Source organism: Dama dama, chromosome 11 (assembly GCF_033118175.1).
Source record: "Dama dama isolate Ldn47 chromosome 11, ASM3311817v1, whole genome shotgun sequence".
Lineage (NCBI taxonomy): Eukaryota > Metazoa > Chordata > Mammalia > Artiodactyla > Cervidae > Dama > Dama dama.
Genome location: NC_083691.1, coordinates 40,372,697 through 40,444,785, shown reverse-complemented (window position 1 = coordinate 40,444,785; position 72,089 = coordinate 40,372,697). Strand labels below are relative to the sequence as shown.

The window sequence follows — 72,089 nt, the reverse complement described above, 5'->3', positions numbered from 1 at the left end:
GAGACTCCCACCGCCCGCTGCAGTCTTTAATGTCTGAAATAACGAAATGCCTGTGTGGCAGCTGCTGCTTGAGCCAAAACTAACTCTTTGGAAGACGGGAAAGAGTGAAAGGCAAAGAAAGACTGTTCATTTTTTTTCCTTTGGTGCCGTTTGGGATGTCATCTGTTTCCTTGGCGACTGTGTTCAGCCCCCGGAGCCCCTGGGCTCCTGGATTGTTAGGGGGGAAAAAGCATGCTATTTCTGCACCGTCATTTATCACTGTCACCGCATAATGATTCCCCTTGCAGCCCCTTATTGATGTTTGTAATTGCATTATCTCATAAAGGAGGATGATCAATGAAACCGAGCCGTGCATTCTGGGGTCAGAGGAAGCCAAAGTACTGTTTGTCCCCTTTAATACAACAAGTACTCATTATCTTTAGGTCTGCATTCAAAAAATGATCTGATCTGGGGCTGACCCTGTCGGACATCCCAACACTTTTTAAAACGCGGTTTGTGTAACCTTTTGCTTAAATGCTAAATCAAGTACCTGTCTCGCATTTCAACGAAACAAGATGCCAAATCTGAATGGGAGAAGCATTTTTTTCTTTCTCTTTTCCTTTTTTTTCCGGGAGGGGTGCGGGGATGCGACCGTCTGAAAATGCACGCAATTTTACACCGCAATTTTGCTGATATAATGTAGCAAAAGCAACCCCCATCAACAAGGGACGCAAGTTATCTAAAGAATGAAAAAATGGGCTAAGGGGAAGAGGTATCTGGGAGAATTTAACAAGGTCGGTGCTAAAGAATAAAACCACATCCGGTTTAATTAATAAGAGCTATAAACTGAAATAATTCCCCATGATTCTGCCCTTGCTTCTCCCTTTTACAGAGTCATATCTCTTCGTTTTAGATAAATGACTTTTGTGTCTGTTCGATTCTCACAACAACAATAACTAAATCAGTTGCACTCTCTGTGTCTAAAACCGTCTACAAACTCCAGCAAATAAAAAGAAGTTCATTTGTCTATTAAGGCAAGTATTTAGTTGAGCAGAAATGTCCCAGTAACACTGAATGGAGTTCATGTAATCCCAAGAAAATCAAGTCATCTTGTTGCACTGAAGTAAATGAAAAAAATACAAAGGAGGAGAGGTCCAAGTGTAATTTTAAACTAAATGCATTATAGGACTGTCACAGTGAAAACTGCTTGTGTAACTGGGATGGAGGGAGTGGACATCAACTTAGCTCACATTTAGCTGAAAGGTTTTAGAAAGGAAACAAGTATTCCAGGTTTGGCTCTCATTTTAATTTGTGGAAAGAGGAAAAATGGAAACAGTTTTAATTCATCATATCAAACATTAGGATAAGTGAATCCTTCAAAGACAAAATTAAGCAGAGCTATTTTAAACATTGCAAGACTTTATTATCAAAAAGAAAAGTTTCCAGTCCTCTGAAGATGACTTCTTCCCTGTTAATAAGACTACCAAAAAAAAAAAAAAAAAAAGACGAAGACCAGTTGTTTATTTTTAAAGTTCTAGAAATAATTTCTTAACAATATACATCTATTTTAAATAAAAAGATCCAGATGAAAAGTCTTCACCATAAAAGAAAGTGAGGACTAGTTAAATAAAATAGTGTGTCCTGGTAATTTGACACCTTGACAGAAAACCTTAAATCGAATGATAGCAAAACAAAGGGCAAAAATACTCCCCTTGGAAAAATAACTTTAATAATAAAGCTAAAAAAAAGCTTTAATTGTGTTGAACCACCATGTAACATTTCTCTAAAAGGCATATTCTTTGAACAAGTGTTATTTCCCAGGAATTCTGTCAAATCACTTTGAAATAATATATGTTTTGTATTATTTAAATATTCTGGCACTTCTGTTCTTTGAAAATGCTCAAACTGAAATGGATATGCAGCCACGCATATATTTACTATAAATGGTGTCTTGTCGTTAACATAAAATATTAGAGGGAAAATAAAACTTTGGGCTTTGTCAGTTGAGATAGCATTTTTTAGCATAATACTCTGATTTTTAAAACACACAAATGAAACCCCTTGATTTTAACCAATCAACACAAGTCTTTCTCTTATTTGGCTGGGGATCTGGCATCCTGTACATTTTCTATTTTTAATATTTAGTGTTATAGCCCACGGTTAAAATAATGAAAAATTAGTCTCGTTTCAGATATTATTTATTTATGGAACGAACATGATTAAAACATAAACACACACACAAACTGCAGCTGCAACAGAAAAAAAAACTTGATTTACGGTTATTAAATCTTTGATCGCCATGTTAATGTTTCTTTTTCTACCTTTCATTTGCATTTTAATCTATCGAATCTTTACAATTTTGCTGCCTCCTATTTCAATGATTGATTACAGATCTGAAATAAGAGAAACCAAGCCTAGCTTTTCTTTTTCCTTTCTTTTATTCGCTTTCTTTTCTCTTTTTTTTTTCGCCCCCTCCTCTTCCCCCTGGGTAGATTTCTGAAACTTTCTCTCAATGCTAATGTAGACAGGACAAATTAATTCTGCTCTTTTAAATGTCAAAGATATAAATAAAAAATGTTTTCTGTCCCAAACGTGAATATTTTCCCAGCCACTTGTTTTCCAGTCGTAAAAGATCATCCCAGCAAAACGCAATTAACAGTGAAACACACACCCACGGCGGCGTGGATTTTTTTTTTAAGGACGTGTGTTAGTGAGTTAGAGAAAGGTGAGAAGTTCATCGTGCCTTCACCATCAGAAGCCCAACCGCGGCTTTTTTTTTTTTTTTCCCTCTTTCACACAGAGATTCGGTCTCGAGTTCTATCTGTGATCTAAGTCACACAAACAAACAAAAACAAGCCTGGTGGGGGCTTGCGGTACTTAAGTTGATTTCTTGAGACAAGCTGTATAAAGACAAAAGGGGAAGCGAAGCAGGACTGTTTGCTTTTTTCCCTTGGCTTACCACTGCCCTTTTGCCCCTTTCTACCCCCAGCCCTCCCCTCGCCCCCTCCCCCGATTCCCGCAGCTCCGCGGATAAGGCGGTCATTTGCTGACCGCTTTGCCGGTACGCGTCACTTTTCGCGCTGGCGTGAAAGTGAGTGTGGCGATGGTTTTGGAAGGGCCGGCCGGCCGCAGGGTGGGCGCATCCTCCTGGAAGCTCTGGAAGGCTCTGGCCCGAAACAGACTGCGCCTCGGGCCGGGCTAGGGATCCCCGTTGGGGTGGGAGACGCGCACCTCGCCCTGGCGGAGGAGGCGAGCCCCCTGCGCTGGAGCCCAGGCCGGGTGGGCGTGCATACATCCTCTCCAGCCAGCCTCACGTCTGGGCACCTGAAAGGAGCGCCCGCGCCCCCAGCCCCCTCCGCGTCCGCGCCCTTAGGCCGAGCCCCCTGGATGGGTTTTAATGCCTGCGGACGCAGAGGAGCCCTCAGAGGAGTGAGGACGGGGTTCTCCGGCCGGCCCAGGCTGCTCGCGCTCTTGCCCGCGTGTGGTGCGCCGTGCCCGGGCGGAGAGCTAGCCAGGAGAAGTCGGAGGGATCTGACCCCCACTTCGGAAGCTTTGCGTGGGCCGGCACACGGGCAGGAAGCGGGCTGAGGGCCACGAGAGGGAGAAACGGCCCAAGCGGAGTCTCTCCAGACGGGCCTTTGGACTCCGTGCGCACCCAAGGGCGTGCCCACGGACAGGTCGCAGAACGTCTTCCCCGGGTCGGTCCCCCGGGCTCTGCGTTGCGCCCCTTTTTCCTAGAGACCGCTTGGGTGGCTCCTGCGACGGGGGCGATCTTCATTAAAGTCGACTCACCAGGCGGTTAAAATAGAGACACGGGTGGGGGAAAGACATTTGATCCTGGCCGACCCTTTGTCTTGAAGCAGATTAGGTAGCCTAGAAATAAGAGGAAAAACAGAAAGTCTAGACAGGAAAACTTATTGTGTTCACAAAATATAAAAATGAACCCGAGCGGTCTGGTACCTCAAGGGGTGAAGATAGATCCTTGTAGACAAGCGGGAAGACAAGACTGGGAAGATTTAAAGTGGAAGAAACGGCAGATTATTAAGAAAGTAATAGTAAGGTGTCCCATACACTACAGTTTTATTGTTGGCTAGTAACTACTCGATTTATTTATTGCCAGGTCTGTATAATAGAGATAATGACCACAAACTCAAGATAAATTCTTAGGCGCCCAGCCGGACAATTCTTTTTTATTTAAGAGAGCGAGTCTGAAAGGTGAGCCTCATCTCCACTCCTCGAAGATTTGTCTTGCTTTCTACCATATTATAAGCATGACATGCAAATAAATAAGTGCTGTGGGGTCTGTGTGGGTAGGCCTGTAGGATTTATTTCAGGTGCGAGAGGAACATACACGGAATACGAATTTCCGCAGGAGCTGCGGAGTAATGCCTTCCGTCTCCTCAGCTGCCCGCTCCACCCAGTCTGCCTCCCTTTCCGTGGGAGCAGAGAGCGTCCCCTGATCAAAACATTAATGTGTCATGTCTCAACTCCCTATTCCTTGACATATAGGTCTGGGGAGCGACGAGGGGCAATGAAAAATGCAAAATGCGTCCCCAAAGTAGGTTGACTAGCTGGAACCGCTTAAAGTCGGATTCCCGCCGACAAAGGGAAGGGGAGTTGCAGTTGACTTCCAGTAGGGGGGCGGCATCGAAGTATGTTAACATTATCTCCAAAGATGCAAAATAGTGCAAAAAGTTTGCTGTCCTCGATCCGGTTCGGGCCGTCGCCGGCTGGACAGGTACCAGGGGGGACCTCCTGGCTCTTGGGACCTATCCGCCTTCCTTGGCCCTCAGTTTCTCTCGGTGAACCGCGTAAACAATCCTAGAGTCAGGTGATGGAATTATAGAGGAGCTTACTCCTTGACCGCCAAGGGCAGAAGGGAGAGTGAGGTCTCAGGTGTTGGCTCCATCTGAGGCAATGGTTGCAATAACAGTCACCCGGTTGGCCTTGAACAAGGCGGCCTCCGAAAGCTTCTTACCTCCCACCTGCGCTCGGTGACGACTCAGGCGGATCCGAGCCTGCCAGGATGAAGTCAGTATCCTCTTGCGATACTGTTTCCCCTTTCTTATTCATTTTTGGGGTTGGGCGGAGAGGTAATTTCAGACATGGTGTTTCAATCTCACAATAACCACTTTTATTCAGAACTTCCTTCGATATGTTTGGTCTGGATGAAAACACCTGATAGTGAACGATGATGAAAAAGAGAATCGCAGAGGGAAAGGGAGGGGTGGGCGGGTGGAGTGAGGGAGAAAGGGGTGTGTGGATGGAGGTGGGGGAGAGGAGATAGAGGCAGCGGGAAGTAGAAAGGATGGGGGCAGGTGAGGAGAGGAAGCAGAAAGCGAGCGGAGAGAGGGAGACACAGAGAGGGGAGTGAAGAGGCTGTTGTAGTAATTTGGTGGTTTGTTGGAGGGATGATATGAGGCTGAGAACGAGGACAGTCCTCGTCAATCTTTTGCAATCTCGGTGTCATTCAAGCACAACTTTATCTTTGAACCAGCATATCTGTTTCAATGATTTCCATAAGCACATAAATTATAATCTTCAGAGCCTTCAATATTTCTTCTGGTACTTTATTAAGTGTTATTGCAGAGGCCATTTATGAAGTGAATGATTCAACTTTTAATCTTCTGAACATTAAAGTGTATTCCACTGAGTTTCCTTTTCCAAGGAATCTGAAATAACAAAAAGAAACTAAGATCATTACATGAAAAAGTGACAAGCGTTTTGCTCTCAGCCTGGCAAGTTGCCTTACTCACTTCAAAGGATGATAAACTAATTGTTTCCAGAGTTTATAAGTAATTAAGCTATTATTTGGGGAATTTATGTAACAGTTTTATTTAGGATAGAATTTTCTAGTCAGAATAGCCAGACAGAGACAAGTCTTCAAAAATACCAAGATTTTAATAATTGAAAATGCGTGCTTATTGTTAACAATGAAAGCTATTTTATTTTTAAAAGCATTGGAAAATGTAAATAAGTATAGTTTTCTTCTAGAGTATGTGATAGGTGGAGGACATTATGTGTAATTAATGCTGAAAGGAAAATGAACGTGTAATGACTTCCAAAGATTAAGACATCTGTAACTACCAAGTTAGGTTTTTAAAGTTAATTTTAAAAGTCATTCAGCTCGATTCATTTAAATGTGTCAGTTAGGAAAATATATGTTATGTCCTTTTACAATTCCACATAGAAAGTTTAAAATGAAGACTTTAAAAATCTTTTCAAAAATAGTAAATATAGACTTTTTTTCTCTATATTTCAACTGTTTGTCATTTAAAAATTAGTTTTCTCCTAAATGAAACAATATTAAAAGAAAAAGTAAAACTTCAAAAGGACATGATGAATTATTTTTAAAATTTCAAAAAAAGTATGGTACTTTAACGGACATTTATGTGTGTAAAAATTTACAATTTTTATATATTTTTTCCATCAAGGCGGCATCAACTTGGTTTTCATTTTTAGAAAGAGTTCTTTTCTCTGTCACATGAAGAATTTCAAAACTAATAGGATCTTCATTTTAGAAGAAAACGTCTACAAAGAATAACGAGAAATAAATGTGAAGATCCAAATAAATGAGTACAAAATCTCACATGAAGTAAAATAAATTTTCTGGAAGTTGTTTGCAAAAAAATTAAATTGTGAGCTCTTTCAATACCCACTCTCTTCACTACAAAAAGTGGGAGTGGGATGTAACAATCATTAGAAGGGGTGAACTCTCAGTCTAGCAAATATAAACATATATATATATATATGACATATCCATTTGTTTCAAGTAAAATTCCTCTAAAGTAAAAGTCGAGTTTACTGGAAGTTATATACAAAATGTTTCCGTGTGATTCAGGGTTGATGCTGTTCTGTGAAGTCTGTGTAAACTGTGGCAGTTGAGACCTGTCGCTGTGTCACAATGTCTGACTCAATATTTGCGTTTTCTTTATTCTAATAGACTAGCATTGCATTATTAAAAACAAAAACAAAAGTACCCTAGTTAGTAATAATGCAATCTCAGTTGTCTGACACCATGCCATGAGTGACCTTAGGGACACCAGGCACTTGGATTCACTTTAGGGCCCTTCACTGTTTCAGCTGACTTCATTACAGAAAGACAATGGTAGCTTTGTTGCAGCTGGCACCTGCAATATGTCACACAACACGCGGGCCACACCTTGCCGAGACAAGCCATGAGAGCTGCCGCCAGGAGAGCAGGAAGTCAACTCTAGGCAAATTTTATGATAGGAAATCTGCTGTTATGTCTAAGGAGAAACAAATTATTCTTTTTGCACATCCTCCACAATCTTAAGGAGGTGGTTAGAAGTCTGTTTTTTGGTTTTCTTGAAGTAAAAATATTGACATGTTAAGGGTGCTGCAATGACTTTAATGGTTAAGAATTTTATGGTACACTGAATTCAAGATGTCCGTGATAATATAGTCCAGATAGAGACATACTGTTACACTATACCTGTTGTTGTTGTTTAGTCCCTAAGTAGTGATCGACTCTTTTGTGACCCCATGGACTATAGACTGCAGGCCTGGGGTTTCCCAGGCAAGAATACTGGAGTGGGTTGCCATTTCCTTCTCCAGGGGCTCTTCCTGACCCAGGGATCAAACTGCATCTCCTGTATTGGCAGGCAGATTCTTTACCACTAAGCCACCAGGAAGCCCTATGCCCAAGTCGAAAAGGCTCCTCTAGTGGTGATGGTGTGCGGTAGAGGTGGTACTCAATCAGTAACCAAACTTACAGGCACTCTGATTAGTTTCCTGACTTACCAGTGACCTGGCACTCCTGACTTTATGTCTAGAACATTATGTTATTTATCATAAATGGATCTTTTGCCCAATCTGTAGATGATATTATTTGTTTCTGCTTTGTAAATCACTTGGCACTGTAAAATGTAGTAGGGAATTGCTTTAAATTATTTTGAATATAATAAGGTCCAGTGGCTCAGAGGTTAAAGCGTCTGCCTGCAGTGTGGGAGACCTGGGTTCAATCCCTGGGTCGAGAAGATCCCCTGGAGAAGGAAATGGCAACCCACTCCAGTATTCTTGCTTAGAGAATCCCATGGATGGAGGAGCCTGGTGGGCTACAGTCCATGGGGTCGCCAAGAGTCGGACACGACTGAGCGACTTAACTTCCTTCTCTCAAAAAACCCCAGACTTTTTCCAGAGGAGTCCTGACTCCTAAGGGAGTAGTCCTCACAAAGTTGTGACCATCTCTTAGAATCCTGAGATGCTTTCCTTTGATTTTCCCAGTCTGGCCACCAGATAGGGCTTATTGTTTCAAAGCAGTTGCTAGAGTAATTAATACCTCTATTGATTAAGTTGCTTCAGTGAAATAAAAGGTGACTTTTCCACCCACGACGGGACTATGATCCAGTCGACTGAAAAACAGTATCCTTGCTCCAAAGAGAAGAGGGGAGGCCAGATGCCAGTATGCTTTTACCTTTCATGAAAAAAATCCACAGCATGAAAAGAGAAACCATATTTTTACTAATTTTCTCTTAAATTCTGTGTTATTCTATTCTGGGTGTTGCTTTAAATTTTCATATGTTTCTAGCATAATACATGATCATTGTTTAGACTGAAAAAGCCCCATGTATGCATGTGTGTGCATGTGTGTGTTTTGAAATCTTGAGCACCTCATGTCCCCTAAGCTGTGAGCAGGACACAGAGGGTGCTGCGATTAACAGGACATTGTCTCTGACGTCAAGAGCTCAGCCAGGGTTGAAGCTGGTAAGGAAACCACAATCCCGACCCATCCCAGTATACAGTTACCTGGAGGAAGTATAGCCCCTGAGGGCATTTGCGGTGGGCTCCTGACAGGAGGAACAGAGATCAGGAAGTGTTTTTATATCCAAGTTCAACCTGGAAAACAGAAGCCACTCTGAGTGTTATATACAAGGGAACGAATTTCCTGGAGTGAGTTGATTACAGAGGGGGCAAAAGAGGCTTTGACGGCAACCAGAGCTGAGCAGTCTTGGAAGACTTTCCCCAGTTAGACCAAAGGGACAGGGCGGGCAGGGATCAGTCACCTGGTAGAAGATGGAACCCCAGCAGCCTGTATAGTGGAGCTGGAGCTATGCAGGAGATAAGAAAGGGAGAAGTAGTCTGGAATCTTGCCTTTCACTCTCTCATCCATCACCAGGACCTCCTTTTGGCTAAAACCAGCAGGGAACCAGCTGTCACAGAACCCAGGAAACATCAGATGGCCCTCCTGGAGTATAGAGCAGGACAAGGAGGAGCTTTGATTGTGAACAGTACCAGGAGCAACAGAGCTTCTAGGCAGATGTGACCCTTCAGCGGTCTTTTCTTTTTCTAAGTGAAACATTCTACTCCTTTAATATTTGAGAATGTTAAAGGAGTAGAAGGGTACTCCAGTCAAGGCACTGACTTGGGATTATACATGGCTTACCTAAAAACGGCCAGTTTGCCAGTGTGGCTGGAGCAGAGAAGCAGGAGGAGATATCATACGACATGAGTTGAAAATTGTAATAGCTAACCAGTCCATCCTAAAGGAGATCAGTCCTGGGTGTTCATTGGAAGGACTGATGTTGAAGCTGAAACTCCATCACTTTGGCCACCTGATGCAAAGAGCTGACTCATTTGAAAAGACCCTGATGCTGGGAAAGATTGAGGGCAGGAGGAGAAGGGGATGACAGATGATGAGGTGATTGGATGGCCTCACCGACTCAATGGACATGGGTTTGGATGAACTCTGGGAGTTGATGATGGACAGGGAGGCCTGGCGTGCTGTGGTTCGTGGTGTCGCAGATTTGGACACGACTCAGCGACTGAACTGAACTGAGTGGTGTGAAGGAGGTCACCTTGTATCTAATGGTTAATGGTGTAAAGGAGGCCAACTTACCTGCCTCCTGAGAAATCTGTATGCAGGTCAAAAGCAACAGTTAGAACTGGGCATGGAACAACAGACTGGTTTCAAATTGGGAAAAGAGTATGTCAAGGCTGTATATTGTCACTCTGCTTATTTAATTTATATGCAGAGTACATCATGTGAAATGCTGGGCTGGATGAAGCACAAACTGGAATCAAGATTGCCGGGAGAAGTATCAATAACCTCAGATATGCAGATGACACCACCCTTATGGCAGAAAGCAAAGAAGAACTAAAAAGTCTCTTGATGCAAGTGAAAGAGGAGAGTGAAAAAGCTGGCTTAAAACTCAAACAATCAAAAAATGAAGATCATCCCATCACTTCATGGCAAATAGATGGGGAAACAATGGAAACAGTGAGAGACTTTATTATGGGGGCTCCAAAATCACTCCAGATGGTGACTGAAGCCATGAAATTAAAAGACTCTTGCTCCTTGGAAGAAAAACTGTGACCAACCTAAACAGAATATGAAAAAGCAGAGACTTGACTTTGCCAACAAAGGTCCATATAGTCAAAGCCATGGTTTTTCAAGTAATCATGTTTGAATGTAAGAGTTGGACTATAAAGAAAGCTGAGCACCAAAGAATTGATGCTTTTGAACTGTGGTGTTGGAGAAGACTCTTGAGAGTCCCTTGGACTGCAAGGAGATCAAACCAGTCCATCCTCAAGGAAATCAGTCCTGAATATTCACTGGAAGGACTGATCCTGAAGCTGAAACTCCAATACTTTGGCCACCTGATTCAAAGAATTGACTCCTTGGAAGAGACCCTGATGCTGGGAAAGATTGAAGGCAGGAGGAGAAGGGGATAAGAGAGGATGAGATGGATGGCATCACCGACTCAATGGACGTGAGTTTGAGTAAGCTCTGGGAGTTGGTGATGGACAGGAAAGCCTGGCATGCTGCAGTTCATGGGGTCATAAAGGGTTGGACACGGCTGAGCGACTAACTGAAGTGAATGGTGTGAAATGACCAGTGGCTTCTGTAGCAGCTCAACTTGTTAGCAACCATTAACCCCCAGAGGCCAGGGTAAAACAGATTATAGGGACGAACACTGCAAAAACAGAGATATAGGTCTCTGTACAGGTGCACTAGAGCCCATTGGCCCATAGCATTTCTACAAAGAGACACAGGCAGTCTTCTTGACTACCTTAATTTATACTGCTATTCAAATTAGCCACAAAGCCAGTGTCATTTTCATGAACAAATTGGAAATTGTTCACTAATCCCAAGGAGCCATTCCTGTAGCCAGTTTGGTGTTCAGAGGGCTAAAACAAAGATTTTCTCTACTCCTACCTAGTAAGAATAATTTGATCTGTGACCTCACAGATTTCAAGCTCATGAATGATAGCCTGAAGGAGATGGGGCTAGAACTAGGGAGCTAAGAAACCATCAAGGAGGCTGTTATCACAACAGTGAAGTCCAGGAGTAAGAGTGATGGATAAGATAAGATATTTAGGAGATAGGAGGCTAGTATGGATATGCAGGTAGAGGATAAAGAGAAGTTGAAAACAAGGGAATGGTTTCTGATTTAGAAAGTTGGGCAGATTGTGGTTCCATTTACTGTGGCAGTAACTTTAGAAGTGGGAGCATGTTGGAAAGAAGGATGATAGCCTGGTTTTAGACATTTTGAGTTTAAGAAACTGGTGGGTTATCAAGATAAGATGTTCATTAGGAAGATGAAGACATTGCATTTTAGTAGACAGGTGTGGGCTGGAGATAAAAATTTGGGAGGAACCATTAAAGTAGATAAAATCATTCTGGATCTCTTTCAAGAAGTTTATCATGAAGGAAAGGCTAGGTGTAGGGCTGTCAATAAAGGGGAACATAATGGGGGAAGGATATCTGATTTTGAAGATGGGGAAAGCTTGGGCATATTGGCATAATGAGGGGAAAGAGGAGGGAATGTTGAAATTGGAGCAGAGAGTTGTTAAATATTGGGGACATCTGTCAGTAGGGTGGGAGATTGGGCTCTGAATCAGCAGTAGGATATGCCAGCTCTTAAGACTGAAGGCAAGGGAAGGCTACAGATACATGCCCATGTATATGTAGAGGGTGGTGCCCACGTACATGTAGAGGGTGGTGGAGGAAAAACTTGGGGCAGTTCACAGCTGGTAACATTAATTTTCTTTTCTGAGATATGGAATAGTCACTTGATGATGAGTGAGGGGTTAGGAGGGTAACCAGGTTTTTGCATTGAAAGTCCCACTCCTGGCCCCAGGGAACCCTCTTAGTCCTGGACACACCAGGAAGATTGGTCACCCTAAGGGTAGCAGAAAGGGAAAGACTTGAGAAGGTTAAATATTAATATAACAATGGAAAATGGGAGAGGGAGCTGACGAGAAATGCAAAGCTCACTGGCCAGTGTCAAGACCATAAATAGAATTGGAGACCCAAGGGCAGGGTTTTGTGCATAGCTGTGGGATTTTCTTCAGCAAAGCTTACACAGTTTGAGTTGTTTTATCTCAGGAAGGAGTGTGTTAACTCATCCTTGTGTGTGCAGAGGACTTTTTGCAACACAGAGTCTGCAGTGTCAGAGGTCTCATTCTGAGGGCAGGAAAACAGTGAAACTGAATGTCAATGTCACCAGAGATAAAGTCACCTGTTAGATGGAAGATTTTGCTGTCAGTGGTGTTTGGCATTACTCTTTCTTCATCATTGATGTAACTGTGTTATGTTTACATAATTGACAACTGGTGGAGTTACAACATTCCATAATATCTTGAGTCACCTGTGAGATATCATCACGACTTCATAATATATCTTCTCTCTAGAAGAGTGACTCAGAGACTGTAATCTTTAAGCAGTATCTTGAGGTAAGAAGCAGGGGGCTAAATGTCCTCACCTGGCATATCTAGTTGCAGGCTCTCTCCACATGCCCTACAAAAGACATGCCACGGGAATGTTTTGCCTTTGTCATTGACTAGATCGTATACTTTTCTATCTGGTAGTATTTTCACCTTTGTTGGTTATAGAAACAAACAGAAAGGTAGCCATGTGGTTGTCTAGCTGGTAACAGGGCAAATGTGGCAATCAACTCCGATCAGTTCAGTTCAGTAGCTCAGTCATGTGATGCCATCCAACCATCTCATCCTCTGTTGTCCCCTTTTCCTCATGCTTCAATCTTTCCCAGCATCAGGGTCTTTTCCAATGAGTCAGTTCTTCACATCAGGTGGTCAAAGTATTGGAGCTTTAGATTCACCATCAGTCCTTCCAATGAATATTCAGGACTGATTTCCTTTAGGATTCACTGGTTTGATCTCCTTGCAGTTCTGGTTTGAACTCCAATAAGTTGATTCAAATATATATCTGGAGTACTGCTTTTTCTTTTTCAGAAAAATGAAATTGGATAGCTTTCAAATAGGTAAAGAGATGTGTTCTCTACATTTTGTTCTATAATTAGAACAAGCCAGTACCTCTAAACTTATAGTGGGGGGGCAGAAATAGGATATAAGGGGAAGTCTGCCAACATGAGTTTGGTGAAAACTGAAACTCAGCTTGGCTTGGGGAAGGTTTACACATACCATCTGAAGTTGGTTTCAGCTTCGCTCAGAGACTCTCCATCAGTGGGCTGAGGATTCAGGCAATAGGAACTTTATGGGCTAGATCATGGACAGAGGAGCCTGGAGGGGTACAGTCCATGCAGTTGCAATGAGTCAGCCACGATTAAGCACACATGCACAGATTATGTCCATCCCTGCAAAATCCATATGTTAGAGTCCTAACGAGAGGTTACTTAGTACCTCAAAATGTGACTGTATTTAGAGATAGGGACTTAAAATGGGTAATTAAAGTTAAATGAGGCCATATGGATGGACCTCAACCTGGTGTAACTGGTGCCTTAAAAATAAGAATTCTTTGACACAGAAAGAGACATGAGGGATGCACAGTTCAGTTCAGTTCAGTCACTCAATCGTGTTCAACTCTTTGTGACCCCGTGAATTGCAGCATGCCAGGCTTCCCTATCCATAACCAACTCCCAGAGCTTACTCAAACTCATGTCCATTGAGTCGGTGATGCCATCCAACCATCTCATCCTCTCTTATCCCCTTCTCCTCCTGCCTTCAATCTTTCCCAGCATCAGGGTCTCTTCCAAGGAGTCAATTCTTTGAATCAGGTGGCCAAAGTATTGGAGTTTCAGCTTCAGGATCAGTCCTTCCAGTGAATATTCAGGACTGATTTCCTTGAGGATGGACTGGTTTGATCTCCTTGCAGTCCAAGGGACTCTCAAGAGTCTTCTCCAACACCACAGTTCAAAAGCATCAATTCTTTGGTGCTCAGCTTTCTTTATAGTCCAACTCTCACATCCAAACATGACTACTGGAAAAGTTATAGCTTTGACTATATGGACCTTTGTTGGCAAAGTAATGTCTGCTTTTCAATATGCTGTCTAGGTTGGTCATGGCTTTTCTTCCAAGGAGCAAGTGTCTTGTGTCTTTTAATTTCATGGCTTCAGTCACCATCTGGAGTGATTTTGGAGTCCCCAAAACAAAGTCTCTCACTGTTTCCATTGTTTCCCCATCTATTTGCCATGAAGTGATGGGACCAGATGCCATGATCTTAGTTTTCTGAATTTTGAGTTTAAGCCAACTTTTTCACTCTCCTCTTTCACTTTCATCAAGAGACTTTTTAGTTCTTTGCTTTCTGCCATAAGGGTGGTGTCATCTGCATACCTGAGGTTATTGATATTTCTCCCAGCAATTTTGATTCCAGCTCACACACACTGAGAAAAAAACAATGTGAAGAAAGAGAGAAGGCAGCCATCTGCAAGCCAAGGTGAGAGGCCTCAGAAGAAACCAAACCCACTAATAGTTTGATTTTGGACTGCAAGACATCAGGACTGAACAAATAAGTTTCTGTTGTGCTCATCCCCCCCTCCACCTGTCTTGTGTTACGGCAGCCCTAGTTAACTAATACAGGGAGATGTAGAGTTGGGTGCAGGAGACACAAGAGATACAGGTTTGATCCCTGGTTTGGGAAGATCCTCTGGAGAAGGAAATTGCAACCCACTCCAGTATTTGTCCTGGAAAATTCCATGGACAGAGGAGCCTGGCAGGCTACAGTCTATGGGGTCACAAAGAGTAGGACATGACTGAGCAACTGAACATATGTATGTACATAGAGTTTGAATTCCTTTACCATCTGAGAAATAGTAACCACATCAGTTGATCATTCTTAATGTAAAAATGAACCCAGGATATGTCTGCTAAGAAAACTGAATCTAGCTCCACTTTATTTATATATTAAATACTTTTGTAGTGCTTCCCATGCGAGGCGATAGCACCACTCTTGTCCACTCCTAGATTTTGCTGAAACTTCTTTACCTCCTAGTGTGTCCAGATCTGCATAAACTATAATTGGAGTCATTTTTAAAATACAGTATGTTTCAAGTGACAATGCCACACTTTTTTATGAAGTTTGGTTATGGAGTTTACAGGCAGTGTTTTCATTTTGTTTAGTAGGAATTAAACCTGCATCTGAGCACAAAGGTGAAGTCAATGATTTTACTCCTTTTATTAACTGTGAAATTTAGGCCAGTCATCCTATCTGGTTAATTCTCTTTAGTATTTGGAATATCTCAGGTTGATTCTAATGTTTGGCACTTTTAATTAAAAATGATTTTCTCAAATCCTCCTAGGCACGTGATGTTGACAGGAGAATCTCCATGGCATCAAGTTGTGTGTTTCTGTGAATAATATGTTGATATCAGATTCTACTGAAAGTGTTGCAGAAGACCAAAAACAGATCTGACATTGTCTTGTGAACCTATTTGTAGCTGTTGATTTAGAATAATCTGTGCTGATTTGTAAAGTCTGCTTTAGAGAAACCGTGACAGGTGAGGTACTGAAGCTGCTGTCAACAGCAGGATGTTCATTAAATGTTTTCCTCCCATGAATTTTCCTGGTCATTGTTCTCAGGAATAATATGGGTAATTGGGAACTGGGAAATTTTACGAGAACGAATCCTAGTATCCTCATTTCCTTATTGTATGACTTTGGTGACATCAATCATAGTGAGCACGTTTATTCACCTGTAAAATAGGGATGAATTCTGTCTTCTAAGCTTACCTTACAGGTGTTTGTGGGAATTAAATTAAATGATGAATGTCTCTGTGGTGCTTTTTATTTCTATTTATTTATTTTTGTATGGTGGTACTTTTTCAAACATGCCGTATACATTTAAATCTCATCATTATTACTGCATTTGCTACTAAATGGATTAACTTCATGACCCATTTGTTTTCTCACATTTTAAACGAAGTAGCACCTGGGCTCCTTGCAGGGATAAAAGTCATAGTAAACGAGGATCTCTTGTTTGATCTGGGTTCCCAGAAGGACTTGGTGTTCCATCATATTTTAGGGAGCTGAAGCTTGGTGTTGATTTTAATTTTAAATCTTATATTAGGTAGTGCTTTTTTCCTACTTTTTCCCCAAGATTTACATTTTTATAGCCAGTTTTACTCTTTTACAAGATGTAGATGCTGCCTCAGATGGAGATCTTCCAGAACCTCATGTCAAGTTCATGCAGTATGTGAGAATGTGTCATCTCACAGGGTGGGAAGAATAGCTCCTTCCCTCTGGCTGCCTTTCTGAAAGCTTGTCCAGTTTCTAGGGTTTCTGATTCCAGCTGTACTGTGGAACATGTTTTCTGAATAGAAGAACTGATGAACAGAAACCTCTATCACTTTGTATTAGCAAAGTGCATTAAGGCAACCCAAGCAGGTAGTTTTTCTTTCCTGTATTGAAACATTGGTGAATGTACAATAATTCTCATATAGTTTCAATAAAATGCTGCTTTTCCATGCAAATTATAATCTGGAGATTGGGCCACACCATCCAGAGTGTTCACCAAGATTATCAGTACTGTGGGTGAACTGGAATGTGGTGTGGGGGAGCGTATTGGATTATCATTGTTGTTGTTGCTGGAGTTGAGGGGTGGGCATCAGCTTGGGGTGGGTGGCTTAAAAGGTGAAAGCTTTTTTGTTATGGAGAAACTCCAAATATACACAGAAGTAGAGAGACTGGGATAACAGATCCCCATACATCCCTCAGCCAAATTCATGAACTGGGATGATCGACATTATGTTCCTTTTGCTTTGTCTGTTTCCCTCCTTTTCTCACTCTGTCTCTTTTATTCCAGAATATGGTAAATCACTCTAAATATCAATTCTTCTCACTTTCAAATACTTCAGATGTATTTTTAACTAATAATGTCTTTGTCCTGCTGCAGTTTTAAATTTAAAAATTAAAAACTTTTCAATTTGATATATTTTAAACTTAGAGGAAAGTTGCAAGAATAATACAAATAACTTGTGTAATGCTATAACCCTTTACCCAGATATCACTACCTGTATACATTTTGATTTTCGCTGTATCATTCTTTCTTTCACATGTAACTTTTTCCTAAGCCCTTTGAGATTGGTGACATGCTATCTTTTACTACTAAATATTTTAGTGAGTATATTCTAAGAAAAAGAACATTTTCATACATAAGTACTGATAAATTATTAAAATCAGGAAATTGAATATTGATGCAATAATGTTATCTAATACACAGTCCATATTCAAATTTTATCAATTGCTGAAACAGTGTCCTTTATAAGTATATTTTCCTGACTTAGAATCTCATCTAGGATCATACATGACATTTTACTTGTCATCTTTCTTTAGTGGCCTTAAATCTGGAATAAACAGTTTCTCAGTCTTTCTTGGGCTTTCCTGGTGGCTCAGCATTTGTAAAGGATCTGCCTGCAGTGCAGGAGATTCTGAAGACTCAGGTTTGATCCCAGGGTCAGGAAGATACCCTGGAAGAAGAAATGGCAACCCACTCCAGTATTCTTGACTGGAAAATCCCATAGACAAAGGAGTCTGGTGGGTTGCAGTCCATGGGGTTGCAAGGAGTTGGACACAACTGAGCAATTGAGTGCACGTGCGTGCCCGCACCCACACCCACACACACAATCTTTCTTGGTCTTTCTTGACCTTGACCCTTTTTAAGAGTTGTTGTTGTTCAGTCACAAGAGTCATGACTCTTTGTGACCCCATGGACTGCAGAACGTCAGGCTTCCTTGTCCTTCACCATCTCCTGGAGTTTGCTCAGGTTCATGTCCATTGAGGCGGTGGACCATCTCTATCTAACCGTCTCATCCTCTGCCACTCCTTTCTCCTTTTGCTTTCAATCTTTCCCAGCATAAGGGTCTTTTCCAGGGAATTGGCACTTCGCAAAAGGTGGCCAAAGTATTGGAGCTTCAGCTTCAGCATCTGTCCTTCCAATGAATATTCAGGGTTGATTTCTTTTGGGATTGACTAGTTTGATCTCCTTGCAGTCCAAGGGATTATCAAGAGTCTTTTCCAACACCACAATTTGAAGGCATCAATTCTTTAGCACTTAGCCTTCTTTATAGTTCAACCGTCACATCCATACATGACTACTAGAAAAATCATAGCTTTGACTATATGGACCTTTGTTGGCAAAGTGATGTCTCTGCTTTTTAATATGCTGTCTAGGTTTGTCATAGCTTTTCTTCCAAGGAGCAAGCATCTTTTAATTTCAGGCAGTCACCATCCACAGTGATTTTGGAGCCCAAGAAAATAAAATCTATCACTGCTTCCACTTTTTCTTCCATCTATTTTCCATGAAGTGATGGGACCAGATGCCCTGATCTTTGTTTTTTGAATGTTGAGTTTTAAGCCAGCTTTTTCATTCTCCTCTTTCATCCTCATTAAGAGGCTCTTTAGTTTCTCTTAACTTTCTGCCATTAAAGTGCTATCGTTTGTATATCTGAGATTGTTGATATTTCTCCAGAAACCTTGATTCTAGCTCGTGATTCATCCAGCCCAGCTTTTCTTATGATGTCCTCTGTATATAAGTTAAATAAACACAGTGATAACATACAGCATTGTTATACTCCTTTCCCAATTTTAAGAGAGAGAGAGAGAGAAAGTCGCTCAGTCATGTCCAACTCTTTGCAGTCCCATGGACTGTAGCCTACCAGGCTCCCCCATCCATGGGATTTTCCAGTGGAGTGGGTTGCCATTTCCTTTTCCCAATTTTAAATCAGTCAGTTATTCCATGTAGGATTCAAACTGTTGCTTCTTTTGAAGAGTACAGACTGGTGATTTCATGCAACTTGCCTCACTTGAGGTTTACATGATGTTTCCTTACAGCTGGATTCAAGTTATGCATGTTTGGCAAGTCAGTCAGTTCAGTTGCTCAGTTGTGTCTGACTCTTTGTGACTCCATGGACTGCAGTATTTCTCCCAGCAATCTTGATTCCAGTTTGTGCTTCATCCAGCCCAGCATTTCTCATGATGCACTCTGCATATAAGTTAAATAAGCAGGGTGACAATATACAGCCTTGACGGACTCCTTTCCCGATTTGGAACCAGCCTGTTGTTCCATGTCCAGTTCTAAGTGTTGCTTCCTGACCTGCATACAGAGTTCTCAGGAGGCAAGTCAGGTGGTCTGGTATTCCCATCTCTTTAAGAGTTTTCCACAGTTTGTTGTGAGTCACACAGTCAAAGGTTTCGGTATAGTCAATAAAGCAGAAGTAGATGTTTTTCTGGAACTCTCTTGCTTTTTGATGATCCAGAGGATGTTGGCAATTTGATCTCTGGTTCCTGTGCTTTTTCTAAATCCAGCTTGAACATCTGGAAGTTAATGGTTCACATACTGTTGAAGCCTGGCTTGGAGAATTTTGAGCACTACTTTACTAGCATGTGAGATGAGTGCAATTGTGCGGTAGTTTGAGCATTGTTTGGCAAGAGCACCGCAGAAAAGCTGAGGTGCCCTCAGTCCACGGAACCAGTTGGCAAATGATATCTGTTTGTTCCAGGGTTAGTGACATTAACTTCAGTTGATTCGGGTGTTGTCTGCTAAGTGAGAGACGGTTTGAGATTACTGTTTGCCTATCTTCTTTATCAAGACTTTTATTCAGTGGTTTTCACATCCATGGGTGGTCTTCTACCTCCATCATTTTAATATATTTATCAGTAGACATTCTATTGTAAGACAAAGCTTTCTCCTTTTTCTCTTTTATATATTTACTTATTTCTATCCATATGGACTAGCAGATTCTTGTTTTAGTTCATGGGTTCTGCTTCATCACTACATTATTTATTTTGATGCTATGATTTCTCACATATGGTCAGTGGGACCCACACTCACTGTGTCCTGTCTTTTTGATGGATCCTAAAGGAAGCTTAGGGCTTCTCCAGTGGCTCAGAAGTAATGAATCTGCCTGCAATGCAGGAGCAACAGGAGATTCAGGCTCGACCTTTGTGTCAGGAAGATCCCCTGGAGAGGGCACAGCAACCCACTCCAGTATTCTTGCCTGGAGAGTTCCATGGTCAGAGAAGCCTGGTGGGTTAGGATCCATAGGGTCATGAAGAGTTGGACACGACTGAAGCGGCTTAGAATGCAGGCATGAAAAGCAAGGTTAACTTGTTATCTTCCATGTTGAAGTGGAGACTGGGGTTGGCATTCTTGTTCCTTTGTACAGTAGCCAGTAACCACAGGAACAATAGACTTTCCATCCAAATCTTCCAGGTTTCAAGCACATCCCTGCAGGGAGCTGGTGTGGTCAGTTTTAGTGATGTAAGTGCACTCAGAAAAAAGTGTGTCATTAGTCTCTTATTTGGGGCCCTGATAGTGGCTTTCATAGAAGGTGTTCCCTACTAAAAAGTCAAGCAATGAGTTTCCTAATTTCTGGCTTCTGTCTAAAACAGGTTTCTTGAGTCAGTTAATTGAACATAAATTGCAACTGACCTTGGAGGGATTTACTTGCATTGTGGGGTCATCTCAGCTGTATACTTATTTGGGTGCTATCTGGCTGGCTGAGCTTTTATATACTTTTCAGCTAAGTTAGAGAGAAAAATGTACCGCTCAGGGATATTACAGGAATTTTTGACCTTCTTCAGTCAGGTTGAGGTCAAGGAATTAATGTAGAGAATTACCAGAAGATCTATAAATACACATGTTTCTTATGTGAGAGGTATCATTTAAAAAGTAGTGTTTTACTTAACTGTTTCAGATCCATGTGTAATGTTTGAATGGCATAAAGGAAATTTTATTGGGGGGGCAAAATAAAAATAACATTAAAATGAAAATTTTAAAAGCTACAGCAGCAGTAGGTTTCCTAAAGTTCCATAGTGATTGAGCCTTTTTGATATTAAAAATAAATTAGATGATAGACTCTATATTTAAAAGAAGACTTACTCATGTCAGAGGCTGAACACATAAAGCAATTATACTCCAAATAAAAATTAAATAGTTTCACACACAAAAATTCAAAACTTTATGATATAATGCCTAGTATAGAGGAGGCCCCCAATAAATGTGTTTTCACTTCTGTCCCAATTCTGCTTCTAATAACATAACAGTCACCTTCAAGCACTCATTGCCTACCATGTTCCAGGTCGACCTAAGTGCTTTATGTGCACCACTCATCAGAGAGGAGTTATTATTTCCAATTTACAGATGAGAAAACTGAGACTTTGAGAGGTTAGGGGCTCTTGGCCAAGTGTTGATGCTAAGGTTTCAAGGTTGATGCTAGAGTTCAAGGTCTTAATCATTATGCTCTTATGTCTCTCATAACTATGACTCTCTGAGACCATGTGCTCTTTGTAAAGTTGGAGTAATAACTCATGGGTTTACACAATATTATTAAGTGCATATAGTTGAGTGTCCTAAGTTCTGGGAAGGGAGAATTAACCTGGGCTAGAAACAGAAATAAGAGTGCAGGAGAAAGGTTAAGGAAAGGTGAGAGATACTTACTAGACATATAAGGTGAACAATACTGTCTCTGAAACACTGGGTTGCTTATCTTGTTGTAAATCAGAGGTTAAAAACATGCATGATCATAGTTTTAATTGTTACTATTTACTGAACATATGTGATTTGTGGAATTCCCACTTTAATGTTACAGCAACCCTTTGAGGCATGTTTATTCACTTATTTTAGAAGACAAGAAACCAGGGATCAGAGCAGATAAGGGGTAATGCAGGCTCCCCATTCCAAACCAGTCTGTGTGGGTCAAAGCTTTGAGTTCATTATTCTTCTTGATTGTGCTTAGCATAGACACCAACAAATTCCCTGGGTGCTGCCACTGCCATGGTCTGATTCTCACCCCTAGAACATCAATTCTTTGGCATTCAGCTTTCTTTATAGTCCAACTCTCACATCCAAACATGACTATTGGAAAAACCATAGCTTGTTGGCAAAGTAATGTCTCTGCTTTCTAATATACTGTCTAGGTTGGTCATAACTTTTCTTCCAAAGAGTAAGTGTCTTTTAATTTCATGGCTGCGGTCACCATCTGCAGTGATTTTGGAGCTCCCCAAAATAAAGCCTCACTGTTTCCATTGTTTCCCCAACTATTTGCCATGAAGTGATGGAACCAGATGCCATGATCTTAGTTTTCTGAATGTTGAGTTTTAAGCCAACTTTTTAACTCTCCTCTTTCACTTTCATCAAGAAGCTCTTTAGTTCTTCTTTGCTTTCTGCCATAAGGGTGGTGTCATCTTCTTATCTGAGGTTATTGATATTTCTCCCAGCAATCTTGATTCCAGTTTGTGCTTCATCCAGCCCAGTGTTTCTCATGATGTACATTGCATATAATTTAAATAAGCAGGGTGACAATATACAGCCTTGACAGACTCCTTTCCCGATTTGGAACCAGCCTGTTGTTCCATGTCCAGTTCTAAGTGTTGCTTCCTGACCTGCATACAGAGTTCTCAGGAGGCATGTCAGGTGGTCTGGTATTCCCATCTCTTTAAGAGTTTTCCACAGTTTGTTGTGAGTCACACAGTCAAAGGTTTCGGTATAGTCAATAAAGCAGAAGTAGATGCTTTTCTGGAACTCTCTTGCTTTTTTGATGATCCAGAGGATGTTGGCAATTTAATCTCTGGTTCCTGTGCTTTTTCTAAATCCAGCTTGAACATCTGGAAGTTAATGGTTCACATACTGTTGAAGCCTGGCTTGGAGAATTTTGAGCACTACTTTACTAGCATGTGAGATGAGTGCAATTGTGTGGTAGTTTGAGCATTGTTTGGCAAGAGCACCGCAGAAAAGCTGAGGTGCCCTCAGTCCACGGAACCAGTTGGCAAATGATATCTGTTTGTTCCAGGGTTAGTGACATTAACTTTGTTCAGTTGATTCAGGTGTTGTCTGCTAAGTGAGAGACGGTTTGAGATTATTGTTTGCCTATCTTCTTTATCAAGACTTTTATTCAGTGGTTTTCACATCCATGGGTGGTCTTCTACCTCCATCATTTTAATATATTTATTAGTAGAGATTCTATTGTAAGACAAAGCTTTTTCCTTTTTCTCTTTTACTTATTTATTACTTATTTCTATCCATATGGACTAGCAGATTCTTGTTTTAGCTCATGGGTTCTGCTTCATCACTACATTATTTATTTTGATGCTATGATTTCTCACATATGGTCAGTGGGACCCACACTCACTGTGTCCTGTCTTTTTGATGGATCCTAAAGGAAGCTTAGGGCTTCTCCAGTGGCTCAGAAGTAACGAATCTGCCTGCAACGCAGGAGCAACAGGAGATTCAGGCTCGACCTTTGTGTCAGGAAGATCCCCTGGAGAGGGCACAGCAACCCACTCCAGTATTCTTGCCTGGAGAGTTCCATGGTCAGAGAAGCCTGGTGGGTTAGGATCCATAGGGTCATGAAGAGTTGGACACGACTGAAGCAGCTTAGAATGCAGGCATGAAAAGCAAGCTTTAGAATGTTGTGTTGGTTTCTGGTGTACAACAAAGTGAATTAGCTACATGTATACATATACCCCCTCCCTCTTTGAACTTCCCTCCCACCCAGCCCCCATTCCACCCCTCCATGTTATCACAGAGTTTCGAGCTGAACTCCCTGTGCTTGATATAACATAAGGTTTTCTATGGCTTTTATTCCTTGCATTGATCCTACAAGTTGTGAACCTTTCTTTACAGGTGAGGAAACCAGTGCTTGGAGTGACAAAAGAACTCTAGAAAAACAGAGAACAAATCAATGACAGTGGCAGGTCTGTATTCGGTGCCAGGTCTGTATTTCCAAAGGTCATACTCTTTCCACTCACTCACTAGAAAGTAGCTGGCCTGCCAATTTCCAACTCAACCTCTTGCAACACCAAAGAGAGAGAGAAACATTTAGAACACAGGCTATTAAACTGATCCTTTTGTTTTTCTGTTATTCCTACTTTGTTAGAGCAGCAATTGGGAGGGGAAAGCCGAAGTTCTAGCAACTATCTGGGACTATGAAGCAACCTTGGCGATAGAAACCACCTGGGAGGATCTTAGAGCAAACGATAGAAGCCTGGGTTTTTGATGACAGCTTGCAGTCGCTTTACTAGCCCTAAGCTGCTCACTTCTATTTTTACATGAGAAGGAAACTTTTACCCTTTTCCTCTCTTCCTCCTCCCCTCCCTTCTTTCTTTCCTTGCTTCCTTCCTCTCCTATTTCCTCCTTTCCTTTGTTTTTGTTTGTTATTGTTATTTTGAGTTTTTCTATCGTATGAAAAAAAGAAATTCTAATTACAGTTTCCAAAATTATGCTTTGCTTCCTCTGGGCACATGTAAATGTCTGGGAAAGCCTGCAAAGCTCTGCTTGGGTGTGATTTAACTGACAAATTTTAATAAGGTTTCATGGAAACACTCACAGTTGAATATTTTGGGCCTTTATATCCTTTGACATCCTTTTGAGCTAAAGCACCTTTAGCAGTTAAAATACATTAACACAGTGTTTCCCCCATCTCACTGGTTAATTCAAAGAAGGATGCATTTGGAAGAAATTAGGGTCTTGCTCCACTAAGGCTAGTCCTATTGAGTCCATTAGAGACTGAGTAACATTTGTGATCATGCTACATGATTTGGAATGGGTATGGTGCTTTTGTGATAAAAATTATGACATCAAACAAAACTCAAAATTTACTCCAGGTGGGATTTCCCCACCCCACTCCCTATTTTAATTTTAACATCAAGCACAGAAGTAACACTACACATTTCTGCTCTCCTGATATGCTGAACTTTGGGCAAAGAGGAAGATGAATTAGGAAGACATAGTTTTGTACTTGAGTACTACCCAGATTGGTGGAAATGAATTTTCCACTTAAATTCAGTTCATTTCAAAGCAGCCAAATATCATGGTCTCCTGGTTACTATATTTTAAAGTCATTTTTAATTTAGCAAAAGATACTGTTTTGGTGAAAATATTTTATGTATCTCCTTTGTTGACGGAAAGAGTTAAAAATAGATAAAACCATCCCAAATCCTGAACTTCCCAAAAGTCTTATAGAGAAAAATATGGAGAGAATATTTAGAGACTCTGGTAAAACAGTGGAAATTTGAACAATCATCTTAATAATTTACCCCAAAATGATTGAAAATGTTTATTCTGTCCTTAAATCTTGTTTGTCTGGCCCTATCACAGATAAGATTGACCTGAATTTTCTAGACAAGAACCTTAAAGCTTCCCTTAACTTTGTGAGAACTTTATCTAAGTACCAAGTCGTCATTATGGGTAGCTATTTGTTGAAAAGACACCATCGCACGGCATTGCATTATTTCTGGAGTTACAAATTTGTTCCTCTGGGACTTAAAAGGAGATTATAATGGACTCATAAGATCATACAATTTCAACATTTGCAACGAACTTACATATGACCTCCCTCAATCTTCTACCCCTTCCAATCATTTTAAAGATAAGGAAACTGAGACCCAGAGATTTTTTTCAAAGTTTCACAGTTTGTACATAAATCCACTGTTAAAGTCATGATGTCTCACACTTTTTGTTTATTTTCTAAAATGGCCCAGTGGAGGAAAAGAAGCTTTTGCCCATCAGTTTGAATTTGGTCCTAATTATATTTGGTATCATGATTTTCTCCCATAAAATCTTATGGAATAAGAGAATTATAACATCAAAACCTTCTAAGAATGAATTCACTTAATCTTGTTTAAAGTTATTGATACTATATACTTACCAGAGACATGGGTAAGTGAGAGGACTTTATCATAAGTGATAGCAACACCTTAAGCCATGTAGAAAAACAAAAATAGCAAACTGCATATTGATTCTAAAGCAAATCAAGTGAAGTGTCTTCTATGGACATATAGTCAGGTCATAAACTCAAGAAAATAATGTATGTTCCCTCCTGTTTTCAACAGGACTAGGAAATCTCCTTTAAACTTTGCATGTAATATGGAAATATGGTTTCTGAAGTAACCATTACAACATATTTTCATGAGTGTTTATTAAGAAGTCCCAAATGTTTGTTTTTTAAAAAAAAATAGCTGACATATCTATAGGTTTAAATCTTTTATTTGTTACTGATTAACTTAACTGCTCTGCCTGACAAAACTTCATAATAAATAAGCTAACCTGTGAGTGCTTCACAATCAAACTAACTTTGCTTAAAAGATGACCACTAAAACATGATTTACACGCTAATGAATTTTGCAATCAGCATGTGGTGGTGTACAAGTTCCAACATGAATCTAAAATGTACAAATCCGAAGACACTGAAGTTATTAAAAATCACACCACAATGCAACTACTTTTAATTAAGAAGAAATATATCACATTCATATTTAGCAGGGACATTATGGCATATGAGAAGGATAACTCAGAGTTACTTTTTGAACATATCCTAACACAACATAGCTATTGTTGCTTTGAAAGTTAATGATTCGTTTTTGAGATCAAATTACTTGCTGCTGCTGCTGCTGCTAAGTCGCTTCAGTCATGTCCGACTCTTTGCGACCCCATGAATCGCAGCACGCCAGGCCTCCCTGTCTGTCACCAACTCCCGGAGATTACCCAAACTCATGTCCATCGAGTCGGTGATGCCATCCAGCCATCTCATCCTCTGTCATCCCCTTCTCCTCCTGCCCCCAATCCCTCCCAGCATCAAGGTCTTTTCCAATGAGTCAGCTCTTTGCATCAGGTGGCCAAAGTATTGGAGTTTCAGCTTCAGCATCAGTCCTTCCAATGAACACCCAGGACTGATCTTTAGGATGGACTGGTCGGATGTAAATTTTTTTACAAGGTGATTGATGATGGTGTGTCAGTAAAAAAAAGTTGCTTGTAGATCTTTTTTTTTTTCTCCAATTGGACCAAATTCTTCTTAGAAAACCTGTATAAATCACTGGCTTTTCTGCCTCTGTTTCAATTAATTAAATTGCTGACAGTGAAATTGTTAACAGAGTAGCTTTAATATAAAAAATGATTTCCAGATCTTTGTATGTGAAACTTAAAAAAAAAATCTTGAAGAACTTAAGTTTTAAATATCTGCATGGACAGATGTTAGAATGCAGAGTGTTGCACTATTATGCTGTGTAAGTATCTGACACTGTGTTATTACTCTTTAGTTAAATATTCACAGTGAGATTTTATGATCTTTTTAAAAGAAAACTTCCACAAGAGAATAACCTCATCTTGCACAACATAATAAGCACTTTAAATGAATGAATCCCAGAGTAAACAATGAAAAATAATTTTCTGTGCTAGTTTTTACACCTTATTTCAGTTACCTAGGATTTTTCTATTGATATTTTAAAAATCATTCAATGGCATGCAGTGGTTGTGATTTTATTAAAAATTATAGTATTCATTTTGAATATTTCTCTGGAAAGAGAATTTTCAGTGAAAATCTTATAGGTAAATGGTGGAGAAATTACATCTGGGGGAAAAGTATGGTCCTATTGAATCCTACTGGTTGTGGAATATATATTATAGTACAAGGAGCAGTATTTTTTAAGACATAAAAGACGAAAAAAACTATCATAATATTATAAATGCAACAATAATTTAGTAAGTAGGACATTATTTTTAAAGGAATACTGAGATCCAGACCCTGAGATGCTGGGATGTTATTTCATTCTCTGTTCTCCTCTACTCCACATCCTGCAACTTAGATGCAGTTAGTGTGCTTGATGAATATATTCACATTAGAATTATAACTGCCTGAAAAAAAAAAAAAACACCACTTTTTAATGGTTTTCAAGTGATTAATGAAGAAAAACCTCTCTTATCTCCTTAGAATTTACTAGCCTTCTCTGCACTAAATACATCACAGAAACATCCACAGTTTCCTTATATGCTAGGAAAAATTCTTTAACAAAACACTGTAATTCTGTGTCAAAGAGACTAACAATAGCATGAGCATCTCACTGTTTACTTAATGAGATGTGAATGGAAGTGTGAAGGTGAAAAGACAGATTCTAGGTTAGAGGATGTTAAGGTGAGGCTGCTTTTTAGCACAAGGAAAAAACCCTTGGAAACACCATGTCTGAAAATAATAGAAGTTTTTCCTTCCTTCCTTCTTTTCTTTCTTTACTTAAGGAATCCTCCCTATTTGTCTTAAAAATTCTAATGTGGATTAATCTGCTCTCAAAACCATCATAGTGATGTTTATAAACTGAAGTGGCTTGGCTTTGGAAAACATTAGCTTATATTTTCACTTTCTTTGTAGCAAATGTTTAGTGATATCCTGGTCTGCAGGTCACATGGCATAGTCTATCTACTATCAATGTCACCACCATTGTTTTCATCATTAAAGGAAATTGAAGGAAATTGGTGATGAGTTGTCAAGAAATCTTAGGGACAACCACCTGTCATTGCCCCATTTGTCCTTGTAAATCCTTTGTAAATTCATGAAGGTCAAATGAGATTATATCTAGGAACCCACTGTAAACTGTAAAGCACAAAGATGAGAGCTGATGATACCAGTGAGGATTAGTGTGTTGCTAGACAATATTATTCATTTTTAGACCGGAACTCTGGTAGTAGCCTTACATTTTCTGATGATTATACAGTCTTGAGTAACATAATTTATACTGATATAAACTATATTTAGCCATCCACCGGGATTCTAAAGCATTTTCTTATGATTCCTTTTCACTATTGTCTAGAATCATTTAGCTACTGCAAGAAAAATGATTTTTTTTTTTTTTTTTTACCTTATGAACTTTCCAATCTACACTTAGCAGATTAATTAGAAAATTGCCCCATCTCTCTTTTCCCTTCCCTGATATGTAGCTCTCACAGAAAGATGCTAATTTGATACAGAAGCTGCTTAAAATCAGTCGAAAGAAACCCTGCTCCAATCTTGTGCACATTAAACAATTCTCCCTGATCAAATGGGAGTGGGGCTGACAAGAAGAAGAAGAGAGGAAGTTTGGAGATGGGTTTCTCCCTTAGCCTCATTTTCAACCAGGTAAAATGGAGTTTGAAAGGCCCAAATTCTCTGCAGATTTGCACAGCACTGTAATAGCCTTTATGCCTGGAAATTTATGGGCCATGGACAGTTTATAAGAAACGATGTAGTTCATCAGAGAGCCAGACTGATGGTGCACGTGGGAGCATTCTGCACAGGAAGTTGGGTTTTGGAATAATACTTACTTTGATAGAGTTGTTTTGTTAGCTAAGTAAAACAGTAGGGAAGCCAATGGCCACTTAGGCTTCAAACATAAATATATATTTATAAGTCACCCAGCTGCCTAATTGAGAGCCATAGTGTTTTCACTAAGTATATCTTCACCAGAAAGCAGTAAAAACAACAACATCATCAACAAAACCCCAGCCTCCACATAGATTCATTTAATCAGTCTTTGATAGTTTGGAGACAATTAAATGCTGTCTGAATGCTTCTTTCTTAAAGTCAAAGGATGGGAGGTTGGGTAGAAAGATGCTTTTTTTTTTTTTTTTTTGGTGGGGGGATGTTCTTGTGTATTTAAGGTGCAAAGACATAAGTTAAACCTTACATTATACTCCGGGTCACTCAGGGCTTTTATCAGAGATTTGAAATTGTGGCTCTAAGGACTTCAGATGAGCAGAGTTGCGGGGCTCAGAGGAGCAAGGGCTGGGCGTACAATTGTCTGGTGCTTTCAGGTTTCACAGAAGAAGGTTAAGCAGGAGGTGGCTTGTTAAATTTGAGCAGAGAACTGGAAAATAAGATTTCACACTCCTGAGATGAGGAAAGCTGGCGAGTTTGGAATTTGTCTGGGAGCTTTGAAAAAGGTCGGGTGAGCTATAGTGTTTCTCAAATTGTGTTTCAGTGCTTCTGAAACAAGAAAAAGTAGGTGTCATAAAGGGCCCACAGACACATGTGGTCAGGTCAAGCGTCCTAGGTAAATGGGCATTTTCAAACTCAAAGGATGATTTGGCATGTGGAGGGCATGTAGAAAGCAAACGCACAGCCTCTCCTTCTGCTTGGCTGGACTGCCTGGAATTCAGGTCGCACTAACGATGTTTTGCTACTGTGTCTTCCTTTCAGCCTTCTCTTTCTGTTCTCAAACTCCTTTCTCCTCTTTATCGCCGCGGCTTTCATGAGGTCTTTCTTTTGCTTTGAGGCCTTGAGCGGGACTTGGATTGCAAGTGGACGCAGGGGAATCCAAGATGTGGGTTCTAGCCTGAGATGTGCTTCTTGGTGTGACCTGACCATAGGACACTTGCCTTTCTTCCTGGAGAGAGCTGGGTCAGGCCTCTGAGATCTCACCTAGAGTAGGCATTATAAGATCTTAGGCTTGTTTTTTTTTTTTTTTTCTTATTGAAGTATAGTTGATTTACAATGTTGTGTTAGTTTCAGGTGTGATTCAAGTACATGTATATATTCTTGGGATTCTTTTCCCTTATATGTTATTACAAAATATTGAGTATAATTCCCTCTGCTATACATAGATCCTTGTTGGTTATATATTTCATATATATAAACTGCCCCTTTCTTCTTTGGTAACCATAAGTTTGTTTTCCATGTCTGTGGGTCTACTTCTATCTTGTTTTCTTATTTGTTACAAATAAGCTCACTTGTATCTTTTTTTGTTTTTAAGATTCTACTTATAAGTGATATCAGATGATCTTTTAGATTAGGTCAGAAAATGTACTTGAATTCTCCCCTCTTCTGGGCCAGGTGTGACTCTCTTTGTCACCTGCTTTTTAGGAAAATTATTCATTACTGTTATTTGACCAGTTCTTTGTATCTAATTCTCTTTTTCAATTGTTTTTCTATATATTATTTTTTTACTTCTGGTTTTACTTCTATTCTCTTTGCCCTTTGGTTTCCTTTGTGAGACTAATTTTACTTTCATATGATTATATAATATAATATGCTGCCTTTCGAGTACTTATTTTCCCCTTTTCCTTGAGGTTTGATCTTTTCTTGCCTGATATAACGTGAGACACGTTTTAGGCCCTTTATAAATATTTCTTGATTGATTGGTTTAATAAGACTCCTCGTGTTTCCGACCTCCCATCTCCTCGTTTTGGCTTTGGTTTCTGGGCCAGCTCCTGTGTTTTTGGAACTGTAGTTAAAGCCATCCTTCACCTCTTATAACATGAACAGTGAATCAGGCGGATTGCAACTATACAATCTCTAGCCTTAAATCCTCAATTCTTAGGGGGCTGACTTAAAGGATGACTCAGTCTCATTTCCCTTGCTCCCGTCCAAAATGAACAGGAAACATAAAAGGCATTCAATATATTGGATAGCAGTCAAACTTCTAATAGTTCGGCTGTGCTAGGAAAATGAAACCTTTTCGTGTCAGAAGCTCCCAAACACTTTCTTTTGGTTCCAGCTTGCAAGAATATAAAATGAGAGTTTTCTCTGCTAAGAGTTACATATGTTCTGAAATAACAACTCACTGGAGAGATACAGATAAGAATCTGTAGAAGTATAACCTCACATTAAATCCACATTTCCTTGTACCATAGAACATTAAAAGAATTTAATAGCTTGGAGAAAATGTTACTCATTGCCCATTATCTTGCTACTAATCTATGTACTTCTATGAAAATGTGATAAATTTTATACTATGCTAAGCACATTTTAGCATATACTTAAATGGACTATTTATTTTTTAAATTCAGAAAGCAAATGATTGGTTTTCATTAATTAACTTTTTATTAAGTGGAACTCACAATAGAATAAAATAGAAAAAAGTTGTTTTGCCCTATCCGGTATTATTTAACTTACTCTGAGAGTCTCTGAGAATGCTTGTGTGTCTTACAGTCTCTCCACACTTTGTTTCACCATTCTGCTATTTTGAATTTCTTTCAAGAAGGCATTAAATTTTGTTTTGAAAAACCAAAGAATTGATTGCTGCTAGTGGCTGATTCCCAGTTAGACAAGACACCCTTGTCTTAAGAGACCTTATAAACAACAGCCACAACTTTCTGATAGAGTAGGAGTTTTGTAAGTTGAAGATCCCCTGGAGAAGGTAATGGCTACCCACTCCAGTATTCTGGCCTGGAGAATTCCATGGACTATATAGTCCATGGGGCCACAAAGAGTTGGATACGACTGAGCAACTTTCACTTCACTTCACTTCACGTGGTATTTCCACAATATATTTTCCAATCTCATTAGAAATAAATTTGACTTGCAAAATCTTCAGGAACATGTATGCTTGTTGGAAATGCCATTGGTACATTATGGCATCTTCAGTGTATAATTTTTTTTATCATCTACTTAATACTCATGTTACTAGGATAAGTCCTGCTCAAAGAAACAGAGATGTTATAATCTAGAAAGTTACAGACATTAAAAAATGTGAATGATGGAAACTAATGAACTGAACTGCCTAAACCCTGACTTTATAGCAATACTTTTTTAGATGTATAAAATTAAATAAAAAGATGGATTGGAATCTTTCAGAAAATTTGCTAATATATATCATTATATGTCAGTGTTAGAAAGTGCAAAATAATTTTTCTCCTCCAATTTAACAAACTATTGTCCATTTTAAAGCAGTTTGATACCTATGATTTACACATTTGTTCATGAAGAGCTAGCATGTTGAACAGTGAACTTTAAGTGGTGTGAAATTCTTTTTTAGAGACAGGAAGCAGAATGATGGCCATTTTTGCTCTAGGTAAAAAGAGATTATATTATTCCTCAACCTATTTTTTAAGGAAGATCTATGTCCTGGTTCTTTTCCTTCCAATCAAGTTTGAAAGTATGGAGACATTATAAATTGTTATTATAAACACATATATTGTGTTAATGTAGTAGTCTGTTCAACCTTGGTGTCTACAAGCACTCATTATGTTGCAGTATTTTAGGAGGACCTTTACAACCTTTGTTAACGTGTATTCTAAAAGAAGTACTATTAATGCTAACCCTGGAAGTCCCAAAAGGTGCCTTGTCCACTAAAATGGAGTTTCAATGCAGGGAATACAAGTGATCTTAGGCTCTACGTGAACAAATAAGGACGAGTCAACTGATGGAAATCAAACAACTGTGACAAGGAGAAGGGTCTGGAGTTTCCCTTTCACACGGTGTGAAGACTTCAAGTCAATAAAGGATCCTAAAATAAGTCACAAAATAGGTGAAACCCCTAGGATCTTACCAAGAACAAGTGAAAACTGCTTTATTAATACATTTCTTCCACTCTGAGAATGCCCAGTAAAGGAACTCCCATAAAGAATGACCTAACAATGTGAAGACAGGAGCCTCCTTGAAGATGAATCAACAGCCATAGCAAATATGAAATTAATGGCTCTGAAACTGGACATTTATAGAATAATCTAAACAGGACTATATAATCATTATGTTAACTGATTAGAGATAAGGAATAGAAATCACAAAGAAACCTCAGAAAATCATGGATAAAGAAAAGCTGTATTTGAAAAATAGCCAAATAAATGTTCCAGAAATGAAACAAAACCATTGAAATTTTAAAAATCCAATGAGTTATTATAAAGCTATGCTAATTTAAATGTTGGTAAATATAATGGTGAAACAGAATAGAGAACCCAGAAATATACCTAAGCATGTATCAGTTCAGTTTAGTTGCTCAGTCATGTCTGACTCTTTGCGACCGCATGAACTGCAGCATGCCAAGCTTCCCTGTCCATCACCAACTCACAGAGCTTGCTCAAACTCAAGCATATATGGAGATTTGTTATTTCACAGAGGAAGCATTACAGATCAGGAGAAAAAAGATAAGAGTGTTCAGAAAGTGTCTCTGTGTTGAATGATAGTCAAACAGAAGAAAGAAATTTGGATCTTGACTTTAGACCAACCACTGAATGAAATCCATCTAAATTTACCTAAAAGTAAAATCCAAAAATTTTAGGGGAAATTATAGGAAAATATGTCAGAGTGCAAGAGAATTTCTTAAAATAGTCACAGAATAAAATCATTAAGGATGGATAGGACAACTAGATATCCACAGGCAGAAGAATGAAGGTGGTCCTTTACCTCACACCACATACAAAAATTAACTAAAAATTAATCAAAGTCCTAAATATGATAGTTAAAACTATAAAAATCTTGGAATAAAAATGGCAGTGGCTCCTTAGAAATGACATCAACTCAGAAAGAACAAAGGAAACAGACAGACTAGACTTTATCAAAATTAAAGATGTGCTTCAAAGGACATTATCAAGGAAGTGGTAGAAAATATTTCCAAACATATATCTAATAAAGTGCTAGTATCCAGAATATGGGCTTCCCAGGTGGCACTAGTGGTAAAGAACCTGCCTGCCAGTGTAGGAGAAATAAGAGACGCAGATTTGATCCCTAAGATCCCCTGAAGGAGATCTTGGCACTCCACTCCAGTATTCTTGCCTGGAGAATTCCATGGACAGAGAAGCCTGGCGGGCTACAGTCCATAGGGTTGCACAGAGTTGGACATGACTAAAGCAACATGGAAAACAAATTTATGGTTACCAAAGAGAAAAGAGGGGACAAGGGATAAATTAGGAGTTTGAGATTAACATATACACACTACTGTATACAAAATAAGTAAATAAGAACCTACTGGATAGCACAGGGAACTATATATTCAATATCTTGTAACAACCTATGATGGAAAAGAATCTGAAATATATATATATATATATATGTATATATGTATATATGAAAAGAAAGTGAAAATGTTAGTTACTCTGTTGTGTCTGACTCTTTCCGACTCTATGGACTTGCAGCCCACCAGGCTCCTCTGTCCATGGAATTCTCCAGGCAAGAATACTGGAGTGAGTAGCGACTCCCTTCTCCAGAAGATTTTGCTGAGCCAGGGACTGAACCCAGGTCTCCCTCATTGCAGGCAGGTTCTTTATCATCTGAGTCACCAGGGAAGCCATATAAATATATATATATAAATACACACACACACACACACACACAATGCATTACTTTGATGTACACTTGAAACTAACAACATTGTAAATTATACTTCAATTAAAAAAAAAGAATAGATATTGAGAAAAAAACTAGCAAGCCTTTACATCTGACAAACAATGAAGATAATGTGATATCATAAAATTTACAGCAAGTGCTATAAGCCAGGTCTGTGAGTTCTATACATTTCTTCTTGTTTAATCTTCACTACAAACCTAGGAGTTAAGTCCTCTTGTTAGGACCCGTTTTAAGATGAGGAAACTGAGACTCGTGAAGGCAGAATACCAGGGTGAAGGCCATTCTATGCTGGAAGAAGAACTGGAGTCCTGTCATTCTGATCCCAGAAGTGCCTGTAAGTATCCTGCTTTCAGTCCTGCAACTTCCAAATTCCCAGGCGCGTATCAGTCCTGAAACAGTGAGGTCAGCCATGGGAGCCCAAGCCTGTTAGGGCAGACGTTCACTTAAAGTTTGTTCAATGGTTAATTTAATGAATGTTGTTTATTATTTTCATAAATGTTAAAGATTTGCAATATATTAAGAATACAGCCTTTTATATTATATATATTTTTCTTTTGTCATTTTTACAACTTTTTTTGATATACAGATATTTTAAAGTTTTATGTGTCAAATCAGTCTGTTTCTCCTTTATGGTTTCTTCCTTTGCTTTTATGTTTAGATATTCTTCCCTACCCTACACACCACAAGTTATATTTTCTTCTGGTTCTTTTATAGTTTATGTTGTAATTCAAAGTAAATTGGGGATATGCAGAAATGGGAAAGACTTCCTTGCACATTTTCCTGGTTTGGGTGAGTGTTTCAGAACTGTGAGCATATATGTTTGAAATGTTCATCTCAGGAACTGATTTAAAATCCATAACTTAAGGGAATGAAATGCTTTCCAAAGCATTCCCAATGTGCAGCACACGTGTATCTGCCCTGCGATTGGCAATCATGTCAAAATGTGTCAGCTCATTTCATATTCTTTTCAACTATCCTTTGATTAAGGGAGCGCTGTATTAACGTATGTAAGCCTGCAGTCAAATCTACCTTCAAATTATTAGCACCTGGTGAGAAATGTCCTTCCCATTCTAAACACCAGTTCATCATGTCTTATTTGTAATTCACTTGATGATTTTGATATATCATTATAAATACTATATGTGACTAAGTCTTTACACTGAAGCTTTGTTCTCATAATAACAGCAGAAAATGTGAATTGCATACTGTGTTTCTGATACAGATGTGTGGATTCAGACCAAGCAGGTGTGGTACAAGGCTGAGATGATAAATCACGAGCCTCAAATGTCTTTGTTGGCAAACATAATGTCATTAATGCTTTCCTTGTACCACTGGCTCTAACTTAGTTTTCTAGCCAGTGGAATGGGAAAATATTTGTGAATTTAGTTATTAAACAGTACAATAGAAATTACTTTGTTAGAAAACAAAATGAATGTTCTAGTCCAGGCATCAGCAAACTTTCTGGGAAGAGTTAGATGGTAAGTATTTTAGTTTTTGCTGGCCATAGGATGTCAATTACAACTCCTCCCCTCTGCATTTGTAGCAGCCCTAGACAGAACATAAACAGACAGGTGTGGCTGTGTTCCAATCCAACTGGTTTGGCCCCTGGGTTGTAGTTTTCCAACTGCTGTGGAGTCAGAGATTTCATTCTCTTACGACTGAGTATTTCTTACTTGAAAGGTGAGCATTAGTTACTATCCTGGAAAATATTAAACAAGTGCTCCTAGCATTGGTAGTTTAAGGCTTTGACTTCAATGTCTTAAGGTTAAATTGGAAAGCCTTTTGAAAATGCTTTGAAGAATCATGGTGTAAACGCGGAGTTGTTTGTGAGGATAGGTTATATCATTCTCAAATGAGAGGTTAGTGTCTCAGAGCTTCTTTGATATTAGTAGCTCATAACTTTCTTCCTAAATAAATATTTCTGCCTTCTGCCAGAGAGCTGGATTCAGCTCTTAATTCCAATGGGGTTCAGACTTAGATGGAGGGAAGCATACGGGTACCATACTTTTGGTAGAGTGTGTCTCTATGTAATAACAAAAATTGAATATCTCCAGAGCTCTATGTTACAAATTTGGATGGTCTGCTTTAATGCACAAGGTTCCTGCATCACAAAGGTGGCAAATGCAAGGCATTCTCAGTATCATTACTTCATGCTTCAGTAAATCAGAAAGACTGACTTTTGCTTCTGTTTTGATAAATTCTCTCACCATACAGAATGTGATCTGTGGGTCAATCGCTGATTGGCTACAATCATATTTCCAAGCTAAATACAATTTTTGGGTGTGTGTGTATATATATATATATATATATATACACACATACATGTAAAAATATTTGTAGTTTTTGAGGGGGTTGGTAATATACATATGCATGTATGTATAAAGTGAAGTGAAAGTCTTTCAGTTGTGTCAGACTCTTTGCAACCCCATGGACTATAGCCCACGAGGCTCACCTATCCATGGAATTCTCCAAGCAAGAATGCTGGAATGGGTAGCCATTCCTTTCTCCAGGATCGAACCCGGGTGTTCTGCATTGCAGGCAGTTTCCTTACCGTCTGAGCCACCATGTATATGTAGGTATCCAGACGTGCTTTATGTATTTACATATATAGTTTAAAAATCAGTCTCTTACAGACTCCCAAATATTCATGAATATTTACTCCTGCCAAATTTCAATGCTATCAGTGCTTAAGACAGGTTGGGTTTCATACTTTGAAAAACTTCCGTCTGTGATAAGTCTTTTGTTGTTGTTGTTCCTATATTTGTTTGTTTTTATACTCCTGGAAGGGACTTTATTATTCTTCAGTGGTTGGCTTGTTTTTGAAGATGTCCCCAAAGCCACTGGAGATAACTTATAATGAGTAAGGTAGATGTTTAAGTTGGGGAATGGATCTTTGTTCTAAAATAAGATATAATGTTAAAGTAACAGTACTGAATTTTTTATGTCTTATGATACAGCTTTAAAGGAATTTTTGAATATTTTAAGCAATGGAAACATTACTGAAATATGTATTGCCTCTTTAGGTTAATTATTGGAAGGCAGTTTTCATTTGGTTATGGAACCTACCATCTGTATTAAAAGTCTTATTACTCTGTATTCATACCTTGCAGAAACATGCTTCTCATTCACCCCTAGGAGGATAACTTGGATGAATACAAGGAGCTGTCAACAGGTTTGTAATGTGTGTCTCTTTCAACAAATCTATGGATGCTTTATTGCTAATTTCCCAAACTCTCACCAATCCAACCAACTTGGTGAGATTTAATGACAGGAGTATCCCTCTTGAGTACCTATAACTTCTATGGTCCTTTGTGGGTGGTGTTCTGGGGCTCACCAGTGAAGGGGCAAGAAAATAATTCTTAATTCGTTTCATGATGGAGCCAAGTGTTGAAAGAGAGTCAGCTGGAGGCTCCTGGGGAGTATAGAGGCACAACTGAGAGAGAGAGGAGAGAGAAGTACTCAGAGGGACAGTACTTGGGATCATTCTGATTTAATATAGATTTGATTTGAGGAAGATAAAGTCTGTATTAATAGTAGAAACAGAAGTAACCATGAATAAGGTCAAATTGAGACAGCAGGGCTTTTCTTTGGTATATTTCTTTTTCTCTCTTAAAACATGCATGTGCTATATCAACCCCCCACAAATACTAAAATTTATTGTTAAGTTTCTAATTGCATAAGAAATACATACTTATGAGTAACATTTTTAAAACAAAGAAATAAAATGAAAAAAAAAATACCCATCATTAATCACACAGAGATACTAGTGGTAAAACTTCAAGGTATGCATTTTCCCAATTATCTCTTCTTCCTCCCTCCTGCCTCCCTTTCTCTTGTGTCTTCCTTTTTTTTTTTTTTAAACATTTCTATTGATTGCTTTTTTAAAAAAGAGGATCTATCATTTTAAATAGGATGTTTCATAAATTGCATGTCCTATAACAATATATCTAAATATCTCCAAGTGTATCTCTTTGTCAATGGGCATTTTTCCCAACATAATTAAAAAAGTAAGTTTAACTAGCTCTATTCTTCAAGTTATAAATGCAATACATATTTATTGTGAAGTAATATAGAAAATATAAAAAAACAAAAGATAGAAATCATCTTTAGTACTACTACCAGAAGTTGCTTATATTTTTCTATGGGGAATTTGAAGGAGGGTATTTATGATAAAATAAGCTTGGGAAATTTTGGATTAAATGCACTTAAACAGGTTTTCTTTCACTGTAGGACTTCTCAACACCTTTAATATGTTGAAGTGTATTATGGTGCTCATAAAAAAGAGATGAAATAGTTTCCCCAACTTATTTGACCTAAGAATGCTTTATTCCAATAAATATTTTCTTTCTTCAAAACACACGTTAGTAATGTTCTTTACACACACACAGAGGCATATTCACACAGTCTTTATATACTTGTTTCTAAATATGCTTGAGTAAATTCTGGAAGTTGACGATGGACCGGAAGGCCTGGCATGCTGCAGTCTATGGGGTCGCAAAGAGTCCGACATGACTGAGCGACTGAACTGAACTGAGATATACTTGTTGTAAATTGTTTTTAAAAATAATAGGATAATAAACACATCATGGATGTCTATTCACATCAGTAAATGGAAATTCACATCATCACTTTTAATGGCTGCAAAATCTGCCACTGTTTTTATGCACCCTATGTTTCTAAACAGCCTTTTATTGGGGTACATTCAGGTTGTTTCCAAATTTTTTACATTTGTAGATTATACTGAAATCAAAGCCGTATACATGACTTTCTTGTAAACTTGCAAATTATTTCCTTAGGTGAAACTTATAAGAAAGAGATAATATAAGACTTTTAATTTGTCTATATTCCAAGATTAGTTTCTTCACTCAAGAATATAGCTTTTTTTTTTTTTCATTAAAAACAGAATGAGAATTTAGTTGAAGTGTATGCTTATCAGCAATGATCTAACAGGAGCAAAGTGTGCTATCAGAAATATGGTTTTTAAAATGCTTGCTGTTATTCACAAGACTACTGTGCATTTATAAAGGAGTAGTTATTAAAATGTCTTTTCAGTATGGAAACTGAGAGCTTCTCTCCTTAGAAAATAAAGTAAAAAAGCCAATTCCAAAAATGTTATCCCACTCAACTTCTGGTAGAGAATCAAAAAGCTTAGGAGGAACAATACTTTCTCAGTTTTAAGTGAAAGGGAAATACATTTTAAATTCAGGTTAAGATACAGAAATAGATCCCTAGTGTTTCTCTTAGTGATCTGCCTCTTCTTGTTAATTAAAATGTAACGTATTCTATCCAGTGTTTTATTAGAATTATGACTCCATTCTATCAAAGGTCCCATAAGATATTTCACTGGAGCTTACAGAAACTGGGGTTTCATCTTGTGTAGAATAAAAATTCAGAAAGCAGATCTGTTTGATCAGCTTCTCTCTGTCTGAATATTGGAGTCTGCATTGAAGCTTTTGAACAATTATACACAGGGTTGAGCAAAGGCTATTATTTGCTTATGTGGTAGATTGAGATCAAGAATGTTAATGTTATCTCCAAGAAGACTTTTTAATTTATATCAAAATTGTATAAACAGGGTCACCAGGGCTAAATGGGATGTCAATGACCTATGAAGATGAGAAAGTAAACAAAAGATCTTAAAATAAGCTCGTAACCTGAACACCTCGAGCGTTGTTGTATATTAAAAGGCAATTGCTTACATAAAGAAAGGGAAAATTACTTAGTGCTAATTCTGTTTGTGACAGGCCCCTTCTTCCTCAATCCATCAGCAGAATGGTGGTGGATGGGGGTTTCCTCTGCCTGTTTTGAAGGGCTGTGAAGAAAACCAACATGAGCTGTCCTTTAGGAGCATCCTGGCCTTCAGATGCCTATCCATTTCGTTTATGGGTTAGCTTCAGGCTAAGTTCTTTCTTCAGTAGAGGTTTGTGGAGATAAGGGAGTAGCCGGGGGACCTGAGTAAGATTAAAGGAGTAAAATATGGTTGGCAGGAAGAGATGGGTAGGTTCACTAAGGTACATGTTCAAGGATTTCTTTGAAGCCTAAACTTCCATCTTCAAAAGGAATTTCAGCCAGATGGGGAACAAATGGGAACCTGTCTTTAGGTGGATAACCTACAGAGTTTGGGTTTAAGGGTAGAGGGATGATGGGTCCCAAAAGATGTCATGAAATAAAGGACCATGAAAAAAATAATAAAGTCGATTTTTTTACTTTGGGTTAGTAGATATATGTAATTAGAGATCTGAAATGAGACAAATTAAAAACTCATTGGGCTTCCCTGGTAGCTCAGCAGTAAAGAATCTGCCTACAATGCAGGGGTCGCAGGAGCCACAGGTTTGATCCTTGGGTCAGGAAGACCTGCTGGAGGAGGGCCTGGCAACGCACTGCAGTATTCTTGGCTGGAGAATCCCATGGACAGACGAGACTGGCGGGCTGCTGTCCTCAGGGTCTCAAAGAGGCGGACATGACTGAAGTGACTTAGTCCACGGCACAGGAGTAAATAGTTTGCTCATAAGAAAGAAAAGGTGTATCAGGACTCCACGCTGACCAGGCTGTGACTCCAGAGAGAATAGAATCTAGAGAATAGAGTCATTATGTACATGGTTCTGTGGTTACACTTCTAGAATTAGATCCAAGCTCTTCTAGTTACCTTGTGTGACCCAGGAGAAGTAATCTAACCCCTCTGTGTCTGACTTTTCTCATCATTAAAATGAGAGTAATAATGGTAACTACCTGCAGGGTTAGTTGTAAGGTTAATTCAAACAGTGCTTGATATGTAATAAGTGACAGTGAATGCGAACTGTAAATTTTAACGTTTGAAGATGCACTAAGAAGGTTAAGAATATCCTGAAAGATTACTATTCTGCTGCCTGCCATTCCATCTGAGAGCTTAATTTATGTGGTTCTTTTTAATACAATTTTATGATTTTAATAATAAAATTATATTCATTTAATAAATGAACATAGTTTTATTCATTTATTTGGCTGTGCTGGGTCTTCATTGCTGCTCAGGCTTTTCTCTAGTTGTGGCGAGTGGGGGGTACTCCCTCGCGGTGCCCGGGCTTCTCATTTGGTGGCGCCCCTTGTTGTGGGGCACAGGCCCTAGGGCACTTGGCCTCAGTAGTTGCAGCTCCGGGGCGTTAGAGCGCAAGCTCAGTATTGCGGCACTCAGGCTTAGCTGCCCCGCAGCATGTGGAATCTTCCAAGACCAGGGATGGAACCTGCGTCTCCTTCGTTGGCAGGTGGATTCCTTACCACCGAGCCGCCAGGGAAGCTCTACGTGGCTCTTGATGACTTTTTGATCTTTAAGAGTCGTGTTTCAAAGTGTGAATCATCCACAGGGTCTTACCCAAAGCTGCTCTCAATGAATAAACACTTGAGCAAGGATCTGTTGGCCAGGCAGACTGCCTGGGTGGGGTATCACTTCAGGGAAGAGGAAGAGGTGCTGGGCAGGGGGAAAGCTTCTGAGACAGCCTTAACTCGTTCACACCAAACTTAACACACCAGGTACAATTTTTCCAATTGTGAGGAAATTCTTAAGTTTCTAGCATTTCAGTCCTAATCAGCAGAGAAAGAATGTGCCCCTATTGTTCTCTGAGAAAACACAGACAGTTAGGATACATTTTCTGGCTCCTTGATTGAACCCTAGGAAGGAAAAATGTGTCTCACTCAAAAGAAGTCATGGGGACTTCCCTGGTGGCTCAAAGTGGTTAAGACTGTGCTTTTAATGTAGGGGGTGCGGGTTTGATTCCTGGTCAGGGAACTAAATCCCAATCCTGCGACTAAAAACAAAAAGTCATGGGAGGGCAGGGTTGTGACAGAGCTCATGTGAAGAAATTCAGGAGTCTTTGCTTTGGATGAAGAAGCCGAGTTAGCATATGGCTGAAGCTGCATGCTGGCCAAGACGGTGCTTGAGACATCAAAAGACAGGAGAGACAGGAAGGCAAGGACAGACAGACAGACACTCACACACACAATCAAAGAAGAGGCTAGCTTATAAATATATATTCTATTGAAATACCAATTTATGTTTTATAGCTTAGCTGTTTTTTTTTTTCCCTAGGAGCCATTAATTTAATATATTTTATTTCCACTAACTTAAACAGAACCATATAATTATTCCTTTATAGATCCTCCAACCAAATACATTTAAATACTTACTATTTATCCTAGCACATTTTTCTGCTCTAACACAGTGGATTTCTCTTCCGATTAATAATACCCGGAGGATTCTACACAAATCTAGCTTTTTGAGCTTAGGCCAATAAACATGGATCAAATGATCTCTAAGGCCCTTTTCAACTCTAAGTCTCTTTCATTTAAAAAAATTGTTTATACAAATTTTAAAGATTACTCTCCATTTATACTTACTATGAAATATTGACTATATTCCCCGTGTTGTATATACATCCTTGAGCCTATCTTACACCTAATAGTTTGTGCCCCCTCTACTTCTACTCCCCCCATATTGCCCCTCCTCCCTATTTGTAATCACTAGTTTGTCGTCTGTATCTGTGAGTGTGCCTCTTTTTTGCCATATTGACTAATTTGTTGCATTTTTTAGGTTCCACATTTACATCATGTCATAGACTGTATCTGTCTGACATTTCATTTAGCATAATGGCCTCCAAGTATTTTTGTTTTTGAAATACACATGTCAGAGAAAGGCATTATAATTTTCTCAACATTTGGCTTTTTCAGTGGTGTTGATCTTATCTCCACTGCAAGGTTTGTTCAATAGACCAAGAACATCTTGGTCTTTTAAAGTCTTTTAAAGTCACAGACTGAAGAGTGACATCTTTATTTCAAGGAGAAGATGAAGATACGCTTCCTTGTACTAGTACAAGAAAGATCAGGTCATTCTTCATTAACAAACTTCCAAAATTTGAAAGGTTTATAGTAACAAGAGTTTATTTTTGCTCTTATGACATGGCCATCATGGGCTGGCTGCAGGCCCCACTCCACCTGCAGCATCTCATGTGAGGATATAGGTTGATGGAACAGCCACTGTCTCAAACATTGCTGGGTTTCACGACTGAAGGACAGCACTCTGGTGGATCTTGCACTAGCAACTAAATGTTCCAGCCTGGAGGTAACACAAGCCATTTTTGCTTACAATTCATTAGATAGAATAAATCATACAGTCACCCAACTACAAGGGGTCCTGGTGTGTATAATTCTTCTCTGGGCTCTCAAGACAAGGAACTCCAACTCTATGATGGAGAGATGAATGGGTTAGCTTACTTTAAAAATTCAAATAATAGAAAATTGTCACTCAGTAATACCCAATAGATAACTATTATTAATGAGTTAAGTTGGTGGGTATTTTCTAGTCCCTTATCAAAGTGTACATATGTGCACACATATACACACATGATTTAATTTAAAAGCATCCCACTAGAAATGCTCTTTTTATACTCTGCTTCCCTTTTACCCTTAAGTATGTAGCAAGGTTATATTTCTCCATGTCAAGATGCTGAATCTACCTCTTCTCTTTTAACTGATGCATACTATTCCACTTTATGGATAGACTATGAGTTGTTTAATTAATTCCCTTTAGAGGCACAGTTAGATTCTTTTAGTCTTTTGTTTTATTAAACATTGTGCAATCAGTATTCTTGAACATACAACTCAGCTAGCAGTAAATGTTTGTGACAAAAAAATAAATCAAGGAAGATAAACAATCACAGTGATATAAGGCTCCAAATACATGGCTAGTGAAGAAAACAACATATTATTCAATCCCTTTTCACCTGGCTCAGCATATTTCAATGGCAGTAAAGTTGTAGGAATTCCTAACTATCTTAATGTAGCATGTCATTCATTTTAGCATCTCTAGAGCTCCTTTAAACTCCTGAATTCCTGTTCAAGTTAAAAAAAGTCTTGATTATAAAATTTAGCATCCCCTGTCTCATCCTTTGGGGCTTCCCAGGTAGGTCAGTGGGTAAAGAATCCACCTGCTGATCCAGGAGACTCAGGTTTGATCCCTGGGTCAGGAAGATCCCCTGGAGGAAGGAATAGCTATCCAACCAGTATTCTTGCCAGGAGAATCCCATGGACAGAGGAGCCCGGCGGACTACAGTGCATGGGGCTGCAAAGAGTTGGACGCGACGGAAGTGACTAAGCCACACACATGCTCTGATACTGTGGAAATAAGGTATCTTGCAGTATTACTGCCTTATCTGAGAAATCTGAATCTCCTGAAAAGTGAACACGATGATAATGTGACCCTTCATTTATTTTTTATCTTCATTCCCAATTTCTCAATGACTTGTGATTTAAGTGAGAAATCTGAATCTAAATATAGCCAGGGTTTTAGTAGTTTAAACCAATCATGAGGATACTAGCTTGAAAAGCTCTGTGACTCCCACTGTGGAGTTGCTTACAGTCCCAAGAGGAGAGCTCTGAGCTTGATAGCTATGTTTTTTTTTTTTTTAACTAATTTATTTTTTATTGAAGGATAATTGCCCTCCAGAATTTTGCTATGAGTTTTGATGGGTTTAGTAGTTTGTAGTTGGTTGTGGAGTTGTGAGGGAGGGCACTGTGGAAGATAAATAAGTTCCTCAACATCTGAACTTACTCCTCAGGCCACTCAGGTCAGCTCAGTTCTTCTTGAAGTTCTCATCGTGACACAGTCAGCATCAGGCCTGAAGCCCCACAGGTAAAAGAAACCCCTGTGAACCAACCAAAATACTAGGGAGGGCTTGAGTAGCTTTAGCAAATTCTCACAGGGGAAAAAGTGGAGGGGGGACTATTAAAGATACGCTGGTATATCCTTATCAGGTGAGCTTTATAAGGACTCATGAAAGACAATTGGAAGCAACCAGAAAAAAATGTTTTCTTGTTTGAAAGAAAAGTGAAAGTGTTAGTCACTCAGTTGTGTCCAACTCTTTGTGACCCCATGGCCTGTATCCTGCCAGGCTCCTCTGTCCACGGAATTCTCCAGGCAAGAATACTGGAGTCGGTTGCCATTTCCTTCTCCAGGGGATCTTCCCAACCCAGGGATTGAAACTGGGTCTCCTGCATTGTGGGCAGATTCTACCGATGAAGCCACCAGCAAAGACCCTTTTTTTTCCTTCTTGTTTAAGTTGATATATTTGCCTTTCAATTCAAGCTGTATATGAACTGCGTACTATATTTTTATTTATTTATTTATTTTTATTCATTATATTATTTATATTAACGTTGTCTTCCTGCAGTCATTAGGGCAGTGCACTATAGCTTGTTCCTTTTATTTTTCCCCCAATTATTTTTATTAGTTGGAGGCTAATTACTTTACAATATTGTAGTAGTTTTTGCCATACATTGACATGAATCAGCCATGGATTTACATGTGTTCCCCATCCTGAATCCCCCTCCAACCTCCCTCCCCATCCCATCCCTCTGGGTCATCCCAGTGCACCAGCCCCGAGCACTTGTCTCATGCATCCAACCTGGACTGGCGATCTGTTTCACACTTGATAATATACATGTTTTGATGCTGTTCTCTCAGATCATCCCACCCTCGCCTTCTCCCGTAGAGTCCAAAAGTCTGTTCTGTACATCTGTGTCTCTTTTTCTGTCTTGCATATAGGGTTATCGTTACCATCTTTCTAAATTCCATATATATGCGTTAGTATACTGTATTGGTGTTTATCTTTCTGGCTTACTTCACTCTGTATAATGGGCTCCAGTTTTATCCATCTCATTAGAACTGATTCAAATGTATTCCTTTTAATGGCTGAGTAATAATCCATTGTGTATATGTACCACAGCTTTCTGAACTGCATACTTTAAAGATCTATTCTATTTCAGTAGTTGTTTTATTTTATTCATGGAGCTGTTTCCTTAGGTTCTGTGTATGAGACAAGGAAAGAGAGAGAAAGGAGGAAAGTAAATGATATAATCAGAATTAGATAAAGTTATTATTTCTAATTTACAAGTATAGAGTAATGGTGTATTAGACCAGGCTGTATAGCAAAATACCATAGAGTGGGTGGCTTAGACAATAGAAATTTATTTCTCACAGCTCTGGAGGCTGGGAAATCCAAGATTAAGGCATCAGCAAGGTGAGTTTCATCCTGAGGCCTCTTGTCTTGACTTGTAGGAGGCTGCCATGTGAAGTGCACTCACATGGGATCTTCTTTGTGAGACAGAGAGAGAGGGGTAGGGCTCTCTGGTGTCACTTCTTGCAAGGCTGCTAATCCCATCGTGAAAGCCCCACTCTCATGACCTCACCTAACCCTAATTTCCCAAGGATCCCATCTTCAGATACCTGCACACTGGGTTAGGGTATCGACACACAATTTTGGGAGAGACACAGACCTTCAGTCCGCACTGTGTGCATGTGTGCTAAGTCGTTTCAGTTGTGTCTGAGTCTTTGTGACCCTGTGGACAGTAGCCCACCAGGCTTCTCTGTCCATGGGATTCTCCAGGCCAGAATACTGGAGTGGGTTGCCATGCCTCCTCCAGGGGATCTTCCTGACCCAGGGGTTGAACTGGTATCTCTTAAGTCTCCTGCATTAGGAAGTGGGTTCTTTACCACTAACGCCAGCTGGGAAGTTCTCAGTCCTTAATAAGGGGTGTTAAATTCTTTGCTTACTCTTCAGTCCCCAAGGAGTTTCTAGAAAACTGAAGTTTAAAAAAAAAATTTGGTTAATATCTAATCTAAAAAGCACCACTATATAAATGATGCACACACAGACATTTATCGTTGTCCTCTTTATCTCACACTGGGCAGAACTTCCCTGCCTTCATTTTTACCCTCATCTGTCATGAAAAAAAACCTTTGCAGATTTGTTGTTGTTGTTTTTGCAGTGTTGGATTCAGGTGAAGATTAAAGAAGTAATGAGAGGCAGTGAAAACTACATTTGAGATGCTGATCCCTGGGCCCAACCCCTAGACACCCTTCTGTTTGTCAATTCCCCTACTACCACTAACTATCCAAATCTTCAGTCTGACTTCATTTTGTTACCTACTTGAAATTCCACAATTAAAGGATCATGTGAACTAACAAGAAATAGCTTTAAACATGCAAATATTTGTGTGTGTGTGTGTGTTTAGAAGAATGCCATGTTAACAGACTTTTATAATTATTCTGACAATAGTGGGGCTCCCAGTTCTTTCCTTGCTGGCAAGTGACTGAAATGAACTCTGCCTAGACCACTTCTGTGATTTGTTTGAAAGGGAGGAGATGGAGTGTGGAGCAGTGGATGTGAGGTGAAGTCAGAATATGGCCCCAAGTGTATTCATCCCAGCACATGTCATCCTTTCAGGGTGTCAATGTTCTCATCAGTAAATGACAGATTTGGGCTGGACATCTCTAAAGCCAAATAAGAAGTTAACAAGGTGCACATGTGGCACCTTGAAAAGTGCTTCTTCCATGAGTGGGCACTCTAAATATTTGTTGGATGAGTGACATGAAGAAAGGCTATTGAAGTATCCTTGTAAAGCCCACTAGAAGGTGGGTCTGGAGTCTTGTAAAAGTGTGCCGACAGAGCATAACAACTTCCTCTCACCTGTGCTAAGATTTCCTGAGTGTGACCCCTTGTTTTTCTTCCTTTTCTTCTTTGTCAGTCTTTGCTGGCCTTGATCTTGGAGCCTGTCTGATCGTTTGCTATCACTGTAAGTAAACTGTTCACTCCCTGTAACTTGCACTTGAAAATGAACAAGGGCAGCCTCTTGCAGAAAAAGGGATGTAATTTTATGAATACAGGGAAGGCAACTACTGCTTGATTCCTGGAATTATACAAAGATGTCCTTTCCTGAGCTCAAGGTTTCATCATATTTGTTAATATAGCAAACTATCACTGGAAACTTGGGTTCTGGCCTTTCCTTTGACCTAAATAACTAAGGGACATGGTGCTCCAGGTGCCTTGCTTTTCTTAAGAGCATTCCACTAGGCCCTTTAGAATCTAGCACAGTGCTTTCTGTACAAAGCAAATATTCAGAGCCTTGAATTATCTTTATGTAGAAAGACCCAAGTGATGTCATTCCACTGGATTTGCTAGGAACATTAGCAACAATTTTATATTACTTATTTTGGAAATAAGACCTTCAAGGCAAATATGAGTAGCTTGTTTCTATCATCTCTTTCTTGGTGATCCATTAGATTAGAATGATAACAAGTATACATGGAAAGGAAGTGAAGATACTGGAAGAACTAATAATTTTTATCCAACAAGGAGTTGTCTGCGATCTTCCTCGAGAGAGAGAAGCAAGATTGGGGGAGTGATCCATTTTCACCCAGAATATGGCCACATTCTGACGATTCTGTGGTGGTGAAAGTGATTCATCCTTTCAGGGTGTCAACATTCTCATCAGTAAATGACAGATTTGGACTGGACGATCTCTAAAGTCAAATAAGAAGTTATCATTTTTTCTTCCCTTGAACTTATTCATTTATTCAAAAACAATTAATTGAGGGCATGCCACGTGCTATGCATGTGGCATGGGGATATGGCAGTGAGCAAAACGGATAAACATACCTGCCCTGTGGAGTTTCCATTCTAGATGGAGAAAGACACACAATTAATAAATTAAAAAATATAATTAAATACACATATATGTATATTTCAGAGGGTGGGAAGCACAGTAGAGGGAGAAATATGAAAAGAAAGGGAAGGGGAAATTCAAAGGCAGAGTGACCTTTAAATGATGTGGTCCAGAAAGCCATCTAGACATGCATACTTCCAACAGGACAGAGTTGGACTTACCTAAAGAAATCCCATGCAACTGCCTTGGAGTCCATACTTTCTATGAAAAGTTTTTTTAGCCAAATGTATCTTTGACTTGATTTCATTTATTTATTTATCTTTCACATACAATTAAAAAAATTGAATTATAATGTACCCACAATAAAAAAGCTCCCAATGTTAAAGACTGGTTTGATGAATATTAACAGTCACAGTTACCTGTGTAATGATCACACAAAACAAAATATAGAACATTCCTATCATTCCATCAGGCTTCCCCGGGTGGCTCCGCAGTAAAGAATTCACCTGCTAGGCAGAAGACTCAGGAGATGCCACTTGTTCGATCCTTGGGTTGGGAAGATACCCTGGAGGAGGGCATGGCAACCCACTCTAGTATTCTTGCCTTGGAGAATCCCATGGACAGAGGAACCTCACAGGCTACAGTCCATAGGGTTGCACAGAGTCGGACATGACAAGTGACTGAGCACATCATTACATTATTCCTCCTTCCAGTCAACTTCTTGCCCCCTCCCTGACACATAAATCAATTTTTGACATGTGTAATCAAAGAGGGGCTTCCAGGTGGCTCTAGTGGTAAAGAACTCTCCTGTCAATGCAGCAGACGTAAGATATATTGGTTCGATCCCTGGGTCTGGAGGAGGGCATGGAAACCCATTCCAGTATTCTTGCCTGGAGAATCCCTATGGACAGAGGAACCTGGCAAGCTATGGCCTGTGGTGTCGCAAAGAGTCATACATGACTAAAGTGACTTAGCACACACATGTATAATCAGAGAGAGTTTTGCCTGTTCTTAGTCTTCATGTAAATGGAAAAGTGAAAGTCACTTAGTCGTGTCCGATTATTTGTGACCCCATGGACTATACAGTCCATGGAATTCTCCAGGTCAGAATACTGGAGTGGGTAGCCATTCCCTTCTCCAAGAGATCTTCCCAACCAAGGGATTGAACCCAGGTCTCCCACATTGCAGGAAGATTCGTTATGAGCTAAGCCACCAATGGAAACATACTGTATATATTGGTTTGTCTCTTCTTTGCATGATTTTGAAGTTTGTCCATTATGCTTTCTGTAACAGTATTTTGTACCTTTTAATTGCTGAGTAGTATTCCATTGTATGAAGAAGGAAATGGCAAACCCATTTCCTAGTATTTTCTAGTATTCTTGTCTGGAAAACCCCATGGAAAGAGGAGTCTGGCAGGCTACAGTTCATGGGGTCACAAAGAATCAGACACAACTTAGTGACTGAACACCAACAATAATTCCATTGTGTAGATTTACTTGGTTTTTAAATAGGGACTTTTCATGAATGAGAACCTCCCCCCACCCAAATATGAATCAGAATCTTTCTGCTGAAAGGGAAGTGTAAAACTAAAGGATCTGCCTGGTGACCTCACCGCTGGATCACCCATCATATTTCTCATGTTTAACTAGTGTTGGTGGGCTTCTTCTTCTTCTGAGTGTCAGCAGGAGGCCCTACCCTTGTCAGTATCTTGGTCTTGCCCTCCAGGCACCTGGCCATTTCAGGCTTCCACTCCTGGAGTCTGGACTCACCAGGCCTTTCTCATCACTGCCAATCCATTTACTTAGATGTGCAATCTGCCAGCGACTTCCTTTGTCCAGGCAAATGCTGCAAGGATGGAGCTGCAATTCCACGTCCTTAGCTGCAGTATCTGGCACTAAGGAGTTTGGTTTTATACTTAACTAGTTTGAAGAGATTCTGCCTGGGATCCTCCTTTATTTAGCTCATGGCTCTTTTTCCTTATCCCACTTGCTGCTTTGAATGTCAGGATGGGCAGAATGGGGTAGCTGAGATTTAGAAGGGTGGAGAAACTGTTCATCTTAGGGCTTGTCTTTGAAAAGCATTTCATCTTCCTTTTGATCAATTACTGAATAGAGCAAGCCTGGCTTATCTGAGGAGGTGTTTACAATGTGAAGAAGGCATACTCTTATCGGTGTTTGGAGGATGCATAACTCCAAGTGCATAGGTTTAAAAAAAATGATAAATGATTTTTCTAGAGAAACACTGCATTTTGAAGGGTGACTTGGCACAGGGTCCAGTTAGCTGACACATGATCTCCTGCGGGTATTACTCTGCATCCCTGGTGCAGTGAAGAAGGCCATTAGCACCAGGTAGAGGCCTGGGACGAGTCAGAGGTGTTGGGCTGTCACCGCCTGTCTAAACTCCGTTCATTAGTTTCCTTAACATTTGCCTCAGCTATTTACATAGGATTCCTGAGCAGCCAGAAGGGAAATATCAGGGCAACCAAGCCATGGTTTGGAGCCATGATGTGTGTAGTTAGAGGACTGGTTTTATCTGACTCTTCTTTCCTTCCCCATGACATTGATTCTTTCTTCTCTTGAATATCAGGCTTTCAGCGGGTACTGTGGTATGTTCCTGTGGTAGAATAATATGTGAAAATAAAACATGAATAAGCTAGAACAACACTTAGTAAAACATAGTCATTTTGTATCCAAAAAAAGTATGGAGTTAAAAAACCTGCAAATTATATATGTACATTATGGCATTATTTATGCAAAAATTTTAAATATGCAAAATGATCCTGTATGTCATCTAGAGAAATTTACATATTATGGCAGTTTAAAAATATGCTTCTGGATGATAACCTCCAAATTCAGAATCAGGGTTCCCTCTGGTGGGGGTTTGGAGAGGAATACATCTGGGAGGGGACCACAAGGAACTACAATTATGCTTATAGTAGTTAATTTTGGGGCAGGGCATTTCCCCAACACTGTGTGGTATATGGGATCTTAATTTCCCCACCAGGGATGGAACCTGCACCCTGCGTTGGAAGGCAGAATCTTAACAACCGGAGCACAAGGGAAGTCCAGGTATTTAATTGCTGGATGGTGACCCCAAAGGTATTCTATATTGTTTTTCATATGTTTTTATATATTAAAACATTTTATAATAAATAAATAAAAATTGTTCATTGCAGTAAGATAATAATTGGTTTTTATTCTCTATATTATTAGATTTCTGATATTCAGTCATTTCCACCCGTTGCCAAATTATAGATTTTGGTTAAGAAATGAAGTTTGGAGGAGGGGTGCTCTTAGATTTCAAAATTTATGTGTCAATGAATTGTTCTTAGAAGGCAGGTTTACCTTCTCAAACAAATACATGGTATTATGTCAACCTAATTAATGATGTGGAACACAGGATTTTAAATAAATGCTGCTGTTACTCTTTTTTTCCCCAAAGAATTCTATAATTTATTCATTGATTAAGTGTTATTAAGACTACTGTGTTATTACACTGAGATAAGTAACATGATGTGTTGGGGTGGAAAAAAATTTACTCAACAAAATGTAAAATACACAATGCAAAACAAAAGTATTTTAGCCAATTTCCAAAGAGGAAATGCAGCAAAGTACAATGTGCATAAGCCCATTGTGAACAGCCATACTAGAGAATGAATGAGTGTGGTTTGCTGAGCTATTTCAGACTTGTCCCAGTCTGGGATGGGGTGGCAGGAGCTGGATTTGGGTCAGGGCCTTCTGTAGCTGAGAGCGACAAGCCTCTCAAACTCTGTCCAGTCCCATCTGCATTCTCTTTTCCTGGGTTTCTGGATTCCTAAGGTTCGTTCCCTGAAAATCTACAAAAGCCATTCTGAACTAGGGATCCCCTCCCCCTCTCTCTGGGCTGGTCCAGAGCTGTGGGTAATGCTGACATCCAGCATGCGTGAGGATTCAAAGGGGCACCCTATGAAAATGGAGATGTAAAGGCAGAGGAAGAGAAATGATGCAATTTCCTTTCCAGCTAAGGAGAAGGATAGCAGAAATGAACGAGATCTGGGAGGAAATTTATATTAGGGGATAAACAAATGAGTTTTGTGCCCGCCTCTTTAAGTCTCTTCAATGCCGTGTTCATTTCTCTTTTTTGATTACCAGGTAGTGCTGTCCTCAGTCTCTTGGGGCATACTTCTTTCTGGTTCTGGCACAAACTACCCCTCAGGGCTTAAAGACATGCAGATGACAGATGATCAAGGTATGCATCTCTTAATCAAGCTGCCGTATTCGCCCATCTAAAGAGCTGTTTAAAAAACACATCTAGCAGATCTCAGCCTCCAATATTCACATCTTATTTACTCCAACTTTCACTTTTGAAAAATCTAAAGAAATGCGCATGCAGGCTGTGACCAAAGGAGAGGACAAGCTAAAAATTCCCTCTGCAGGGGAAGGACATTTCTTTATTTTAAATTCAGCTGCTGATTTTATTAGCTGCTGTCCTGACCTTTCAGCCAGCTTAAGGATAGTTTACATTAACATTGAAAATGTAAACTTGCATGGCCAGGGTGCTTTTCTAAATGACGCTCTTTAGATAGCTTTTCATTTGTTGGATGATAATTACTATTTTTTTTTTTTTCTCTGTTGGCTTGTGGAAGGAAAGTACTATGGCACAGTTTCCTTCTCTGTTTATAGATTGAGCACTTGCCATATGTCCAGCCCCGGACATTGTCTTTCTACCCAATCTTATCCCTCTGCCAAGAGAGCAAAATCACATTTCAAAAATATTATTTCCACCTTGTACACTGTTGGTGGGAATGTAAATTTGTGCAGTCATTATGGAAAACAGTATGAAGGTTTCCCAAAAAAACCTAAAAATAGAATTACTGTAGAACCCAGCAGTTCCATTCCTGGGTATATATCCAAAAAAAAAAAAAAAACCACCCAAAAACATTAATTCAAAAAGATACATGCACCTCAATGTTTCTAGAAGCATTATTTACAATTGCCAAGATATGGAAACAACTTATGTATCTATCAACAGATAGATAGGTAAAGAAGATGTGATATATAGGTATATGTAAAATGGAATACTGCTCAGCCATAAAAGAGAATGGAAACTTACCATTTGCAGCAACATGGATGGACTTGGAGGGGATTATGCTCAGTGAAATAAGTCAGACAGAGAAAGACAAATACTGCATGATATCACTTACATGGAGAATCTTAAAAAGTACAAGAAACTCGTGAATATAACAGAAAAGAAGCAGACTCAGATCCAGAGAACAAACTTGTGGTTACCCATGTGTGTGGGGGGCAGAATAAGGGTGTGGGTGGGAGTTACAAACTATTGGGTGTAAGATAAGCTATAAGGATGTATTGTATAATGTGCGGAACATAGCCCAGTATTTCCTAACACCTATAAATGGAGTTTAACCTTTGAAAATTGCATAAAAATTAAAAAAAAATTTCTGCATGTCTACAGATAGACCAGATATTGGGGTGCATCTCAGCATGAAAAAGGCAGTTTTAGTCCTGGTATTCTAGAAGATTCAACTTATTTTAGTTTTGCTTACATTTTCTTTGGGAAAAAGTCATTTCATAGTGAACTGCTATGGATGTAGGACGGGATTCCACAAGTAGGATGAACAAAAATTCTTGCCTAGTAAATTTCTAAGTAAGTCCCTCTAGAAATGTTCTGGTTGGGAACACTTCTTGGAACTCAGGGCTAAATTGATCCCCTTCTCTGGAAATCACTGTTGGGATTCCTTTCCCATGCTGGATTCCTGAGAAGTGCAAAGCAGCTGATCCTCTTCAACCAAAGTTTGGAGCTCTCACTTAGAAGTACAGGACAGGAAATGATGTAGGTATTTGACTGTTACCTGACATTCCTTCTAGTCAGAAAATTCAGATATTCCTTGAGCTGTGATGAAATGCCACAGTAATTAGCCAAATTTCTACCTCACTTGGTGTTGTATGTAATATGCCTTAATAAATATTTCAAACTCATTACTATATGTATTGAATGGTTCACTCTAAACCAGTGTAATCTGCTCAATCAAAAACCATTCAGATCTTTAAAAATAAAATGGACTGCTATTATACAATTGGCAATTCCCCCTTTTTGTGTACTCAACAAGTGTCAGGCCCCTCCAAGGTGTTTTTCATATCTTACTTCTAATCATGGTAAAATCCAGAGAGGTGGGCATTGTTATACCTATTTCAGAGATGAAGGAACTAAACTTGAGGAATAGCAACTAACCTGCTCAAACTTATACAGACAGAAATTGGCAACACGGGGTAGAAAGTCACCTCCTATCTGATGCTGGAGTTAACCCTCTGTCCACTTTACCAAACCTCTTCCATGTTCAAAACCATTAACACGGTCACTGGGTACCTGATTAGTACCAGGTATTGATGGTACTAATCGATATCGATGAGGTACTAATGCGGTATCGAATCCATTTGCCTTGTTTAGAACAACCGAGACAGAGATGCATTGACTTGATCGAGGATAAGTGTGTTACAGTTAGATGTGTTTCATGTTTCTTGGGCCTTATCTTTGGAAAGCATCTTTGACAGTGAATTTGCCTTTTGATAATACACAGGACATGGGAGGGATCTTGCCAAAATAACATGCTTCCCAGTATTGACCCTTTGCAGGGGGTTATGGTTGTTTCTCTTATCATTAGATGGGATGTTAACCTGGACAGTTTACTCTCTTAACTAATGTACCCCTGGACAAATTTTAATTTTCAATCTTGCCAGCTATGAAAAAGTGACAACAAAACACGTAAATATTACACCTAACCCAGCAGTCCTTTCAATGGCCGCAAAATTGTTTCTTTGTGGTACAAAGAGACTTTCAATCTGCCACTTGTATAAAGTAAGCCCCGATTTGGGGTTGTTTTTGGAGGGCAAATGGTACTGCTGCTTATCTGATTGCACTTAGTGATACATTTTAATCTATGATTTATACAACCTGACATTGACGTTCATTTAGCTCACATTACAAGCGAAGTAATTCACTCCTTAATGAAGTGTACCCTACATGACATATTGACCATGTGAGCTGACAATCATGGCTCTACAACAGGCCGAGGTAACATTTTCTTCTAAGTAGGCTGTCAGTTAATAAACTTAAAACAAGGCCTGCTGACCTGCCATTCTTCCAGAAGTACTTTATTGGGGCATCAGAGAAGCACATACTAACATCAACTATTGAAATGGAGGGAAAGAGCAAAAAAAATGCATGCATTCAATGTTGTTCAGATGAAGAGCCTTTCCATGAATTTATGCAATATCCCCTCCAACTTTTTATTTTGAAAAAAACTTTCAAGCCTATAGAAAAGTAGAAAACACAGCCCCATGAATATCTGTACACCTTTTACCTAGATTCAGCTAATTGTTCATATTTTGTCACCTTTGTGCACTCTGTATGTATATATGCATTTGTATTATTTTAGAGTAAATTCAGATATTATGACTCTTCACTCCTAAAATGCTTCAGCTTGTATCCTGTGATGATCAGAGCATCCTCCCATATAACTAAAACATCATTAACACACAACTAAGAAAATGGACACTGTAATAATATAATCTAATATATAGTTTATATTCCAGTTCTCCCAACTGTCTCCAAATGTATTTTAAGCTATCTTTTTAAAATGCAGAATTGAATCAAAATTTATACTTTGCATTTGGTTGTTAAGTATTTATTCACAATTTTACCAGTAAAATTATAAAATATATAGAATTTTAATTTTATATATATGAAATTATGCAGAATTTTACCAGTAAAAATGAAAGCAGCTTTGATCCACAATGATCTGAAAGGGCTATCGATAAACTGTTAGGAATGCTTTATACCAAAGTATTTCTAATGGATTCTACTTACAAAGTATGTAATCTATCTTCGTGGTCATTTTTCTTTTTCCCTAATGTATTTCAGTCTATTTCCCTTTACTATATTTAAATTGGTGGACATGGGGAAATAGTATTACTGATTAAAAAAAATTCAATCTCATAGAGATATATGTTTTATTCTAAGGTTTCAAAATCATTGTAGGATTAAAATCCCAATCTAGAGGATTCATTCTAGCCCTACACAAAAAGGGAAAAGAATCATGAACTTTTCTGCTTAAAGCAGAGCTTTTCATATTTAGAATGAATTACAAGTTTCAGATAATTGAGTTTTCTTCTAACTTAGACTTTTACTTATTTTCTTGAGAGCGAAATGTGTTAAATTAAAAGTGGAAAGGAAAATTAATTTCAAGCAACATTCACTAGGGCAAATGATTTTATTTCTGCCATGGACATTCAAAGATCAAGTTTAAGGGAATGCGATTGAATTCAGTGTCGTAAATGCACTTCTTGTGTATAATAACATATATCTAAGCCTTTGTAAAGTGGCTATAGAATTGCTTTAGAGTTGTACTTAAACACAGAAGTTGTGTTTTGTAAGTTACAGTTTGTATGGATTCTACATACTCTATTTTATATCATATTTTCATCTGCAGTGCAAAAACTATTGCAGAAAATAGAAGAGGGGAATTGTGACCTTTTATGTTCACTTGGTAGAAGACAGTAACTTTATTTTCAAAGTAGCAAAACAATATTATCCTTTTTCATATTAAATAATAAAAAGGCTTATGTTCAATTTAATATATTTAAAAAAACAACCCCCCACCAAAGCTTTGTCCACTGGTAATTGTTATTGAATTTTAAAATTAACTAGAATATTTTTCCTCCATGGTAGAAAAAAAGTGGGGAAAATGTAGTAGAAAAAGACATATTTTATCACATCAAGACATATTTTCACCTTTTAATATTTGAAATAAAGCTGTATCTTGAAACACAGAGCACGAAAATTTTAAATTAGTATTTTTCCTTTCTTAGTGATATTATATAAAGTAATTGTGCTTCTTGTAGTTGATGGTTTCTTACTTTCCATGAAATATAACGCTGAACAATATAATATTCCATACTATATATACCATCTATGAGAATTTATAGCAAAGGGACGTATTTTTATGAGCAGTGTTATGGTTGAGAAATTAGACACGTGGTCCCAAAGACCTTTTCATACAAAGGATGGTTTGTCGCTTCAGCCGTGTCTGACTCTTTGTGACCCTATAGACCTTAGCCCATCAGACTCTTCTGTCCATGGGATTCTCCAGGCAAGAATACTGGAATGGGTTGCCATGACCTCCTCCAGGGAAAGGATGGTTTATCTTTGGATAAATCAACAAACATTAAATTAGATTTACTCAGAAATATTAGTGGCTGACTTATCAAGTGCCTTTCTGAGGAATATAATTGACTGGTTTTAACCTAGTCAGCTCCTGCATTTCTATTTCTGATTTTGGTTGAACTTATTTAGAGGGTATCAACTTTTCATTTAGAGCATCTACCATTTCTACTACCATAAACAATGCTTTCAAAGCCCAGGCAATGTGGATGTCAGCCTGGTATCCACTCACTCTGAGAGGCAGGTTTCTATAGACAAACTTTTTGCTACTGAAAACAATCTTAATATTGGAAGGACGAATTCACAGATTATTCTGAAGATACTAAACTTGTAATCACAGTGTTTCTTTGTATTTAAGAAGGTGAAAACTAGCTGAATTCTTCTATTGGAAAACATGTGGTAACCCAGGGAAAACAACTGTTTCAGCATCGTGGGAGATTTTGGACCCTGGATAACAGTGCTGTTATAGAAGATGGGAGATGTGTGTTGTCATGAGGGCTCCCCACCTGTCCTGGTCCATAGAGCCTTCCAGGTACATGCCCAGGTCTGGTAACAGTGTACAGTGTTCGTGTAACTTAGGGTTATTCTGGCCTCCCAAGTAAAAGTCCTGTGTTGAAGATACAGCTTCAAAAGACTACATTGCTACTATCATGAACCAATAGGCAAATTTCACTCATGGCCCAAGCCAGCCTGATTGAGTGGGGCTGCAGTTATGAAATGTCACCTCAGTGTGTGCAGAGAACCTTAACTGATTCATGAAAAACTGGAGGCACCCGGATAATTTTCTATAATGAATCCAAGATCCTCTCAGAGAAACATTTCGTCCCAGACTCCTGGACACCAAGGCCTGTATGGCAGAGGCTTTACTTTTTATTTTTGAGTACTTTTTCTTAAAATCTACCTACAAACAGAAAAAAAAATACATAAATTATAAGGCCAGCTAGTGAATTTTCACAAACTGAATGTACCTGCTGGCAGTATCGGGCTCAAACATCAGAACATTTACTGCTTCACTTTGTCCTGTTGCCTCCCTCATGCCCCTTCAATTCAACGTCCCCAAGGGGGATTTTTTTATTTTATTTTATTGGAAGACAATTGTTTTACAATATTGTGTTAGTTTCTGCCATATATCAACATGAATCAGCCACAGGTATACACATGTCCCCTTCCTCCTGAACCCCTCTCCCACTCCCCTCTCCATCTCACCCCCTCTAGGTTGTCACAGAGCACTGGGTTGACCTCCTAGTGTTACACAACAAATTCTACCTTGCTATCTATTTTACACACGATAACGTATGTTTCCATACTATTCTCTCAATTCGTCCCACCCTCTCCTGCCTCCACTGTGTCCACAAGTCTGTTCTCTATGTCTGTTGTCTCCGTTGCTGCCCCTCAAGTAGGTTCATTAGTACCATCCCTCTAGATTCTGTACACATGCATTAATATACAATATTTGTCTTTCTCTTTCTGACTTACTTTACTCCATATTATAGACCCTAGGTTCATCCACCTCATTAGGATGGACACAAGGGAAATTTTTGTAACTTTCTGATTTTAATCTCCATGAAGGAGCCTCTTCCTTCATTTTGCCCTGCCCCATTAATTAAACGGCCACAAATTCTTCTTCATCTTTCAGTTAAGGTCAGTCGCTCAGTCATGTCCGACTCTTTGTGACCCCATGGACTTCAGCACACCAGGCTTCCCTGTCCATCACCAACTTCCGGAGCCTGCTCAAACTCATGTCCATTGCATTGGTGATGTCATCCAACCATCTCATCCTCTGTTGTCCCCTTCTCCTCCTGCCTTCAATCTTTCCCAGCATCAGGGTCTTTTCCAATGAATTGGTTCTTTGCATCAGGTGGGCAAAGTATTGGAGTTTCAGCTTCAGCATCAGTCCTTCCAATGAATATTCAGGACTGATCTCCTTTAGGATGGATTGGTTGGATCTCCTTGCAGTCCAAGGGACTCTCAAGAATCTTCTCCAACACCACAGTTCAAAAGCATCAGTTCTTCAGTGCTCAACTTTCTTTATAGTCCAACTCTCACATCCATACATGACTACTGGAAAAACCATAGCTTGCAGAGAAAAGGCTACTTCATACTCTAGTTTCAGAAGGAAACCACTGAGAAAAAAATAAAATAGGATGTTGCAGTCATCTCCCAAAAGCATTATAATAGAGGCAGAAGGGGTGGTCCTGAGGTAAGGATACAGTCATGGTGATACGGATACCTTAGATATGGCAGAGGGAAAGTTGAGGTTTTCTGAGTCACGTAGGCAGAGTATCTAAATACCTTTAAATGCTGGGGAAAGCAATAGTTAGGAGGAAATCTTGGAAAGTGAATTTTTAAAAATTTAAAAAAGTGATGTGTGGACCACCTTCTATATCCTCTAGTCTTATTGTCTACAATGTGTGCATGCTAAGTCGCTTCAGTTGTGTCCAACTCTTTGCAACCCTATGAACTGTAGCCCGCCAGCCTCCTCTGTTCCATAAGATTCTCCAGGCAAGAATACTGGAGTGGGTTGCCATCCCCTTCTCCAAGGGATCTTCCTGACACAGGGATAAAACTGGCATCTCTTATGTCTGCTGCATTGGCAGGCTGGTTCTTTACCACCAGCACCACCCAGGAATCCCCCTTACTGTCTATATGAGCTCCCAAATGTGATCAGTGCTAGGATCAGAAAAAAAGAAAAAAAACTCTTTTGTGAAATAGTTTCTTGCTGTTAGTAGGACAGTCAGAGGAGTTGCACCAGGTGGTGGTGGGGGCAGCAGGAGTGGAGAGTTCAGTTTAGCCTCAGCTCCCAGTGTTGGGGGTTGGTGTGGAAGGAAATGGACTAGAACCATCAACTCCTTTCTACGAACTGTCAGTACAGACTAGGAAAATAATGCCAGAGATGTTAATATTTGACTCCAAGGCTTTTGACTGTGTGTGACTGGGCAATGGGGTGGGGTTGGACTTGTCACTGAAATTTGCAATTGATGCATGCCCACCATTCTGAGAACTGTATCCCCTGCCTGTATGATTTAGCATGACAACCAGATTACATTTATACAATTAATTAATGTTTGCTTGACCACTTTTATCCAATTTCTTTCCATAGCACATAAAAGAGAACCTGACATAAATTTCTCTTTCAAAACAATTGACTTAGCAACTGCTGACCTTCTGTTCTGTCATTCTAAGGATTGATTGGATATTGTTGAATTGTTTCATTCTACAGTAATTAAACATAAAATTAATTATGCTAGTAACCCATTATTTCTCTGAACCAAGGACTAAGTCATTTGTTTTCGCTTGGTTACTCTGAGAATCTGCCATCAGATGAGCAGGCAAAAAGAAAATCAGACTGTTGGAAAACAGAAACTAAATATTTTTAAGGCACATTTTAATGGCAAAAATATAATCTGAACGCTTCTGATTTCCATATGCATAACATATTGAATTTGTTTAATGTAATTTAAGCCATAAATTTCTTACCTTATGATTTGGTCATTTAAATATTTTCTCAGGTGGCTAATCATTTAGAAAACATGTCAAATAAGAATATATGTTAAGAAAGAAAGATGGATGGATAAGACCAGAAGCATCACTAAAGTCATCATGAATCTCTAATTCTCGATCTGGTTTGCTGCTCAACCGAAATGAAATTTAGTTCACGAGTCATTTTCTTTGTTGGTTTTGTGTAGAAAATGCTTAAAATTACCCTGATATTATGAGCATTGAGTCTGGGGCTGAGAGGCACACAGCCTGACAGGACTAAATTATCAAAATGTATGTGTTGGGAGAAACCAAAATAGGTTTTTGCGGTTTTCATTAGTGCAGGTCATATTAATTTAATTAACATGATTGAAGATAATATCACTGGATGAGGGCAGCAGATACCTAGCACTGACCTATTACTCACCCGTAGGCCATAAAATAATGCACCTGACAGATGGGTATGCGATCTCATATATTTAATATTTTGGTTAAACATTTTTATATATATTTTTTGCTATAGGTTTCCCTATGGCTTTGGGGTATGTTGGTGCACTTCATTAGAGAAAATGCTTGGTATTTTTCAAAATTCATGACTATGATCAGCATTTTCAATATTGAGCAAATTTTTTTATATGTATTCTATTATTCAATATTATTATTAATAATATTCAAAATAATATATATGTTACATGTATTATAGTTATGTTAAAGTGTTTGTTAATCACTCAGTCATGTCTGACTCTTCATGACCCCACGGACTATAGCCAACCAGGCTCCTCTGTCTGTGGACTTATCCAGCCAAAAATACTGGAGTGGGTAGGCCTTCCCTTCTCCAGGGGTCTTCCTGACCCAGGGGTCTAAACAAAGTCTCCCGCATTTCAGGCAGATTCTTTACCATCCGAGCCACCAATACTTTCTGTAATTTGGACTCTCCCATATCTATTGTTTTCTTTGCTGTGTACCCCTTCCTTTCATCTGGCAGCTGTAGCTCTTCGTATGCTGGAATCTCCTAACCTGGCTGTGGTTCTAGCTGGGGCTGTGATCTCTCTCTTCTGGCCACAGGGATGGGCGTGGGGCTCAAGAGAACTAATTCACAGCCCTTTATAGCATTTTTCCAGTTGGCAAACAAGTTGTCTACCAATGTTTATTTCCCCCCTTTTACCTTATGAACAAAGTCTTATTTTTTTTTTTTTAGCATGGGAATGTTCCCAGTTGAAAATCTTCCTCTCCTCATACTGTCCTAGAACCACAAATGTTCTTGTCTACCGTATGTGGCCAGTGTGATATAAATGGAAATCTGCTGTATGGGGCTTCTGGAAAATTATTGTCCTGATGAAAGGGGTCACACTTAGCTGACAAGTGGCTTTTGCCCTCACTCCTGTCCCTTCTACTGGAAAGTTGCACAAAGTGATGTCTTCAGCCTGCTCAGAATAGTGGAGTAGTACTTAGGAGGGCCTTGATTCTTTGAGAACATCTCAAGGATCTGCACCAGCCTGAGTCTTCTCACCTTCATAATTCTTGTTATGTCAGAAAAAGAAAACCTCTATTTACCTACCTTACTGTGTGTGAGTTGCTGTTACCTTCAGAAGGACATGGTCCTAATGGGTATGGTCCTTTCCCTATGTTAAGGCTGCTTACAGGGAAGGTCAGGGAAGCCTGGCGTGCTGCAGTCCATGGAGTCGCAAAGAGTCAGACACAACTGAGCGACTGGACAGCAACAGAGAAGGTCAGTCTAAGCAAATGAAGTCAAACCACAGAAGAAAGAGTCAAGAGATCAAGAACAAGGCCAGATCTTCAAGTCCCTCATGTCCAGAATTTCTCTGCAGCTTGGGGCTATGTTAGATGACCCAATGGAATCCCATTCTGCCAAGTTTCTTAAAGTTTGGTTTTTCTCTGCCACTCACAAATAACAGAACTTCTGAAGAAATGGAAATAAAGACAAACACACTCTCCATTCAATAAATATCCCAAACCTACTAGTGCTTCTCTTAGCTCCTGTCTGTTGGGATGGGAAGGAAGAATTGGGGTTCTTGATTTGATGGTGTTTGTTGAGGAAGCACCATCATGGAATGTCACCTTACATTTCTGAATCTGTTTCCTCATCTTCAAAATAATGGGAGTGGATTAGATGATCCCTAAGATCCTTTCAGTTCTAAATCACTATGATCCCATGATAATTTTCCACAGCATCAGCTATGAACTTAAGTATGGAATACATAAATCGATGGAAAAGAAATGCATTTAGAGATTTTCCACAAATGCCCACTTCTACAGCTTAATAAAAAAAGAAAGAAGTCAGGGAACAAGTAAAATTTGCTGTAGATGTAGTCACACAGGTCCAAAGGGTTTTTGTCTAGGAAGGTGATATTTACAGGGTGAAGGAATGAGATAGGTTTTCCTGAAGATTAAATGATTTCTAAGCATCAACTTTGAGATTTGAAGAGGACTTCATCACATTCTCAAAACCATCATAATAACAATAATTACCGCTAGCTATGTGCTATGAACTCTGCTTGGCATTTTGCACCAATTATCCCATTTTATCCTCATAATGATGCTTTCAGATATATGATCACATTCCCATTTTATAGCTATTTGTTTTATTATTTTAGTTGTAATCTGTATAAGTCCCCTTTTGAAATAATTGGAGCTTAGCATTTTCTTTTTTAAAAAAATAAAGCAGGGAAATCTGAATACCAAAGTTAACTCCAAAGTTATTTCTCCATTTCTCATTGCACATTAAAGGAAAAATAAGTTTCAAGGGAAAAGTTGATTGGGAGTTAATTGTAGAATTGCATCCAAAACAATTTAGTTTATTAATATACCACTACAAGAGAGGCTTTTTCCACTGCACAGTCAGGTCAGTTGAAATTCAGAGACGCTCACTGAAGCAAAGTTGTGTTGACCTGGGAGAAAATATGGTTGGCCAAAAATCTATTTACAAAATTTTCTTGGTAACAAATGTTGAATTTGACTTCAGTTCAGTTCAGTTCAGTTGCTCAGTTGTGTCTGACTGTCTGTGACCCCATGAACTGCAGCATGCCAGGCCTCCCTGTCCATCATCAACTCCCGGAGTTTACCCAAAATCATGTCCATTGAGTCGGTGATGCCATCCAACCATCTTATCCTCTGTCACCCCTTCTCCTCCTGCCCTCAATCTTTCCCAGCATCAGGGTCTTTTCAAATGAGTCAGCTCTTTGCATCAAGTGGCTAAAGTATTGGAGTTTCAGCTTCAACATCAGTCTTTCCAATGAACACCCAGGACTGATCTCCTTTAGGATGGACTGGTTGGATCTCCTTGCAGTCCAAGGGATTCTCAAGAGTCTTCTCCAACACCACAGTTCAAAACATCAATTCTTCTGCACTCAGCTTTCTTTATAGTCCAACTCTCACATCCATATATGAATACTGGAAAAACCATAGCCTTGACTAGATAGACCTTCATTGACAAAGTAATGTCTCTGCTTTTTAATATGCTATCTAGGTTGGTCATAACTTTCCTTCCAAGGAGTAAGCGTCTTTTAATTTCATGGCTGCAGTCACCATCTGCAGTGATTTTGGAGCCCCCCAAAGTAACTCAGCCACTGTTTCCACTGTTTTCGCATCTATTTGCCATGAAGTGACGGGACCAGGTGCCATGATCTTAGTTTTCTGAATGTTGAGCTTTAAGCCAAGTTTTTCACTCTCCTCTTTACTTTCATCAAGAGGCTCTTTAGTTCTTCTTCACTTTCTGCCATAAGGGTGGTGTCATCTGCATATCTGAAGTTATTGATATTTCTCCAGCAATCTTGATTCCAGCTTGTGCTTCTTCCAGCCCAGCGTTTCTCATGATGTACTCTGCATATAAGTTAAATAAGCAGGGTGACAATATACAGCCTTGATGTACTCCTTTTCCTATTTGGAACCAGTCTGTTGTTCCATGTCTAGTTCTAACTGTTGCTTCCTGACCTGCATACAGGTTTCTCAAGAGGCAGGTCAGGTGGTCTGGTATTCCCATCTCTTTCAGAATTTTCCATAGTTTTCTGTGATCCACACAGTCGAAGGCTTTGGCATAGTCAATAAAGCAGAAATAGATGTTTTTCTGGAACTCTCTTGCTTTTTTGATGATCCAGTGGATTTAGCAATTTGATCTCTGGTTCCTCTGCCTTTTCTAAAACCAGCTTGAACATCTGGAAGTTCACGGTTCACATACTGCTGAAGCCTGGCTTGGAGAATTTTGAGCATTCCCACTAGAATTTGACTTAAGAGCCATCAAATGGCTTCTATTCAGACCACTTTGCTTCAGGGACTAGGTTTTGAAGGGAGACACAACACATTTGTTGAGCCCTGTTCATGAGGCAGGCATTGGGCTAAGGTCCTTTCCACATTATATCACATTTATTCTCCAAGGCAGCCCAGGGAGACAGGTAGAGTTGATTCCATTTACAGAAGAGGAACAGAAGGATTAAATGACTTGCTCAAGGTCACACAGGCAGGGAATGGTGGATGGGACTCTGAATCCCCGCATCTCACCTGCCAGTGGTCAAGCTCTCATAGCTGGTGGGAGTGTGGTGTGTTAGTTTTCCAAGCTCCATGATGAGAACCATGGAAAAGTGCAGAGGTCCAGTGACAGAAGGCAAGTGTCAGCTGCTGATTGTGACTGGCTTAGTACTCTGAGATGGCAAAGAGCTGAGGATGAAGTGTTTAACCTGAAGAAAATTAGTTGAGTGTGCTATATAACACTAAATCTGTTTTCATTCTCTAAAGGTTTTCTCGGGAAGCTCCAAGCCTATGTTGAAAGCAACCTTTTGCTAGTTTTACTGAGTTGATGTCTGGACTTTTTCTTCCAAGGAGATAGATGTAAACCTCTTGATCTGGTGCTTCCCTAGGGCTTCCCTCATAGCTCAGTAGGGTAAATTGTCTACCTGCAGTGCAGGAGACCTGAGCTCAGTTCCTGGGCCAGGAAGATCCCCTGGAGAAGGAAATGGCAACCCACTCCATTAATCTTGCCTGGAAAATCCCATGGACAGAGGAGCCTGGCTGGCTACAGTCTACGGGATCTCAAGAGTTGGACACAACTTAGCGAGTAAACCACCACCTAGCATGGGAAGGCCTTCCTTGGTGGCTTAGACGGTAAAGAATCTGCCTGCATGGAGGAGACCTGAACTAAATCCCTGGGTTAGGAAAGATCCCTTGGAGAAGGGAATGGCAACCCACTCTAGCATTCTTGCCTGGAGAATTCCATGGACAGAGGAGACTGGTGGACTACATTCCACGAGGTTGCAGAGTTGGACACGACTGAGCAACTAACACTTTCACTTTAGTATGGGAAATAGAAAATTGGAAAAGCATCTTGCCCTTGTTGATTTGTTCTTATGTCTCAAGGCAAGTATATAAATTTAACTCTTTCAATGTTATGTAAGTCTCAAACCCTCTCCTTGAAGTGAGAATTAAAAAAACAGAACAATTTTATGTTGCTTTATTTGGGGAGCAGAGGAAAAGGAAATATTTAGTTATCCCTGGTTGCCAAAAGGTAGTGGAATGGGTTTGGGTCTCCCAGAAAATAGCTGGTGCCTCTTATATCATCTCTTTTGTCATCCTCTCCATTCAAGTAAGGTCTATAATTCTTAAAAACCTCGAGGGAGACAGATAACAAACACTTCCTCTTAGTAACCCTCTGAGCCCGTCTCAGTGCTTAATAACCATTATGGAGGGACGTTTCCCCTCTAGAGTAAACCTAAATCATTTTCATGCAGGTTAATTCCATTTCCTCTCTTCTTTCCGGTGAGGGGGAAGAACAGCTGTTCACTGTCTTCCTCAGAGTAGAACTGAACACACCTGAACACAGAGCCATCTACTTACCCTTGGACTTTCATCATTCAGGCAAAGTATGCTGGGCATGCTTAATCGTGTCTGACTCTGCGACCCCATGGATTTCAACCCATCAGACTCCTCTGTCCATGGGATTTTCCAGGCAAGAATACTAGAGTGGGTTTCCATTTTCTCCTTCAGGGTATCTTCCCAACTCAGGTATTGAACCCACATCTCCTGTGTCTCTTGCATTGGCAGGTGGCACCTGAGAAACTTGATAACGTAGGTCATTCTCAAAGTGAGTGTCTGAGTGGAAACACCAGCATCTTCTGGGAACCTGCTAGAGATGCAGATTCTCAGGCTCCACCTCAGATCTGCTTCATTAGAACCTGAGGGTAGCCCAGTCACTGAGGTTTAAGCCTTCCAGAGGATTTTCTTTTTTTTTTTTCTTCCAGAGGATTTTCATGCTTCTTAAAATTTGAGAACTACTAATACAATAGTTTTGATCAGACATGTGTGATTGTTACTAATAATAATCCCAGCAATTCATAATGGTTTTTTAAAAGTTTGTATGGATGTCTGCATATAACAATGCATTCTTTTATGTATTTATTTATGTGAGACATTGCCTGACAGCTGTTTGTAGGTTTCTGTGTAATCAGAGTCTCATAGATGGAGATAAAAGTGCCCTCTGTTCAGGCACAAATGTGCAGAGCTGACATTTTGGTTGTGGCCACCTGGGTTTATGTCATAAGTGTTCAGCTAATACAAATAGCAGAAAATACAGGTGGGGACAAAGAAAATGGGGGGACGGAAATGCTTCAAACAGATAACCATTATTTTCTTTTTTTTCTCAGACTTTTGTTTCTTATACATAACAGAGAAAAATTCTTCCAAAAGAAATCATACTATACAGTCTTGGTATTCTTAAGAAATATGTTTTGAAAGCTTGATCAATTTATACTGAGGTTGATTCACTGGTATCTTTTCTTTGGTTGGCTGTGACTGCAAAGATATTTTTAGAAAGATTATTCAGGTTTAGGAGTAATTTATACCTATGAGATATAGTAAAATTAACTAGAGAGCCTGAGAATGGTATCCTTGGCTTTGGCTTTATGAGTGCATAATTGGATCAAGCCTTGAAGAATTCCTATACAGAAGAGTCATAACCTGAGGAATTTTTTAAGTTTTTCCTAAACGTTTTACCTGCAATGCAGGAGACCCGGGTTTGATTCCTGGGCCGGGAAGATCCTCTAGAGAAGGAAATGGCAGCCCACTCCACTATTCTTGCCTGGCCATGGACACAGGAGCCTGGCAGGCTACAGTCCATGGGCTTGCAAGAATCGGACATGAGTTAGTGACTGAAGAGAGAGAGAGAATCTCTTCTTTGACTGCTTGCCTTGTCCCTCTCCAGTGGCAGTTCTTCCTTCCATTTTAACTGATTTAACATTTTAACTGATGTCATTGCAGTTCATATGCAGTTTGTAGTATCTTTTGTTCTGAACTTTATCCTTTATAAAAAATTTTAAATCAATGAAATATTAAGCTACCTTTAGACTATGGAGGACATTCCTTAACTCTCGTTAAAGTTGAGCTATATTAAAGGACCTTTTCATGGTTTTTCACTCAGTCTTAGCTTTGTGGAGCTTGGCTGTGCTCACGCAAGATGATGCCTTGAAACATTACCCATATCTCTTAACTAGAGTTTTGAGAGTTCACAGATTGTATTGCCCAGTCAAATAACACCTTTTCCTGAAGAGGCTGAACAAACACATCCAGGTTGGAAGAGTAGGGGTGAGAACGTTTTCCAATATGGGTGTACATTTGCTGTCAAGGTATCTTTGCCAATTCTATGCTTTGGGGCATGGATTGTGTCTGTTTCGTTCACTGCTGTCTAAAAATACCTAACTAAATTCTAGCATAGATAGAGATTCAGTGAATACATGCTAAAAGATTGAATGAAGGAAAATATTTTCATGACTATTTCACTGAGGCAACCAGGAATGCTGATTTAAATGACAGCTAGAAGGGTATATGAGAAAGCCTGTCAAAAACTTTATAGAAAATTTAACCCAGGTGCCCATTTTATTCATTGCTTAAGGTAAGCATGTCTATTTGTAAAACAAACAAACAAAAAAGTCTACCAGAAATATTTGTTTGGAGATCTCAATTCAGGTTGTTAAGATATTCCAAAATATGGCATTTATTTGCTCAACTCCAACTCTGGGTAATAAATATTTGCCAAGGTAGATGTAGCCTAAATATCCAACAGCTTATTTAACAAAATAGTTTGCTTAGAATAATCAAGAGTTCTCAAAGAACTATTTGTTACAACTAAGGTAGGCTATTAAAACATGAAACACATCATATCCTTTCCTAAACTCTTTGAACTTCTAAAACTATATTTTTTTTCATGTATTTCAGACATTTGCAAAATTTTTTGCCTTTGCATATTCTTCTCTATTTTGTCATGGTAAGGCTAACTAGAAAAAAACCTTATTCTACCAGTTTATTTCATTTCTTCCCATGCTGTCACCTTAGGATATAAAGTGTTTTCTTCTTTGAATAAAGTAGAAGAAAGATCTTATTTTCAAACAAACTTGGAAAGGTGTACATTTAAAAAAAAATTCAGTCTCTCCCCTAGCAGAGTTTACAAGTAGTAACTCATTTAATATTTATATGAGTTTGGTATGACTAGTAATCTCATTTTGTAGGGGAAAATGAGGCACAGGGAAGTTAGGTAACTTTCTCAAGGCCACACAGCTTCTACACAGGAAGCAGGAAAACTGGGATTCAAACATAGATAGGTTTACTAGAGTCCATGCTCTTACCCATGTATTATGTAATGTACTGTGAATATTTTCTGAGATTATTGTTCTGTTTAGACCATCCAAGGTCATTGTCTCCAACCCTGGGCTTAAGGTAGAAAGGTTCATGTTTGATGATTTATGAATTAGGAGCTGCAGCAACTGTCCAGATTGTCTATTTTCCTCATATTTAAAGTGATGAGCTTAAAAATCTGACATTTGTAAAGGATAATCATGCTTGAATTGGGAGGAGGGTGCTTTTTCTATTTAAATAGTGGTGTTATAGGAATGACTGAATTTATTGTGAAAAATGTGCTGTATCTGAATTCCAATATTTTATTTTTTTCTAATGGAACTTTACTTCTCAATCGGACAGTTGAAAGCTTGAACTAGAATGAGAATGTTTGCCTAGAGGAGGAGATGGTTGGACGGCATCACCAACTCAATGGACATGAGTTTGAGCAAGCTCTGGGAGTTGGTGATGGACAGGGAAGACTGGCATGCTGCAATCCATGGGGTTGCAAAGAGTTGGACACGACTGAGTGACTGAACTGAACTGAGGGTGCTTGTATATGCTTCCCCTCTTCTTTTGCTCTATCCCTTTGCCTGACTTTGTACAAAGTAAAATGCCAGGAAGAGAAATGGAGAAAGTGATACTATTAAATATAGCACAGGTGCTATTTTCATAGATATTTGTGGTGCTGGGAAGTTTTAGCTCTCCTATTTTTATATTCTCTATGAAGCTTTTTACCATTTTTTCAGAGATATACATACTGCAGCAGAGTACAAGATTACTAGGAAAGGAGTGTTATTCACTTTACATGTGCTAGAGAGGAGGATTTAGTGAAAGAGAAGGGGAAAAGAGTGAAAGCCTACTAGATCAGGATCTGTCTTAACTTGGTGTTCAATTGAATAAAATTTTTGGAGTGAAGGAGTAGAGTTTTCTGATTTTATTTATCTTTTATGGTGACGCTTGTTCAACTTTCTTATAGAATAATAGAAACAAAGATAACTGCCATGAATCTCAGCTTCCCCAAGACCAGAACTTAATTTAGTAGCTGCCCAAAAAAATTTCCCCAAGAAAAATCTACCAATCCTATTTTCAATTGAATTTGGTAAGAAAATACAACCCAAATAAAGCATTGAACTCATAAGGCATTTTTTTTTTTTAAGAGAAAATAAGGTTTTATGTACTTCAACTTGCAGACTTCAACACTGCAAATTCAGGTAGCAAAAGGTTGGAGCCTTTCAACTCTAGTCAAGAGATAAAACCTTGATCCTTAATATGCAGTGAAAAGATGCACATAGTGGAAAATATTTTCCAATT

General features: G+C 39.2%; 1 long non-coding RNA gene across 2 annotated transcripts; it reads left to right on the top strand.

The window, feature by feature from the left end:
* The first annotated feature begins 35,524 nt into the window (after positions 1–35,524).
* On the top strand, positions 35,525–41,890 carry LOC133064733 (uncharacterized). Of its 2 annotated transcripts, none has more exons than XR_009694698.1 (3): positions 35,525–35,789; positions 38,111–38,172; positions 41,313–41,890. It is a non-coding gene; the product is annotated as an uncharacterized LOC133064733 (long non-coding RNA). The 2 variants fall into 2 exon arrangements; XR_009694699.1 differs by lacking the exon at positions 35,525–35,789 and adding an exon at positions 37,380–37,572.
* The last annotated feature ends 30,199 nt before the right edge of the window (positions 41,891–72,089 follow it).